General features: G+C 49.8%; 1 protein-coding gene across 1 annotated transcript; it reads left to right on the top strand.

Moving 5' to 3' along the window:
- The first annotated feature begins 2003 nt into the window (after positions 1-2003).
- ZMYND15 (zinc finger MYND-type containing 15) lies at positions 2004-44403 on the top strand. The gene is given in 16 exon segments (XM_066589729.1): positions 2004-2031; positions 2034-2125; positions 2127-2629; positions 2732-2887; positions 4437-4600; positions 7201-7335; positions 7413-7493; positions 7708-7848; positions 8360-8448; positions 10863-10931; positions 10933-11005; positions 11305-11363; positions 12541-12568; positions 22690-22860; positions 24643-24774; positions 44234-44403. Coding segments are annotated over 16 exon segments (2091 nt in total).
- Positions 44404-57641: the final 13238 nt, after the last annotated feature.

The raw sequence follows: 57641 nt of genomic DNA, 5'->3' as shown, positions 1-57641 counted from the left end.
TCAGTGTTCCAGTCCTTGGTGTCCATTGGTCAGTGTTCCAGTACTTGGTGCCCATTGGTTAGTGTTCCAGAACCTGGTGTCTGTAGGTTAGTGTCCTAATCTCCAATATCCATTGGTCAGTGTTCCAGTCCTTGGTGCCCATTGGTTAGTGTTCCAGTCCCTGGTGTCTGTAGGTTAGTGTCCTAATCTCCAATATCCATTGGTCAGTGTTCCAGTCCTTGGTGCCCATTGGTAAGTGTTTCAGTCCTTGGTGCCCATTGGTCAGTGTTCCAGTCCCTGGTGTCTGTAGGTTAGTGTCCTAATCTCCAATATCCATTGGTCAGTATTCCAGTCCTTGGTGCCCATTGGTCAGTGTTCCAGTCCTTGGTGCCCATTGGTTAGTGTTCCAGTCCCTGGTGTCTGTAGGTTAGTGTCCTAATCTCCAATATCCATTGGTCAGTGTTCCAGTCCTTGGTGTCCATTGGTCAGTGTTCCAGTCCCTGGTGTCTGTAGGTTAGTGTCCTAATCTCCAATATCCATTGGTCAGTGTTCCAGTCCTTGGTGTCTATTGGTCAGTGTTCCAGTCCCTGGTGTCTGTAGGTTAGTGTCTTAATCCTTGTTGTCCAGTGGGCAGTCCCCAAGTCCCCAGTGTCCATTGGTCAGTGTTCCAGTCCCTGGTGTCTTTAGGTTAGTGTCTCAGTTCTCGGTGTCCATTGGTTTTTGTCTCAGTCCACAGTGTCCATTGGTCAGTGTTCCAGTCCCTGGTGTCTGTAGGTTAGTGTCCTAATCTCCAATATCCATTGGTCAGTGTTCCAGTCCTTGGTATTCATTGGTCAATGTTCCAGTCCTTGGTATTCATTGCTTAGTGTTCCAGTCCCTGGTGTCTGTAGGTTAGTGTCCTAATCTCCAATATCCATTGGTCAGTGTTCCAGTCCTTGGTGTCCATTGGTCAGTGTTCCAGTACTTGGTGCCCATTGGTTAGTGTTCCAGAACCTGGTGTCTGTAGGTTAGTGTCCTAATCTCCAATATCCATTGGTCAGTGTTCCAGTCCTTGGTGCCCATTGGTTAGTGTTCCAGTCCCTGGTGTCTGTAGGTTAGTGTCCTAATCTCCAATATCCATTGGTCAGTGTTCCAGTCCTTGGTGCCCATTGGTAAGTGTTTCAGTCCTTGGTGCCCATTGGTCAGTGTTCCAGTCCCTGGTGTCTGTAGGTTAGTGTCCTAATCTCCAATATCCATTGGTCAGTATTCCAGTCCTTGGTGCCCATTGGTCAGTGTTCCAGTCCTTGGTGCCCATTGGTTAGTGTTCCAGTCCCTGGTGTCTGTAGGTTAGTGTCCTAATCTCCAATATCCATTGGTCAGTGTTCCAGTCCTTGGTGTCCATTGGTCAGTGTTCCAGTCCCTGGTGTCTGTAGGTTAGTGTCCTAATCTCCAATATCCATTGGTCAGTGTTCCAGTCCTTGGTGTCTATTGGTCAGTGTTCCAGTCCCTGGTGTCTGTAGGTTAGTGTCTTAATCCTTGTTGTCCAGTGGGCAGTCCCCAAGTCCCCAGTGTCCATTGGTCAGTGTTCCAGTCCCTGGTGTCTTTAGGTTAGTGTCTCAGTTCTCGGTGTCCATTGGTTTTTGTCTCAGTCCACAGTGTCCATTGGTCAGTGTTCCAGTCCCTGGTGTCTGTAGGTTAGTGTCCTAATCTCCAATATCCATTGGTTAGTGTATTAATCCTTGGTGTCTATAGATTAGTGTCTCAGTCAATGGTGGTCATTTGTTAGTGCCCCAGGTCTTGGTGTCCAATGATTAATGCCCAGGTCCCTGGTGTCCATTGGTCTATGTCCCAGTCCCTGGTGTCTATAGGTTGGTGCCCCAGTTCTCGATGCCCATTGGGTCATGTCCTGGTTTAATGCCACAGACTGTACATGCACTTTGAGATGGACAGCCATGGGTTAGACATGTTGGCGGTCAGGGTTGTCGGGCCACGAGTAATGTATCTGGGCCTTTACAGAACCCTCTGATCTCTTTTCTGGGCCAGCGATGGAGTTTGTCTCTGGCTACCGTGACCCCTGCTAGAATATTCTGAGCTTCTGTTCAGCTGGTATCGGCGATACATGATGGAATATGCCAGCATACTGGACCGCCTGGCGAGCCCCCCCCCCCCCCCCCCAGCAGGAGATGGAGATCAGAGCTCAGCTGCAGGACGCCACCTGCTGGTTCCTCCACGTCTTGTAGAACGATGCGCCGTGCTGCACGGACAGCTTCAATATGGACAATGCCCTGCACTTCCAAGACCTGATGAAGTACATCAACCTCATCAACCGGGAAGAAAAGACTGATGGCGACATTGGCACCAGAGATATAATACTGCAAAAATGGCGCCACGCGTTGCTACAGACTGACCTATCAGCTCTCCGTTTGTGATTGAATTTAGTGCCCTCAGATGACGTGCGCCATATCCAGCACCTGCTGATGGTGGCCGAAGAGGCGGGCGCCGTGATCGGCATTGACTTTCTGATGCACACCAAGTGCAACAATAACAAGGTGGAGTACATGTGCATACTGAGAGCATACCACCTGCTGTGCCACTGCATGGCACTACCCATGGACAACGGGCAAGCGTGGCGTCCCAAGACAGTGGCCATCGGAGAAGCGTCTGGGTACAGGTAGTCGGGGGCTGGCCTGTGTCATATGTAACCTCCGCTAACTTGTAGGTAGGGGTGCGGGGACCGCTCTGATGCTGCTCCTCATCGCTCCGCTTCTTGCAGGTTCCTTGGGAAGATCCTTTCCTCCTTGGGGGTCGGAGTGCACAAGACGCCGATGAGAGACTAGGCACTGAGCGCCAACTTCATCTTTTCCACCCAGACAGTGTGCTGCTGCCACGTGTGCAAGAAATGGACATTCGAGGCCACGCTAACTCCTTAGTAAGGCGAGGACCAGAGACCGGAGGGTCACGGGGGAAAGATGGCATGGTACAAAATGACAACGTTACAGTGGGGGAGGGGCGTTCAGTATAAAAATGCCCTGCTTTGTGATAACCGATGCATAGAAGCGGGTCAAAATGAATGGAAGCATATAGTGCCCCCTAGTGGCCGGATTAATTGCATTTCTATATGATGACCTGAAAATATCCTCCATATATGATAATGGCATGGCACCTCTTAGAGGCCAAATCCTATTATAGCCTATTCAGCTTTGCCTTGTAATAATCTAGATATCCGGAGTGCTCTGTGATAGAAATGTGCCCCCTGGGGCAAATATGTGTGTGCAGGTGTGTATACTATATATATGTGTGTGTGCGTGCGTGTATACTGTATTTGTGTATATGTGTGTGCATGCATGCATGCTGTGTTGGGCCTGGTTTTTTTTGGAATGGATGGCAGGCTTGGTAGTGGGGCTGTCCATTCCACCCCGTCCTCTCCAGGTCTTACTATGGGGAGGCAAGCTCCTCAGGTGTAGAGGCTGGGTAATTACCCAGTCCCTAAAAGTCTGTAAAGTTGCAGACAGGGGAAGGCCGACCCAGGGAAATACTCAACTTTGCTATTGTGCGTTTTTTTCGTGGGGCTGCAGCAAGCCGTACATATAGACAGGGAGGAACTCTGTATAGTAAGTGCTGGAGAAGCAGGATTTTTGGTTTATGCCTGAAGCTAAGGCCGCCTGCAGACGGCCGGGCCGGATCCGGCTGCAACTATTCTTGCAGCGGGACCCGACCCGAGCGTCTGCAGAGACCAGCGCGGCACTCACCTGCTCCCGCGGCCCCGACTCTTTGAGGTGCCGTTGCCGGGCAGCCGGCGCAGTCCGGAGCCGGCGTCCAAGGAGTGATATTTCTGTGCGGGGCTCGAGCATGCCGTGGTTTGTTTTCTGCGGCCGTCTGCCTAGGATTGCATTTTCTAATGCAATCCTATGGCAGCTTCCACAGGCGGAAATTCTGCGGGAAATCCCACCGCGGAATTTCCGCCTGTGTGCGGGGGGCCTAAGGCTGTGTTTTGTTTGCTTTGTGCTTTTTAATAAACACAGGCCAAGCCTGTATGGAGTATAAATGCCTGTCTTGGTCTCTGACTGCTGTTCACACCCCGCGCTCTACCTGAGCTGGCTCTCCCACAGTATATATATATGTGTGTATGCGTGTATACTTTGTGTATATGTATGTCTATGTGTACATATATACACACACGGTCGTAGGGTCATATATTTTGGGTGCATTACACACGTCCCGCAGGCCCCGGGAGGCCACATGATTACATACTAGAGACATCTGCAAGACATTCACTCATCTAGATGAGGAGGAAGAGGGGTCTGGCATGCGTCCCGGCCCCCCTAATTATACACCCTTGGAGCAGCCTGTCCTACATGGGACATTAACTCCTCGCAGGCCAAGGGTGCTGCAGCTATTATAACGGAGGTGCCTGTAGTCTGGACCCCTTCCTCAGGTAGATAGCCATCTTGTTGGTAACTGGCACCCTCTGTTGGCAGCGTTGTGTGTGACATGGTTCTCTACTATTCGGAGCGCTGTAAGGTGCGGGACTGGAAGAAATGCCCCTCAGATATCAGCCACAGGTTCTGGTGTCAGCGGTTGAAGCAGCTCATGCTGTACGAGGAGCCGCTGGCCGACCACCTTCCCTTCTGCTTTATGGAGGGTGAGTGCCTCCGAAAACTCTGTTACTCTCCAACATGGCGCCTCTTGTGGCTAACCAGCATGGGCCTGACAATCATCATAAAAATTGTAGTCTTGCTACAGGCTGGAGATGACCAGACTCTGCACCTCCTCAGTACCATCCTTATCCCCCACCATCATCCCCCTCACCATCCTCTTCTTGCCATTATAACCCTTCCGTCCTCCTACCATCATCCCCCCTTACTACCATCCTCTGACACTACCTCGGATTTCTCCCATTATCCTCCTCTACCATCGTCCATCCCTGCCATCATCCCCCTCACCATCCTCTTCCTGCCATTATAACCCTCCCATCCCCCTTTATCATCGTCCTTCCATCATCCGCCACCACTATCTCTTACTTCTCCCATCAACTGATCGTCCCTGTGCTATTGGGGGAATAAGAGAATGCAGGCTATCTGTAAGCAGAGAGATGGTGAGGGAACACTTAGCTAACGTACATGAATCCAAGTCTCAAGGTCCAGATGAATTACATCCTAGGATACTAAAGGAAGCAGTGGAGGTAATTGCTGAACCACTCACCATAATCTGTGAGAATTCCTGGAGAACAGGAGAAGTCCCAGAAGATTGGAGAACGGCAAATGTTGTCCCTATCTTCAAAAAAGGGGAAAAGGTGGATCCAGGAAACTACAGGCCTGTGAGCCTGACTTCTATACCGGGAAAGATCTTTGTACAAATTATTAAACAGCATGTATGCCAGTACTTGGATGAGAATGGAGTAATTAACCAGAGCCAGCATGGGTTTGTAACAAACAAGTCATGCCAGACTAATTTAATTTCCTTCTATGACAGAATCACCGACTGAATTGATCAGGGAAATGCGATGGATATAGTATATCTTGACCTTAGTAAAGCATTTGACAAAGTATCTCATACCATACTCCATACTTATCGAAAAAATGACCAAATCTGGGATTAACAAGGCAACTGTTAGGTGGATCCACAATTAGCTGAGTGATTGTACTCAAAGAGTGGTCATAAATGGCTGCACATCCAAGTGGAAGAATGTATCAAATGGGAACCACAAGGCTCTGTCCTAGGCCCAGTGTTGGCCAACATTTTTATAAATGATCTGGAGGAGGGAATTGTGGGAAACTGATCAAATGTGCTGATGACACAAAGCTAGGGTGAATAGCTAACACTAGGAAAGAGAGTAAGAGTATTCAAAAAGATCTAGAAAAGCTTGCACAGTGGTCGGCGACTAACAGAATGGTATTTAACAAGGAGAAATGCAGAGTCCTACATCTGGGCAAGAAAAATGAAGAAAGCACATACAGAATGGGAGGAATCGGGCTAAGCAGCAGCACATGTGAAAAAGACTTGGGTATACTAATAGATCATAGACTGAACATGAATCAACAATGTGATGCAGCAGCCAAAAAGGCAAACAGAATTCTGGTATGTATTAAGAGAAGCATAGAGTCTAGATCATGTGAGGTCATCATCCCCCTCTACTCTTCCTTAGTCAGACCTCATCTGGAATACTGGGTCCAGTTCTGGGCACCCCACTTTAAAAAAGACATAGACAAACTGAAGCAAGTTCAGAGAAGAGTTACCAAGATGGTGAGCGGTCTGCAAATCATGTCCTATGAGGAACAGGTGAAGGATCTGGGAATATTTAGCAGAAGAGAAGGCTGAGAGGAGACTTAATAGCTGTCTACAAATATCTGAAGGGCTGTCACAGTGCAGAGGGATCAGCCCTATTCTCATCTGTACAAGAAAAGACTAGAAGCAATGGGATGAAACTGAAAGGGAGGAGACACAGATTAGATATTAGACAGTGAGGGGGATCAATGACTGGAACAGGTTGCCACAGGAGGTGGAGAGTTCTCCTTCAATGGAAGTCTTCAGGGGCCAGACAGACATCTGTCTGGGATGATTTAGTGAATCCTGCGTTGAGCAGGGGGTTTGACTCGATGGCCCTGGAGGTCCCTTCCAACTCTACCATCACCCATCCCTGCCATCATAACCCTCCAGTCCTCCGACCATTTTCCCCTGCCATCGCTTTACTTCCACTGTCCTCTTACCCTTATCCCACTGCCATCATGCTCCAGCCATCGTCACCCTTCTATTACCCCCCCATCATCCCCCTTCTATCCCCCCTCCATTGTCCCCCTTGTACCCACCCCCATCGTCCCCCTTCTATCCACCGCCTATAAACCCCCTTTTATCCCCCCATATCGTCCCCCTTCTATCCCCCCATATCGTCCCACTTGTATCCCCCCTGTCATCCCCCTTCTATCCCACCATATAATCTCCCTTCTATCCCCCATATCGTCTCCCTTCTATCAACCCCCATATCGTCTTCCTTCTATCCCCCCTATATCGCCCCCCTTCTATCCCCCCCATATCGTCCCCCCTCTACCCCCCTCCCCTCGTCGTCCCCCCTCTATCCCTCCCATATCGTCCCCCTTCTATCCCTCCCATAGCGTCCCCCTTCTATCCCTCCCATAGCGTTCCCTCTACCCTCCGTCGTCCCCCCATATCGTCCCCCTTCTATCCCCCCCATCGTCCTCCTCCTGCCGTTGTCCTGCTAATTGTCTCATCTTATTTCCTCCTCAGAGGTGACGAGTCGTTTATTCAACAAGGAGATCTTTCTGAGGAGTCGGGATCTGTCAGGTGGGTTCTGGATGGTGGAGAGCATCCACTACCACACCAACAGCCTGCAGCGGAAGAGCTGGACTTGGACCCTGGAGGGTATGTACATCATGACCCGTCTTACCACACACTGACCAGCGGGGGTGCTGTAACTAACCAACACTTGTATATTCCAGAAGGCAGAGGAGAGCCGCTGCTGACAGACAGAGACCTTCTCCCGAGGCAGCAGCCTAAAGGAAGGTTGAAGAGCTCACTGTGTAGGTGACTTTGTAAGTGGCCCCCGATCCGTGTATAATGTACTGTGAGCCCCCTCAGCTCCCAAGAACCACCAAGGAAGTAAGAAGTAATCCTAGAAATGGTGAAGTACCAAATAGCGTTGTCGTAATATAGACCGTAGAGCAGATCTTCCACCAATGTCCTCCACCGACCAATCAAGAGAAAGCTGACTGACCACACCGTTTTGCCCTCTAGTGTCCTGGAAGGAGTATTATAACTGCCGGGACCTGAGCTTAAGCAACCCAATAGCCGCCCTCCTGACCTACTCGCTCACCGTCTACTATGTCCTCTCCGGACTCGTTCCGCAACACTATGAGTAGGAGGATACACCACCGTGTACACCGATATGGGATATCCCAGAGGTGCACTTATTATGGGGGGAGGTGAGAACTTCAGGGGATATCACATTGGGATGGGAGTCTCTGGCAGCAACACCCCCCCCCCCGCCTTTCCCCCCCCAGTATTTGGGTGTGCAGAATACAATATGGTGTCCATGTCAGATCTTTGCTCCTCTTGGTCTGCCTGTTCGTAGACTAACCAGGGGTGTACACAGACCCGTCTAGTCCCTCCCACTATACTATTTGCCCTTCTTTAGACTAAGCAGGGGTGTACACAGACCAGTCTAGTCCCTCCCGCTATACTATTTGCCCTTCTTTAGACTAAGCAGGGGTGTACACAGACTAGTCTAGTCCCTCCCGCTATACTATTTGCCCTTCTTTAGACTAAGCAGGGGTGTACACAGACCAGTCTAGTCCCTCCCACTATACTATTTGCCCTTCTTTAGACTAAGCAGGGGTGTACACAGACCAGTCTAGTCCCTCCCACTATACTATTTGCCCTTCTTTAGTTCCAGAATTGAATATCCTTAAGAAGCAATCGCTGAAAATCCACATCATTGAAGCTGGACGAGAATATCACAATGTCCGGCTCTTCTGGGTGAGCGCACGGCCCTGAAATCCTTTACTGCACAGCAGCCCAGCTGAGCCCGCATAGTGCACTGTTCTCTGCCCCTTGCATTCTCGGAAATGTGGGTCATTCTGTAAGTTTGAATGTTAAGACTGCTCCCACTTCTGTCTGGCCACCAGCAGAGGGCAGCAATGAGATGTGAGGTTCTGCCGCCTGAGAGCTAACAGCAATCCAGCTAAATTGTAATGGCGGTTCTGAAGATTGTCTGGATGTATCGCCATGCAGTCAGTGACCCCGAGTGATATTGAGAGCTGTGATGTGGCCATATTGTTGTCAAATAGTGATAGCCAGGGCACACCAATTCTAGCCACTCAGGTGGGGAAGGAATACAAGTGAGGTGCCTGCTCCCCTCGGTCTTAAATGGTACACCCAATAACTCCTTAGGCTGCGGCTCTCGGGATCTCCAGGTTAGGTAGAAATAGCAAAAAGGTTTTTATTCTGACTCCATAAACCTGTTAGACATGCGACGTTTCGACCCAAGCGGTCTTTGTCAAGCATACTGGCATGGTCTAAGCACACCCGCATATATACACACAAGTAATACCATCTTTAGCACCCGCCCTTCTTGATAAGCATATAACACAACCGTCTCCGTTTATGATCCAAGATAACCTTATTGTGTGGCTCGCAGTATTTAACAAGCCACCATTATTCTTCGTTGCGTTTTCTATTCCAGCCTTGATACCCGCTATACTACAGACTTGGTCACCATTCTTTTAAACCTTCTGTGCCATCATGGAAGGTCATCTACTTTGTGGTGAGCCAATAGAATAAGGTTTTCTTGGATCATAAGCTCAGACAGTTGTGTTATAAGTTTCATTGGGTTCCAATAATCTTCTATATGTGGCCGGCTGTTAAGCTTTTACCACCTACCCAGTGTTTCGGCATTACAATCCACATATATAAGGATTGGCCCGTTGTACTGATGTGTGCGGTATTTGTGTGAAGTCTCATCTGTATTGGCGTATCTACACACTCGGCATATGGATTCCGCAGTGATAAGGCAGATTGACCCGATCAGAGGAGGGCCCTAGCACCTGCGCCATTCCCGTGCATGCGCAGATGTAGACATCATCTCTATGACATGTTTGTTAGACTATCATGTCCCTATGGGAATCCCACAAGATTGTACAACTCCCGCGCATGCTCCGTTGGGCAAGATGCCGCGCGGCGCCGGGATATGGATGTTTGGCAGTTTCCTTATGTGGACATGCGGCTGGCACACCTGTTACATCGACTTCTATGATTGAAGTTACCTGGATGGATACACCTGACTGAGGATCCATAGGCCAATGCAGAGGCAATATGAGATGAGGGCGGGTGCTAAAGATGGTATTACTTGTGTGTATATATGCGGGTGTGCTTAGACCATGCCAGTATGCTTGACAAAGACCGCTTGGGTCGAAACGTCGCATGTCTAACAGGTTTATGGAGTCAGAATAAAAACCTTTTTGCTATTTCTACCTAACCTGGATTCTGCTATGAGATCCTGAGAGCTGCAGCCTAAGGAGTTATTGGGTGGCCATATTGTTGTCATGCCCCACAACCAGAGGTGCCCTAAGCCTTTATGCTGCCTGAGGTGAAGTGTGAAATGGTAACCCCCCCACATACCCCCACACCCCATAATACTTATTTTACAGGCTTTGAACGCGCCAATACACAACATATCTAACACATGTCTGAACTAATGTGACTTGTCTGAAGGGACAGAATAATAGTGGCCCCAATAGTAAGTGTCTCCCTTAGTGGCCCCAATAGTAATACTGCCCCCAATATTGGCCCTAGTGCTAATAGTGCCCCCAGTAGTAATAGTGACCCCCCCTTAATGACCCTAGTAATAATTATATCCCCCATACTGGCCCCAGTAGTACTAGTGACCCTTTTTACTAACCCCAATAGTAATACTGTCCCCCATAATGACCCCAGTAGTAATAGGGACCCCTATAGTGGCCCTAGTAGTAATAGTGACCCCCATGGTGGCCCCAGTAGTAATAGTGACCCTCATAGTGGCCCGATTAGTAATGATGACACTCCCCCAGACCCCATGGGGGAGAGGTCAGTAGTCACCTACTGACTACGAGAAAAGAACTAAAAAACTGGCAGCGGAGAAGGCGCAACACTCCAGGTTAAAGCCAATAGGAAGTGACCAAAGGTTTGGGAAACTTCTCCTTTTATTTAATACGTGATCAGCTTATGAAAATGTGTTTCGGGAAGGATAACCCCTTCGTCAGTTCAGCTGGTGTTTAAAACATACAAGCAATTGGTGGGTCCCAAAAGGGTTAATGATTAGGTCTGTTTGCCTGTGGGGTGCGGGTCAGCCAGGGCAGGAGCAGGAGAACTTCATGATCCACAAGAAGGTGTGAGGAGGGGATGGGTGTTTAGAGCCACCCGGACCCAACATGATAACCACCCGTATCTCCGACCTGACATATGTCGACAATGACAGAAGCGTGTGGGGGGATACACGTCCGGGTCCACATACGGCCTTAACACATCCTACAGATAGCGAAGCCGGACCTTGTGATTGGTTGGTATCATACATATTCATGTGGCACAAGAGCTCACAATTACTGCTGGGACTCGGTGACTAAGCAGGGGCATAAACAAACCAGTATAGTCCCTCCCACTTCTGGGGCTGGGCTGCCCCTCCGAGAGACCACCTGCTTTGGGGCAGGAGGTGAGGGAGGGTTACGCCCCCGAATAGAGGATAACTATGTCTGCTAGATACTAGTTATCATCAGCAGAGGGACTGATCAGAGATGCTATAGGGGGCAGATAATTAACCTCTCATATTCCATCATGTGACGTCTGCTTCTCCTCCTGCAGGATTCAGTTGTGGATTTGCATTGGATGATACCTGGCTGAGTACATTACCCCGACTGCAAGTAGAAAATGCCCTGAAACATACTACATGGATATACATGTGAAACTAAGACAAAGGAGCCATGATCTAACACGGCCCCCTGCAGGGTGACACAGAAGGGAGCTATGAGGCAGCCCCGCCCCCTGCAGGGCAATACAGACAGAAGGGAGCTATGAGCCAGCCCTGCCCCCTGCAGGGCGATACAGAAGGGAGCTATGAGCCAGCCCGCCCCCTGCAGGGTGACACAGAAGGGAGCTATGAGTCAACCCCGCCCCCTGCAAGGCAAGACAGACAGTTATAATTCACAGTCTCCTCTTATATTTCAGGGTGACCAAAACAAACTCACAAAGAATAAACGGGAAGTCTTTCCCTAAACCCGTAACGAATGAGGGAGAGGGTTCTGCCCGACACGGCAGACTGATCGCATCGATAGATGCGGGCCTGCACTCGTTCCTGGGACCTAAGTAACCCTACTTGGCCGAACTGATAAAGTACAAAACAAAATAAAACCCAGCACTTAGCGTTAGTAGAATAAGCTGCAGCACACAGAGCCGTCCAGAATAAGGAGCAGTGGACACCATGATGACCACTGGAGCCACTAACTGCCAGCTCAGACAGCGAGCAACTGACAAGACACAGCACCGCAGCTTCCTATCCATCCCAGCTAAATATTCAGCTAATCACCCACAGATGTGAGCACACTGCGTCACACCTACTGAGCTAGAGGGTACAGAACCATGTCTAAGACCCGCAGTGGACTCCGTCAACCCGGCAGTGGTCCCAGCACTGCTGCAACAGTACCTCCCCTTTCAGAAGGGGCCCCAGGACCCTTAGGACCAGGTCGCTTAGGATTCAGCCTGTGAAAATTTCTAACTAATCGGTCCGCATGGACGTCCGCTGCCAGTACCCAGCTCCTCTCCTGAGGACCATAGCAATACCAATGCACCAAATACTGAAGAGATCTTCCAACTAGGCGAGAGTCCACTATGCAACCTACCTCAAAATGAACATCTGCATCCACCACAACCGGGGCCGGCGGTGATGAATCATTGCCAGAGTCCACAAACTTTTTCAACAGAGATTTATGAAACACATAATGGATTCTCATTGAACTAGTAATCTCTAAACGACAAGACACCGGATTAAAGACCAATAAATCATGGACCCAACCTGAATGATTGTTTTTATGTTCCCAGTAGACAACCAATCCAAGTCCCCCACCAAGAAGTTAGTCCCTTTCGAACGTCTGTTATCCGCCAACCAATTTTTAGCTATCTTCTGAAGATTCTTCTGAATCTCTTCCCAGACCTTCTCGATGTTAGAGGAGAACTCATTGTCCTAAGGCACCTCCGATACTTCCTTGGAAAAGGGACCAAAGCACGGGTGGAAACCATAATTACAAAAGAAGATCAGTTGCACTAAAACCGGAGCCGTTGCAAATCATTCCTTAAACGCCTGAAAGGATTGTAACGCCTTGGGGACCATTTAGAAGAAACACTGCCCTTCCTAGTCATATCTGTCAAGGGTTTAACCAAAACCAAAAATCCTTTGATAAAATTTGAATAATTTGCGAACCCCAAAAACCTCTGGAGTGCCTTCACATTCTCGGGTAACACCCAGTCTCGTACTGCCTGGACCTTCTCCGGGTCCGTCCTGAACCTCTTGGGATAATAATTAGAGATGAGCGAGCACCAAAATGCTCGGGTGCTCGTTACTCGGGACGAAATTATCGCAATGCTTGAGGGTTCGTTTCGAGTAACGAACCCCATTGAAGTCAATGGGCGACCCGAGCATTTTTGTATTTCGCCGATGCTCGCTAAGGTTTCCATTTGTGAAAATCGAGGCAATTCAAGAAAGTGATGGGAACGACACAGCAACGGATAGGGCAAGCGAGGGGCTACATGTTGGGCTGCAACTCAAGTTCCCAGGTCCCACTATTAAGCCACAATAGCGGCAAGAGTGGGCCCCCCCCAACAACTTTTACTTCTGAAAAGCCCTCATTAGCAATGCATACCTTAGCTAAGCACCACACTACCTCCAACAAAGCACAATCACTGCCTGCATGACACTCCGCTGCCACTTCTCCTGGGTTACATGCTGCCCAACCCCCCCCCCCCCCTGCACTACCCAGTGTCCACAGCGCACACCAAATTGTCCCTGCGCAGCCTTCAGCTGCCCTCATGCCACACCACCCTCATGTCTATTTATAAGTGCGTCTGCCATGAGGAGGAACCGCAGGCACACACTGCAGAGGGTTGGCACGGCTAGGCAGCGACCCTCTTTAAAAGGGGCGGGGCGATAGCCCACAATGCTGTACAGAAGCAATGAGAAATATAATCCTGTGCCACCGCCATCAGGAGCTGCACACGTGGGCATAGCAATGGGGAACCTATGTGCCACACACTATTCATTCTGTCAAGGTGTCTGCATGCCCCAGTCAGACCGCGGTTTTTTATAAATAGTCACAGGCAGGTACAACTCCGCAATGGGAATTCCGTGTGCACCCACAGCATGGGTGGCTCCCTGGAACCCACCGGCTGTACATAAATGTATCCCATTGCAGTGCCCATCACAGCTGAGGTAGTAATGTCATGTTTAATGCAAGTGGGCTTCGGCCCACACTGCATGCCCCAGTCAGACTGGGGCTCTTTAGAAGTGGACACATATAGTTACAACTCCGTGTGGACCCACGGCATGGGTGGCTCCCTGGAACCCACTGGCGGTACATAAATATATCCCATTGCAGTGCCCAACACAGCTGATGTAACGTCAGCTTTTATGCAGGTGGGCAAAAAAATAATTGGATTACACTGTAGGCGAGGGCCCCAAAAAATTGGTGTACCAACAGTACTAATGTACATCAGAAAAATTGCCCATGCCCAACCAAGAGGGCAGGTGAAACCCATTAATGGCTTTGGTTAATGTGGCTTAATTGGTAACTAGGCCAGGAGGCAGCCCAGTTAAAATAAAAATTGGTTGAGGTGAAAGTTTCAACGCTTTAATGAGAATTGAAACGTATAAAAATTGTTTACAAAAATTATATGACTGAGCCTTGTGGGCCTAAGAAAAATTGCCCGTTCGGCGTGATTACGTGAGGTTTCAGGAGGAGGAGCAGGAGGAGGAGGATGAATATTATACACAGATTGATGAAGCAGAAATGTCCCCGTTTTTGATGGTGATAGAGAACGATGCTTCCATCCGCGGGTGCAGCCTACGTATTGCTTAGGTATCGCTGCTGTCCGCTGGTGGAGAAGAGAAGTCTGGGGAAATCCAGGCTTTGTTCATCTTGATGAGTGTTAGCCTGTCGGCACTGTCGGTTGACAAGCGGCTACGCTTATCTGTGATGATTCCCCCAGCCGCACTAAACACCCTCTCTGACAAGACGCTAGCCGCAGGACAAGCAAGCACCTCCAGGGCATACAGTGCGAGTTCAGGCCACGTGTCCAGCTTCGACACCCAGTAGTTGTAGGGGGCAGAGGCGTCACCGAGGACGGTCGTGCGATCGGCTATGTACTCCCTCACCATACTTTTACAGTGCTCCCGCCGACTCAGCCTTGACTGGGGAGTGGTGACACAGTCTTGCTGGGGAGCCAGAAAGCTGTCAAAGGCCTTAGAGAGTGTTCCCCTGCCTGTGCTGTACATGCTGCCTGATCTCTGCGCCCCTGCTACCTGGCCCTCGGAACTGCGCCTTCAGCCACTAGCGCTGTCGTATGGGAATTTTACCATCAGTTTGTCCGCCAGGGTCCTGTGGTATAGCATCACTCTCGAACCCCTTTCCTCTTCGGGTATGAGAGTGGAAAGGTTCTCCTTATACCGTGGGTCGAGCAGTGTGTACACCCAGTAATCCGTAGTGGACAGAATGCATGTAACGCGAGGGTCACGAGAAAGGCATCCTAACATGAAGTCAGCCATGTGTGCCAGGGTACCTGTACGCAACACATGGCTGTCCTCACTAGGAAGATCACTTTCAGGATCCTCCTCCTCCTCCTCAGGCCATACACGCTGAAAGGATGACAGGTAAGCAACATGGGTACCCTCAGCAGTGGGCCAAGCTGTCTCTTCCCCCTCCTCCTCATGCTCCTCCTCCTCCTCCTCAACGCGCTGAGATATAGACAGGAGGGTGCTCTGACTATCCAGCGACATACTGTCTTCCCCCGGCTCTGTTTCCGAGCGCAAAGCGTCTGCCTTTATGCTTTGCAGGGAACTTCTCAAGAGGCATAGCAGAGGAATGGTGACGCTAATGATTGCAGCATCGCCGCTCACCATCTGGGTAGATTCCTCAAAGTTTCCAAGGACCTGGCAGATGGCTGCCAACCAGGCCCACTCTTCTGTAAAGAATTGAGGAGGCTGACTCCCACTGCGCCGCCCATGTTGGAGTTGGTATTCCACTATAGCTCTACGCTGCTCATAGAGCCTGGCCAACATGTGGAGCGTAGAGTTCCACCGTGTGGGCATGTCGCACAGCAGTCGGTGCACTGGCAGATGAAACTGATGTTGCAGGGTGCGCAGGGTGGCAGCGTCCGTGTGGGACTTGCGGAATTGTGCGCAGAGCCGGCGCACCTTTCTGAGCAGGTCTGACAAGCGTGGGTAGCTTTTCAGAAAGCGCTGAACCACCAAATTAAAGATGTGGGCCAGGCATGGCACGTGCGTGAGGCTGCCGAGCTGCAGAGCCGCCACCAGGTTACGGCCATTGTCACACACGACCATGCCCGGTTGGAGGCTCAGCGGCGCAAGCCAGCGGTCGGTCTGCTCTGTCAGACCCTGCAGCAGTTCGTGGGCCGTGTGCCTCTTATCTCCTAAGCTGAGTAGTTTCAGCGCGGCCTGCTGACGCTTGCCCACCGCTGTGCTGCCACGCCGCGCGACACCGACTGCTGGCGACGTCCTGCTGCTGACACATCTTGATTGCGAGACAGAGGTTGCATAGGAGGAGGACGAGGAGGAGGGTGGTTTAGTGGAGGAAGCATACACCGCCGCAGATACCACCACCGAGCTGGGGCCCGCAATTCTGGGGGTGGGTAGGACGTGAGCGGTCCCAGGCTCTGACTCTGTCCCAGCCTCCACTAAATTCACCCAATGTGCCGTCAGGGAGATATAGTGGCCCTGCCAGCCTGTGCTTGTCCACGTGTCCGTTGTTAAGTGGACCTTGCCAGTAACCGTGTTGGTGAGGGCGCGTACAATGTTGCGGGAGACGTGGTCGTGCAGGGCTGGGACGGCACATCGGGAAAAGTAGTGGCGACTGGGAACTGAGTAGCGCGGGGCCGCCGCCGCCATCATGCTTTTGAAAGACTCCGTTTCCACAACCCTATACGGCAGCATCTCCAGGCTGATAAATAATTTGGCTATGTGCACGTTTAACGCTTGAGCGTGCGGGTGCGTGGCGGCGTACTTGCGCTTGCGCTCCAACACTTGCGCTAGCGACGGCTGGACGGTGCGCTGACAGACATTGGTGGATGGGGCCGAGGACAGCGGAGGTGAAGGTGTGGGTGCAGGCCAGGAGACGGTAGTGCCTGTGCCCTGAGAGGGGGGTTGGATCTCAGTGGCAGGTTGGGGCACAGGGGGAGAGGCAGCGGTGCAAACCGGAGGCGGTGAACGGCCTTCGTCCCACCTTGTCGGGTGCTTGGTCATCATATGTCTGCGCATGCTGGTGGTGGTGAGGCTGGTGGTGGTGGCTCCCCGGCTGATCTTGGCGCGACAAAGGTTGCACACTGTTCGTCGGTCGTCTGCACTCTCAGTGAAAAACTGCCAGACCTTTGAGCACCTCGGCCTCTGCAGGGTGGCATGGTGCGAGGGGGCGCTTTGGGAAACAGTTGGTGGATTATTCGGTCTGGCCCTGCCTCTACCCCTGGCCACCGCACTGCCTCTTGCAACCTGCCCTGCTGCTGCCCTTGCCTCCCCCTCTGAAGACCTGTCCTCAGTAGGCGTAGCAAACCAGGTGGGGTCAGTCATCTCATCGTCCTGCTGCTCTTCCTCCGAATCCTCTGTGCGCTCCTCCCTCGGACTTACTCCAATTACTACTACCTGAGTGATAGACAACTGTGTCTCATCGTCTTCGGCCTCCTCACCCACTGAAAGCTCTTGAGACAGTTGCCGGAAGTCCCCAGCCTCATCCCCCAGACCCCGGGAACTTTCAAAAGGTTGGGCAAACTCCTCTGGTGGGAGAGGAACCATTGCTGGCCATTCTGGGCAGGGGCCTGGGAACAGTTCCTGGGAGTCTGCCTGCTCCTCAGAATGTGTCATTGTAATGGAGTGAGGAGGCTGGGAGGAAGGAGGAGCAGCAGCCAGAGGATTCTGAGTTGCAGCAGTGGACGGCGCAAAACTCTGGGTGGACGATAGATTGCTGGATGCACTTTCTGCCATCCACGACAGGACCTGCTCACACTGCTCATTTTCTAATAAAGGTCTACCGCGTGGACCCATTAATTGTGAGATGAATGTGGGGACGCCAGAAACGTGCCTCTCTCCTAATCCCGCAGCAGTCGGCTGCGATACACCAGGATCAGGAGCTCGGCCTGTGCCCACACCCTGACTTGGGCCTCCGCGTCCATGTCCTCTAGGCCTACCCCTACCCCTCAGCATGGTGTATTACCAGTAATGCAGAAACAGAACGCTGTAATTAAATGTGCCGCTTATTGGCCTGTGGTTGGAGGCTGACTTCGCTTACGGAACGCCAGGAAATAATTTTGCGCAAGCCTGCTGTAACACTTAGCTGGCTGCGTATGAATTAGGAGGACAACTACACCCAGCACAGACCCAGAACACTGAGGACAGTCACAGGCAGCCCAAATAGATTTTTTTCCCCAAATGTTTTTGGAAAGGCCCACTGCCTATATACACTGTATATGTCTTCTGTCCCTGCGTCACCACTACTGGCCCTGGAGTATGTAAAATAACTGCAGACTGTTGCACTGTGGACTGGAATACAGCGGTGATGTAACAGCCAACACAAAGCCAGGAAATAATTTTGCGCAAGCCTGCTGTAACACTTAGCTGGCTGCGTATGAATTAGGAGGACAACTACCCCCAGCACAGACCCAGTACACTGAGGACAGTCACAGGCAGCCCACATAGATTTTTTTCCCCAAATGTTTTTGGAAAGGCCCACTGCCTATATTCAATAAATATGTCTTCTGTCCCTGCCTCACCACTACTGGCCCTGGACTATGTATAATTACTGCAGGACGCAATGCTCTGCACGGCCGATATACAAAAAAAAAAAAAAGTGCAACACTGCAAAAAGCAGCCTCCACAGTACTGCACACGGTTAGATGTGGCCCTAAGAAGGACCGTTGGGGTTCTTGTAGCCAAAAATACTCCTAACACTCTCCCTATAGCAGCTCCGGCACCAGCAGCACTGTCCCTGATCTCTGTCAGAAGGCATCTGAGGCGAGCCGCGGGAGGGGCCGATTTATATACTCGGGTGACACCTGATCTCGCCAGCCACTCACTGCAGGGGGGTGGTATAGGGCTGGAACGTCGCAGGGGGAAGTTGTAATGCCTTCCCTGTCTTTCTATTGGCCAGAAAAGCGCGCTAACGTCTCAGAGATGAAAGTGAAAGTAACTCGAACATCGCGTGGTGCTCGTCACGAGTAACGAGCATCTCGAACACGCTAATACTCGAACGAATATCAAGCTCGGACGAGTACGTTCGCTCATCTCTAGTAATAATGTGTCCCAGAAAGGCGATCTCCTGAGCAGAAAAAAAACACATTTGTGTCTCAAAATCCAAGGAAAAGACTGAAATATCGTCAAGATATACAAGGACAAAGCGGCCAATAAATTCATACAGGACCTCATTAATGAAAGACTGAAAAACTGCAGGCACATTAGTTAACCCAAACGGCATCACCAAACTCTCTCTGGGGTGTTAAATGCAGTTTTCCATTCATCCCCCTCCTTCATCCAAATCAAGTTATATGCCCCTCGTAGATCCAACTTGGAAAACCAGTTGGCCCCATTCAACTGAGCAAACAGATCAGAGATGAGAGGCATCGGGTACGGATTACACTTAGTGATCTTGTTGAGCTCTCTGAAGTCCAGACAGGGTCGCAGACAACCATTCTTCACCTTAACAAAGAAAATCCAGCAGCTAACGGAGAATCTGAGGGACGGATGTGTCCTCACTTTAGACTGTCCTGAATATAACCCTTTACGGACTGTCTCTCAGGTGCGGTTAGGCTGTATATGCGAGTTTTGGGCAATTTACAGTCTGGAATGAGTCCAGTAGAACAGTCCCCTGCTCTGTGAGACGGTAGTTTGTCTAGCATGCAGTGGAAGAGATAAGGAAACGGCATATGACTGGGGACTGGGATAGAAAGGGTTAAAAAGCGACCGCAGCAGGGTGGGAGGAGTCTAGGACAGGAAGTGAAGAGGGAGGGGAGCGGAAGGAGACTAGAGAAGAAGACACGAGGAGAAGGAGAGATCTGGAGCGGAGAAGACCTACAGTGCAAATAAGGCGAAAGAAAGCAAAGAAGACAGACTGTGGAATAAGAGGAGCCGAAGAGCAGGAGAGGCTTACAGAAAGGGTGCAGCGAGCGGGTCAGGAGCGGCAAGCAGGAAGAAGGAGAAAGAGCGGTCACGCCGTCGGAAAGGAGAAGCCCCAAGATGGAAGACCTACGGGAGAGGATCCAGCAAGCGGTACAGCAGGACGGCACCGGGTGGCTTGAGGAGCTGCTCGCTAGTTGTTGCTCGGGATCGGAGTCCGGGATGCCAACGGAGCCGGCGGCACGGGAGCCAGCAACCAGGGGAGGAGCAGTACAAGAGGGGGATGCCGGGCGAGGCCGCCCGAGGAGAAGAAAGAACCCCCCGGCGAGACTCAGTCCGAGTCCCGCCGCAAAGAGAGGCGGCCGGAAGAACAGTCGGGGAGGCGAAAGGCTGCGGGGAGCAGAGCGCGCCGGGAGGAAAATGGCGCCAACTTCAAACCACGCAGAGGGAGGAACGCCCGCAGGGGACGGGCGGTCACCGCCAACCGGTAGTCCGCGGCAAGGAGGAGGACATCCGGCAGCATCGCGGGCATCCTCCGGTCTGGCTGAGCAGCGCAGGGCAAGGCGCAGGACAGCCGAAGCGCGGTCACTACCAACCGTCAGTCCGCGGCAAGGAGGAGGACGCACGGCAGCATCACGGGCATGCTCCGGCCCGGCAGATCAGCGCGCACCCAGGCGCACGACAGCTGAGGAGCGGTCACCACCAGCCGGTGGTCCACGGGAGAGAGGAAGAGGCACAGCAGCTGCTAGGGCATGCTCTGGCTCGGCGAATCAGCGTGCGGCTGGGCGCACGACAGACATTTCCAGCATTGTGGATGTACAAAGAGGAAGGAGGGAAGCAAGAGGAAGCGGACAGCACGGCTCCAGACACACCGAAGATGGCGGCGGCACTAGCCAACAGCTACAGGTAGAGGCGAGGGGGGAGGGGAATAGAGCGCTGGCGAGGAAAGCGGCCAGGGGCCAGGGCTCTATAGGATATAGCCGCAGCTTAGAAGGAGGGGGGACAGTATAGCGCGGCCACTAGCACGTCAAGCAGCATCGGCTGTAGATCAGCAAGCATGCATGGCAGCGACGGGGGTAGAGGGTATATAACGGAGGATAGCGGGAGCATGTTTTCGGACAGCACCCCTGTAAGAGCCCAGGTCCTTTGCTCCAGCGACCCCCTTTTCACGCAGGGTACTAGCAGTCCGTCCCATCAGCGCCCCCCCCCCCCCCTTTCCGCCTTTTACCATATATCCCCCCATAGCGGGCACAGCAACCAAGGGGGGCGCAGGATCATCCACTCGCAGCAGCCAGACATTAGGGCCCAAAGCTCCCATAGGCGCTGCTATGTTAACCCGCGTTTCATGCGGGCCCTCTCCCCGGCGGGGGGAGAGTCGTCTTACAGTAACGTCAGCCGCGGCAGCAGCAATAGGCAGGGTCAGGGCGCTAAGCGCAGGCAGAGGGAGAGAGCGAGGAGAGAGCGATACCAGCGCAAGCGGGATAGTGAGCAAGGTAGGCTAGTCTCTGAGGCCAGTAGAGGTAGGGTTAGGGCAAGCAGTGAGAATGAGGGCGACAGGTACATCGGTCCGGTGCAACGGCACCAAACGGAAGCCTACCGCCAACCAGCGTTATCGCCAATGACTCATACAAGCAGGGATTCAATACGCCGCACGGGGTGGGATTTTTCGCAAGAATGGCCGGAGCTGGGCCACCTTGGAACAGAACAAGGAAGGAGGGCTCAAGAGGCTCCGCACGCGAGTGTTCGGCAGTCCTCGCCCGACAGGGGCAGGAGCCCAGGAGGAAGGCCGGCAAGGACCACGCCCTTGGCATCGCCGGAGGTCGGCCAAGCCGGTGAGTCTAACTATTTAAATGCGTGGAAAAATGTGATGGATCCCGCTAAGGCGGCGGATGGAAGGGATTTGGTTAATGTGTTAAAATCGCTGTTGAGCAAGGTGGATCAAAAAGATGTGTTTTTTCAGTGTCCTGTGGATCATCAGGGGGCGTGGGCCCGCCTGCGGGGCAGGAGGTGGGATGCTCAACAGCCGGTGGTGATGAGGTAAATCTGATGGATCCCGCTAAGGCGGCGGATAGAAGTGATTTGGTTAATGTGTTAAAATCGCAGCCGGTGGTGAGGCGGACCCCTTGAGAGGGGTTTAAGATACGCCGACCCGTTGTTTTGTGGTGTGGCCCCGTTAGGGGTCGGTTTGTCGGATGAGTTATTGGAAAAAATTCGAAAAGGTGTTTATGTGGATATTTGGTCCTTGCTATCGGCGGACCACGGGATGGAAAACTTTGGTAATTGGCTGCAAGCGTTCATGGTGTTGGCATACATTACATGCCAGCATCAGCCTAAAAAGGTCCCGAGCTTATGGTGTACCTTAACACCATATTTAGCGCATATAAATCACACTGCGTGCCGCCTGGTAGCGGTACGATGAAGATTTCAGACGCCGGGTATCGGGCGTAAGCCACATAAGTTGGGCGTCAAAAGCTACTGACGTATGGATACGGCTTATTTTGGCGCAGCGTCCGCAAATACCGTCCTTACAAGGGGGAGCCGCGGGGAGCAGTCAACAGCCCCCCCCCCCCCCCCCCGTGGCCTCTCCTGTTGGCTTTACAACGAGGGCCATTGCAGGTTTCACGCCTCCTGCAAGTTCAGACATGAGTGTTCTGTCTGCGGGGGCCAACATGCCGTGGTACGTTGCTTCAGGAAGCAAAGAGCATCAGGCGCGGGGGGGGGGGGGGGGGGGGTGCCAGTGGAGCACCGAACCCCGGTGAAAAGCATATACCTGTTCCAGTGGCTCGACAAATACCACAGGAGGCAGGAGGCAAGAATTCTTAGAGAGGGTTTTTCCGTCGGTTTTGTCATTCCTTTTTTTGTTTCAGCCAGCTTCCACGTTGTGGGCAAATTTAAAATCGGCAACCGACAATTTAGAATTAGTAAAGAGAAAGTGTTAAAAGAGGTAGAGCTGGGCCGTATGGCGGGCCCTTTCGAGGAGCCTCCATTCGTTAATTTGCGGGTCTCTCCACTGGGGCTAGTTCCCAAGAAGGAGGCCGGCAAGTTCCGCCTGATACATCAGCTATCCTTCCCAAGAGGGGAGCCGGTAAATGATGGCATTTCAAAAGAACAAGCCCCCCGTGGTTTACACTTCTTTTGATCACGCAGTGTTGCTAGTTATAATGGCGGGAAAACGGGCTCCGTTAGCAAAAGCTGATATTGAGGCTGCTTTCCTGTTGTTGCCTGTCCACCCTGAGTGTATTCACCTACTGGGGTGCAAAGTGGACAACCAATTCTTTTTTCTTTGATATGTGTTTACCGATGGGGTGCTCCATTTCATGTTACTATTTTGAGCTTCGGCACTGAAAAATGGCTTTCAGGTTACCGTTAGACATAGTAGCCCGGTTGCGCCAGACGGTAAGAGAGGTAGCGCGCTGCAAGAAGGCCACGCTGCGACAAGTTCAGGTCCTGATGGGTTTGTTAAACTTTGCATGCAAAGTGATCCCCATGGGTCGTGTTTTTTCGAGAAGGTTATCACTGGCGACAGTGGGAGTAAAGGAGCCCCACCATTTAGTAAGGATCACTCAAGGAATCAGAGCTGATTTGCATATATGGAGTGTATTTTGGAATCGTTCAACGGGCAAGTGGTGTGCCCTAAGGAAGAGTGGTCGGGTTCTGAGCTCTGTTTGTTCGCTGATGCAGCGGGCTCGGTTGGTTTTTCGGGGTCATTTTCTGGAACCACTGGTGCAGGGAACCCTGGCCAGTATCCTGGATTGAGAGACAATGGAACAAAAACATCATGTTGTTGGAGGTTTTTCCCACTGGTGGTGGTTTTGGAGTTATGGGGAGAGGAACTCCAGGATCATAAGATTGGTTTTTGGTCCGATAACTTGTCGGTTCTCCAAACCATCAATACGAAGTCTTCGGCTTCCCCGCCGGTATTGGCACTTTTAAGGCACGTGGTGCTAAGTTGTCTACAACGGACCATTTATTTACGGGCGAAGCATGTCCCGGGTTATAAAAATCAAGCAGCTGACGCACTCTCTTGTTTGAAAATGGAGCGGTTCAGGGAGCGGCACCCACAGGCGGAGGCCGAGGGGGTACGCTGCCCGCTTTCCTTATGGAGTCTGGCAGAAGAGAGCTGCTGAAGCTAGTGGAGACATTGGTGGCAGCGTCGGATAAACGGTTGTCGGTTGATGCAGCTAAAAAACACCTGTCAGGTGTGGCGTTTTTTATTGAAATTACATGGTTTTGAAGTTGTTACCAAAGAGTTCGTCTTTCGTCAAATCGGGCATGGTTGGAAGAAGGACAAGGGCCGGGTTGATGCCCGCCGTCCTATAACATCCGGTATTGTGTAAATTGTTGGACAGTTTAGAGATCATCTGCATTAACGGTTCGGAAACCTTATTGTTCAGGACGGCGCTTTTGCTCGCGTTTTTTGCGGCTTTAAGGATCGGGGAGATTGTCCCAGTTAATAAAAAAAAAAAAAAAAGCAGGGCCACCAGGGCCCACGGTGAGCAATTTTGGTTCACTCTTCGGGTCTTCCCCTTAATCGTTTTCAATTTTCGCGGTGCTACGGTTCGCTTTGCGGTCAGCGGGTTTTGATCCATCGGAGTTTGGGACGCACTCGTTTAGAATCGGTGCGGCCACCTCGGCAGACGCGGGTGGCATGAGCGAAGAAGGTTTAAAAAGACTGAGCAGGTGGAAATCTCTAGCATATAAATCTTATGTGAGACTGGATCTGATGGTTGGTGATGTCCGCTAGTTTTTCTACCGGCAGGGCAATTTTTCCGCTATTTTGAGAGCGTTTTTTTCCTGTGTATTCCTTTTGTTTTTCTCAGCCGTGGAGCCGGGAAAGGTGTACATCAAAGAGGGCAGCAGTGCGGCCATCAGGAGAGAACTTGGGCCTAACCGGAACATCTGTAACCTGGCACGGAGTACGGGGATTACAGTGGCCCGACATGCTGAAACTGGTAATGGACATAAGCAGGCGTACCCCCCGGAGAGTGGTGTTGGTCGTTCACGCGGGGGGGGGGGAGGGGGGGGAAAGACCTGGGTAAGATGAAGACTCGTGATCTTTTGGCTATTATGAAGCAGGACATTTTGCGTTTCCGTGATTGTTTTCTAGGAGTGATAATTGTATGGTCGGACATAGTAGCGAGGAGAAACTGGAGAGGAGCCAGAGATTTGGGGGCAATAGAGTGAGGAGGTTGGTCAACATGAAAATGTCGCAGTTCGTTCACTCTATCGGAGGTTTGGCGGTTTGACACTGGGAGTTAGAGGACAAAGAAAAAGGGGCATTGAGGGAGGACGGGGTCCACCTCAATGAGTTAGGGTTAGATACATTATATCAGGCTTGCAGGATGGCGTAGAGGCAGCCTTAGCTAGGGTTGGTGGGGTGGGACGGAATGAGCCGCAGCGGTACGGCACATCCCGTTTGGCCCGGAATTAGTCCATGCTGGATAGGGATAGGAGAGGAAGGTTTGCAAGCCGGAGGACCGGGGCTTACGAATGCCCTCGGGGACGGTTTGCAGACTCATAAAGTTAACCTTCGTACAGCATGGATAGGGTTTTGATATTAAAAGTTATTAATAATGTGTTTATCATATGTTAAGTTAATAAAGCTGTGGCCTACCCCACATTTATATAGCAAGAAGTTTCAGACATGTTTTTGTTTTAGATAAGTGAGCAGCTTCGGTAAGTTGGTGTCCCCAGTCTGCCCCTTCTTGTGAAAACACATCAGCAGAGACAGACCAATCATCAGGTAATTCGGCTTGTACAGAAGACACTTCTACTGAAATACAGCAGTCACTACAGTAGGGGCTCCACTTAACAACGTCCCTCTTCCCCCAGTCTACCACGTGATTATGCAACCGCAACCAGGGCAAACCCAAGATGATTTGTGCCAGAAGGGATTCCATCACATGCAAGGTGATGACTTCAGTGTGAAATAATCCAATCTTTAGACAAAGGTTTGGGACACAAAACCTCAGATACCTCTGGGGCAATGGAGAGACATCAATAGCAGAGACGGGGATGGGGGAATCCAGAGGTTTTACCTCCAACCCACAACGCTTAACCGTCATATGACGAATAAGATTGACACCCGCTCTACAATTTAAGAAGACATTGATTGGATCAATATCACCCTCAGCGAGGGTCTCAGTGGGAGGCACCAGCCTGGAGGACAACATCCAAGCAATCATTGGACCCGGAGGGGTCTCCCCTCTAACCTCCAGATTACCAAGTCTTCTTAGCTGAGAGTTACGGCGAGGACAATTTTGCAGGAAATGTCCAGTCTGGTTGCAGTGGAAACACTGCCCTCTGCCTTGACCCATCTTTCATTTACGGGCATTGCCCATTGATGAACCCCGGTGCATGGGTTCCTGCCCATCCGTAGGCCAGGAAGCAGGGTTATGGGAAAGCTCCTCATGCCTTTTTTCTAATCGGTCTTCCTACCCTAATGGCTAAAGACATTGCTGCATCAAGGCTTTGAGGCAGCGCTGAGCTGTCATTCAATGCTAAGCACTGCCTCTGATTGGTCACAGCGCTCAGCCAATCAGAGGCAGAACTTCAGGAGGTGGAATTTTCAATCGCCGGCCAGAAGAGCAGCATAAGAAGAGTGCCGAGACCTGCAAGAAGATGCGCTGGAGATGACAGTGCTTCCTAGGTGATTCATATATATATATATTTGTTTTTATTTCTACGGATATTTATTATTTTCAGGGGGGGTGCCTATATTTGTAGCACCCTCGGAAAATCCATGTCACAGAGAGTCCCCTGCCACTGCTGTGGCAGAGGATCGCTATCATGCCCCATTGATTTCAATGGGGCTGGCCTGCTGCCATGGTCTCTTTGGGCGCAATGGCGCTGCATCGCAAGCAATAAAACATTGCAAATGTGCATGGAGCCATTGGCTTCATAATTTTACGATTTCTCAGTGCTGGGAAATAGTGCGATTTCTTCGCAAGTGTGAAGCCACCCTAATACAAATAATCCCACTGTGCAAAAGCTAAAACACACTACCATGGGCGCTAAGGAGCGTAGCTGTGTCTAAACACGGAAGATTTTCTCTCTCTCGCCAACAGTTCAAACTCCGAGCCAAAGCGCAAGAGTTTGAAAAAAGGGGCAGGAAGATAGCGGCTGCCCAATTCCCCCTATGATGTGTTCACGACCTGCGGGGAAAACAGGGCAGGTCCTATCTGTTCTCAGCCGCAGTATTCACAACCTGCGGGGAACACATAGCAGGTCCTATCTGTTCTCTGACGTAGTATTAATTACCTGCGGGGAACACAGGGCAGGTCCAATCTGTTCTCAGCCGTAGTATTCACTACCTGCGGGGAACACAGGGCAGGTCCTATCTGTTCTCTGCCGTAGTATTCACTACCAGCGGGGAACACAGAGCAGGTCCTATCTGTTCTCGGCCGTAATTTTGGTTTCCTGCTGGGAACACAGGGCGGGTCCTATCTGTTCTCGGCCGTAGTATTCACTACCAGCAGGGAACACAGGGCAGGTCCTATCTGTTCTCGGCCGTAGTATTCACTACCAGCAGGGAACACAGGGCAGGCCCTGTCTGTTCACTGCCGTAGTATTTACTACCAGCGGGGAACATAGAGCAGGTCCTATCTGTTCTCGGCCATAGTATTCACTACCAGCGGGGAACATAGAGCAGATCCTATCTGTTCTCGGCCATAGTATTCACTACCAGCGGGGAACACAGGGCAGGCCCTGTCTGTTCTCTGCCGTAGTATTCACTACCAGCGGGGAACGCAGGGCAGGTCCTATCTGTTCTCTGCCGTAGTATTCACTAGTATTCACTACCTGCAGGGAACGCAGGGCAGGTCCAATCTGTTCTCAGCTGTAGTATTCACTAGTATTCACTACCTGCGGGAAACACAGGGCAGGTCCTCTCTGTTCTCGGCCGTAGTATTCACTAGTATTTACTACCTGTAGGGAACACAGGGCAGGTCCTATCTGTTCTCGGCCGTAGTATTCACTAGTATTCACTAGTATTCACTACCTGCAGGGAACACAGAGCAGGTCCTATCTGTTCTCCGCCGTAGTATTCACATCCAGCGGGGAACACAGAGGAGGTCCTATCTGTTCTCCGCCGTAGTATTCACATCCAGCGCAGAACACAGAGGAGGTCCTATCTGTTCTCGGCCGTAGTTTTCACTACTTGCGGGGAACACAGGGCAGGTCCTATCTGTTCCTGGCGGTAGTATTCACTCTCTGCAGGGAACACAAAGCAGGTCCTATCTGTTCTCTGCCGTAGTATTCACTAGTATTCACCAACTGTGGGGAACACAGGGCAGGTCCTATCTGTTCTTAGCCGTAGTTTTCACTACCTGCAGGGAACACAGGGCAGGTCCTATCTGTTCTCTGCTGTAGTATTCACTTCCAGCAGGAAACACAGAGCAGGTCCTATGTGATCTTGGCCATAGTATTCACTAACTGCGGGGAACACAGGGCAGGTCCTATCTGTTCTCGGCCGTAGTTTTCACTCTCTACAGCGAACACAGAGCAGATCCTATCTGTTCTCAGCCGTAGTTTTCACTCTCTGCAGGGAACACAGAGCAGGTCCTATCTGTTCTCGGCTGTAGTATTCACTAACTGCGGGGAACACAGAGCAGGTCCTATCTGTTCTCGGCCAAAGTATTCATTTCCAGCGAGGAACACAGGGCAGGTCCTATCTGTTCTTGGCCATAGTATTCACTTTCTGCAGGGAACACAGGGCAGGTCCTATCTGTTCTCTGCCGTAGTATTCACCAAGTGCGGGGAACACAAAGCAGGTCCTATCTACTCTCGGACAGAGTTTTTACTACCAACAGGAGACATAGAGCAGGTCCTATCTGTTCTCGTCTGTAGTATTCACTGCCTGTGGGGAACAAAGAGCAGGTCCCATCTGCTCTCGGACAGAGTATTCACTACCTACGGAGAACACAGAGCAGGTCCTATTTTTTCCGGGGGCCGTAGTATTCACTACCTGCGGGGAACACAGAGCAGGTCCTATCTGTTCTTGGCTATAGTATTCACTTAGTGCAGGGAACACGGGGCAGGTCCTATCTGTTCTTGGCTATAGTATTCACTAACTGCAGGGAACACAGAGCAAGTCCTATCTGTTCTTGGCTATAGTATTCACTAACTGCAGGGAACACAGAGCAGGTCCTATCTGTTCTTGGCTATAGTATTCATTAACTGCAGGGAACACAGGGCAGGTCCTATCTGTTCTCGGCCGTAGTATTCACTAACTGCGGGGAACCCAGGGCAGGTCCTATCTGTTCTCTGCCGTAGTATTCACTACCTGTAGGGAACACAGGGCAGGTCCTATCTGTTCTCAGCTGTAGTATTCACTAACTGCGGGGAACACTGGGCCAGTCCAATCTGTTCAGGGCCGTAGTATTCACTACCTGCGGGGAACACAGAGCAGGTCCTATCTGTTCTCTGCTGTAGCACTCACTAGTAATCACTACCTGCGAGAAACACAGGGCAGGTCCTATCTGTTCTCTGCTGTAGTATTCACTTCCAGCGGGGAACACAGAGCAGGTCCTATCTGTTCTCGGCAATAGTATTCACTAGTATTCACTACCTGAAGGGAACACAGAGCAGGTCCTATCTGATATCGGCTGTAGTATTCACTAACTGCGGGGAACACAGGGCAGGTCCTATCTGTTCTCAGCCATAGTTGTTACTCTCTGCAGGGAACACAGAGCAGATCCTATCTGTTCTTGGCCGTAGTTTTTACTCTCTGCAGGGAACACAGGGCAGGTCCTATCTGTTCTCGGCCGTAGTATTCACTACCAGCGGGGAACACAGAGCAGATCCTATCTGTTCTCGGCTGTAGTATTCACTTCCAGCGGGGAACACAGAGCAGGTCCTATCTGTTCTCTACCGTAGTATTCACTACCTGCGGGGAACACAGGGCAGATCCTATCTGTTCTCTGCTATAGTATTTACTACCTGCAGGGAACACAGAGCAGGTCACATCTATTCTCTGCCGTAGTATTCACTCGTATTCACTAACTGCGGAGAACACAGTGCAGGTCCTATCTACTCTCGTCCGTAGGTTTCACTCTCTGCAGGGAACACAGAGCAGGTCCTATCTGTTCTTGGACCATTCTTTTCACTCTCTGCAGGGAACACAGGGTAGGTCCTATCTGTTCTCGGCAATAGTATTCACTAGTATTCACTACCTGCAGGGAACACAGGGCAGGTCCTATCTGTTCTCAGCTGTAGTTTTTGTTCTGGATTATGGTTTCTCCAGCAGGCTTCAGGGTATTTTGTCGCTTCCGAATTATATCGTGTGCACACATCATCGAACCAGATCAGTCACAAGTGCTGGTCTAAAACTGGGAGAGTCTCTACAATGTATAGAGGCTCAAGCCTTTTATTATAACACATGACAACCGCCCTTCAATGGGCGTGCAACAGATTACATCAGTAACATATAAGATTCTCATTTGTCGGATCATATAGAATCTCCCACCTCTCTGCCCACCCTCCCTCACGTCCGCCATAGTATGGACTTTGTCCTAGCTGAAGTTAGCTCCGTGTAGTGATGAATCATTGTTTAACTAGCTTCAGGATGGGAGTGGAAGGGGGCTAGGTAAACACTCAGTATTAAACACAGAATGAGATAAAAAGAAAAAAACCTCAGCGCTCGCACCGTAGAATAGGTGGAAATAGAATATACTGAAGGGACTAAAGTTATATCACTTACTTCAGGGAGGCGCCTTTAGGGTAGGCGCCTCCTAATCCAAATAGGCGTATCAAATATGGTACCGATCAGCAATGATGAACAGGTTCCACGATTTTAATAAAACAAGATAAAATATAATACACAACGCGTTTCGGCCGCACGGCCTTTTTCAAGTGACTAATTATAATAAACATAATTAATCCAATCAACGTTTATTTACCATAATGATCAGGAAAATGGACTCGAATCTAGTTTTAACTTGGTCTCTATTTTTTTAAAACTTGTCAGGTACCCCCCTTGGCTATCCTATGACGTCAATGTATACGTGTAGATCAAAACTACCACCAGGGGTCTCTCTTCTCGCTCTAGCATAATGTTACAATACTAGTAGCGTGCACAGGTACGCACGGCGTGGGACTCCCTAATCTTCACCCACACCAATGTCCCTCCTGGAGATAGTCCTAATGGTGAACACGTCCAGGTCGCCTCACCCTTGCGTCAGGGTTTTCCCACTGCCCGTAAGTCCCTACTCCTAGGAGGGGGGGATCCCTACCTCACCTCAGAGGGAGGCCATGGATTCCCTGGGCTCATTTCCGGGCATCCATACCCTCTATCTGTACAAGTTAACACCCCACAGGGTGTGCCCTCGCCGGAACCTAAGGTCTTCTGCACTATCCCTTGGCAAATGGGAATTCCACTGACAATCCATCTTAGGAGATCGGGGCGGCTGCAGTACTAGTACATTTCTCCTTTTCTTTGGTAGCGTATGTGGTTGGCATTATCGGAACTGGCTCTTCATCTTTTTTAAACAAGGGAAATATTGGTGAGTTCCCCAAAAATCTCCCTCTACCCTGCCTAATTGCCTGGCAGGTGTAGTTTCCAGGGTAGTCAGTAATACTCTCTCTGGTGCAAAACACTTAAGTAGTTATAGAGTATTCCTTCCTCCATTTCTCACGAACAGTGTAATTAGCGGAAATGTTCGTGAAGAGACTAATAAACCACTCTTCAGCAACTACAGGGAGATCTAGGGGGACCATCCCCGAGTGTAGTCGGGCACTACCGCACACGCAACAGTTAGACTTGTTGCTCCTGTTAGCATTGTACCTCATCAACTCCAACCAGAGATTCTGGTCAGAGTAGCCAGTCGCTACTGTCAAGGTGTCCTCAAAGGTAGGGTCGGCTATGATCATCATGTTCGTCAAGGTCTTTATCTTACGGCGGAGGGGGTTAATTATGGGCACGGGACTAAGTGAAGGCTTCCATTCGGCTGCATCTACCATACCCCTTATTTTAAACTTCCCTAAGGGATCTGTCCTCCCGTACCGGTATGTCCCCAGACTATAAGTCCCTCCGTCCCCCGGGCTTGGATCTCCCATGGTTAATGTAAAAACCGCATTAAAACCAAGCAACATACTAAGTTCAGCCTTCCAATACCTGCTGTCCTTATTATTCTCAAGGAGGGTTATACGACTAATTAGGGATTTCCCGCTCCTATCTTTCTTATTTAAGGCACTTCGTGGTTTATAGGACTAGTCTGTTCCTGCGTTACATCCCACTAATCCCCAATAATGGCAGTCTTCTCCCCAGACGTTATCAGTGGCGCGTACATATTGTATTCCCCGGGTATATAAGTCATATAACCAGCTGGACTGAGCTAAATCTGGCCTGCGGTGGGATCTTGCGCCTAGACACGGGACCACAGTACAATAGTCGAAGGAATATGCGGCTACTTGAGCATTGGACGAGTTATACCAGAAGGTAACCATACCCCCATATTCTTCCGACTAAGGATTCCAGTTGCCACCCTCCTCTCTCACTAGCCCTAACCAGAGTAATGTCCTTGGCACAACTAAGACTGGTCTCTCGGATCTGAAGCTTTCTTACAGTATGAAGCATGGATCCATGTAAGTCTTTCGGCTAGTTTCACAGCTGTGGCAGTAGTCAGAAGCACCTGGTAGGGGCCATCAAATCGGGGCTCAGGAGGGTGCTTCCTGGGGAACTTCTTGATGCACACCCAATCCCCAGGCTGCAAGATATGTGTCCCAGTGTCTGCCTCTGAGTCTGGAAGAGAACACCTGTGCATAGGCTTTGGTTAGTTCTTTAACAACGAAAATCACATACTCAGTCAACACATCAGATTGTAATTGTGACTACTGAGGATAGTAACGACCTAGCCTTGGGGCTAGCCCAAACAATCTCGTAGGGAGATAATGTATAATCCCCCCCTGGGTTCATATCTAACACTGTATAAGGCTATTGGATGACAGTCTTTCCAAAGTGGCGTCATTTTTAAGTATCTTACTTTTTAGCGTGCCACTACGTCTCTCCACCTTTCCACTACTCTAAAGATGGTAGAGTATGTAAAAGGCCTGGGATACACCCAGAGCAGACATGACATGTTACATTCACCTGCGAAGTTTATACCTCTGTCTGACTCTGAATCACTTCTGGTACCCCATATTCACAGTTTACCTCGTTCATGAGCTTCTTTGCGGTTACCTACTTGTTTGCCTTGGTAACAGGGTCAGCCTCCAACCTGCAAAGACATCAACAACAACAAGCACGTATTCATACTTCCCAACAAGTGGGAGCTGAACGTAGTCAATTTGCAATCCCTGAAATGGGTAGAGTGGTCCCGGCAAGTGTGATGTGGCAAATTTACTTCTGCCCTGACTCACCTATGGCATAGATCATGCTAAACCGGACAAATGATGCAGCAGCTACAGAGAACCTAGAAGTCGCCCAACCTCTTTCAAGCGTCGTCGTCATTGCTGCTTTACTAGGTGGGTCTTTCCGTCCATCAGCTGGGCCATCATGGGATACAGGAACTGTGGTAGGCAAGTGCTGTTGACCGTTCACCACACGCTGTCCTGTTTCTGCTGCTCCCATATTAGTCCATTTATTCTTTTCTTCCTTGCTGGCTTGTAACTGTAAAAGTCTTTTAGCATATCAAAGTCCAAATTTTTGTCAATGTCCAAAGTTTTTTACCACTGACTCATGCTGTCAGTATCTTTCTTCTTTCTTCCACAGCTTGAGGGCCGCTGCCTTTGCTATGCTGTCAGCGAGGGTGTCGTCTCTCGCCTCTCCAGTGTAGGAATCGGTGCGAACTCTCAACTTTGTCAGGTAGAAGCAGGGCCTCCATGCGACTCTGTACCGCTGCACCATTCTCAATTGGTTGTCCTGCTAAGGTAAAAAAACTGTCTGGCCTTCCATATTGGGCCGTAATCATGAGCTATGCCAAATGCATACCAGGAGTCAGTGTAAAGGGTTGCCGTCTTACCTCTCGCCACTCTACTCGCCTCAGTGAGGGCCTTCAATTCCGCTTCTTGTACTGAGACATGCGAAGGCAGAACTTCTGCTTCTAGGACATCTTGTTGTGTGACCACTGCATATCCGATGTGGAGTCATCAATCCTCACCCTGGTACCATCTGCAAAAAGCTCAACATATGCATTATCAACAGAGGTTCTGATAACTGTTTGCATACCTGCAGTTTCTTACTGAATTAGTACTAAATAACCGTGCTGATGTTCTATTTCACATGGCTCGGAATCTTGTTATCTTATTCCATTTATTTTTTTTTTTTCAAACCCAATAGCTGATCTACAACACCTAGATCATCTATGGCCCAGATCACCTCTGCCTCCACCCTTTTGAACCGGAATACTCAATGGAAAAAAGAGTAATTGCGTTCAAACTAGTAAACCAAGAGGCACAAAAACAAGCACTTTGTAGGTCAAGGTGACATTGTATGCAGCGAAGTCTGAGCGAAAATATCCTTTAGATTTTTTTTTTTTTTTTCAGGTTGCAGTTAGCATTTTTTAACACAAGGGGGCGCAACACAAGTCAAATTTTACGTCACCCAGTGTAATAGTATTTCAGGGTATGGCCAGCGTTTAGCTTTTACTCTCCTGTCGGAATATAATTATAGCTTCAGTGTAGACTGACACTAGAATATACCAAAGACTTAAAGAAAAACTAAAGAATACGGATGAATTGACATCCTACTCTGGGCAATTCAGTCCCTCTTTCTTCACATAAAAAGTAAAATTACTTCACCAAATTGCATGAAAAAGTTTGCTGGGTGACTATAGGGAAATTATTTCATCTGTAGGAGCCTTCCATAACATCATCTGTCTGAGCATCCATTGGAGAAGCGGGCAGTGGAAAACAGAGCCCCTGGGAACATGAGAGAGCGTCCCCTGTCATGTATTCCTGGTCTCTGCCCCCCATGCATCAACTCCAATCTTCCATACACTATAAACCAGCTTAGTCATCTACTATGTCCCAAGCTGCATCTCCACAAAGGTTTGTTTCCCTGAACTTATCACACATCCAAAGTGGCCACATCTTGGAGTGTAACAAAGGCCGGTCAAACAAAACCTTACTTCAGACAATCATGATGTTAGCACGGGATACAGTGGCATTGGGGAATATAGGCCTCCCAAATGCAGCAAAATGGCCGCCAGAGGCAGAAGGGGGCGGGGCTACAGATCTCCCAGGTGAGGCAAAATGGCTGCCGGAGGAACGGGCGGGGCCAGGGGCAGCAGCACTTCCAGGTGAGGCAAAATGGCCGCTGGAGGAGGAAGGGGCGGGGCCAGGTCCTGTCCCGGATGGGGAGGGACCGGAAGTAACATCACACACCCTGAAAGTGAGCACATGGGGGGAAGTAACTTCAGGGTGGGGGCAGGCCTCACTACATTTACTGCAGAGTCACACTATGTTGGATTGTAAACATTGCAAGCACGGCTGCCATTACAGGGAGGGGCTGTAGTCAACACAAAGACATTACATTGTTCATAAGCAATACACATACCCCACTACATGCTTTCCCCTCTTCAATCTCTTAACTACATTATACCTCCTCCCAGCAATCTAAAAACACCTTTCTTTCTGCTAGGCTTCCTGCTCATCTTCTGTAAACTTTCTACAGTCTATCTTATCTGTCCATGACCTGACATTTCTTCTGCAACTTTTCCTGGTCCTTCTCTTTGTATAACATTTCTACATGTTCAGTAAACTCTGCTCCCTTCCCTTCAGCAACCAGATCACAAGCTCTATGACCTTTGTCCTTGCTCACTTTGCTCCCCATTCTCTAAACAACCTGCGTCTATGCCTAACCTTCTCATTCTATCTTCAAATCCTTCCAATATAACCTCTCTTTCCCACTCAGATTACAATGCACATTAATTCTACAAAACAAAGACAAAGGCAACAGAAAGGGTTAATTGTAAAAAGCTTTCAGTTCACTCTTATCAGCAGCCCTCCCCCCAATAATAAACACTGCACATTCTTTCTATAATACCAAACAGAGGGGATTACTGGAGAATAACCACAACGGCTCAAGGCTCAACTCCATATCTCATCTACCTTTATATCAACCCTACTAGTAATCTGTCTGGACAGGACATTTTAGCTATACACAGAGACTGACGATTATTTTCAATGACCAAGAGTTTCTGGAGCCAGCCGTCACAAAGCACGGCTATACTTCACACGTATATACCTTTCCACATATGAGAACATAACACGCTCAATCATAAAGGTAAGTATACGTATCATAAATCTTCCTAACCTCACACTAGTTTTACCTAGGAGTAAGTGTCTTTCCGGCGTGCTCCCTCAGACTTAAACAGCCGAGTCCGCCCTTCTGACACATTAACCCTCACAGAATTTATCTCTTGGTCTTGTATACACAGTGTTTAACCGTCTCAGACACAACAGCATACAAAATACCCCTAGACAGGTAACATGGTGATTTTTCGAGTGGACAGACCTGTCTTTCAGTGAAGGTCCAGTCTGGATCAGATACAGGCAGATTTAGCAGTCAGAACCCAGATCACATCGGTAGATTTACATAAAGCAATCTTACCGTGTTCTGTAGATTTTCGGGCCCCTGAGTTCTGCGTGCCATCTGCCGATCTCTGTACGTTCCAGGCTGTGACCTCACAGATCCACTCGCCCAACCAAGGACGACACTGTTCTGGATTATGGTTTCTCCAGCAGGCTTCAGGGTATTTTGTCGCTTCCGAATTATATCGTGTGCACACATCATCAAACCAGATCAGACACAAGTGCTGGTCTAAAACTGGGAGAGTCTCTACAATGTATAGAGGCTCAAGCCTTTTATTATAACACATGACAACCGCCCTTCAATGGGCGTGCAACAGATTACATCAGTAACATATAAGATTCTCATTTGTCGGATCATATAGAATCTCCCACCTCTCTGCCCACCCTCCCTCACGTCCGCCATAGTATGGACTTTGTCCTAGCTGAAGTCAGCTCCGTGTAGTGATGAATCATTGTTTAACTAGCTTCAGGATGGGAGTGGAATGGGGCTAGGTAAACACTCAGTATTAAACACGGGATATACACATAACACTATAGCCCTTAACTCTTAGAGGTCTCTTGTGCAATCCCTATGTACTTAGCTAACATTAACATCAGACATCCTTCACCATCCCATTGTCTAGTAAATACTATGATTAGATTGTGTGTCGATCAAACTCCAGAGCTAAAAGTCATTACAATAGCAAAATACATTTGGGTTATATAAATCGATAGACATTTTATACCAAAATAATCATCATGTCTATCACAGTTTTCACTCTCTGCGGGGAACACATAGCAGGTCCTATCTGTTCTCGGCCGTAGTATTCACTAGTATTCACTAACTGCGGAGAACACAGAGCAGGTCCTATCTGTTCTTTGCCGTAGTATTCACTAACTGCGGAGAACACAGAACAGGTCTTATCTGTTCTCTGCCGTAGAATTCACTAGTATTCATTAACTGCGGGGAACACAGGGCAATTCCTATCAGTTCTCTGCCGTAGTATTCACTCGTATTCACTAACTGCGGAGAACACAGTGCAGGTCCTATCTGCTCTGGGCCGTAGGTTTCACTCTCTGCAGGGAACACAGAGCAGGTCCTATCTGTTCTTGGACCATACTTTTCACTCTCTGCAGGGAACACAGGGTAGGTCCTATCTGTTCTCGGCAATAGTATTTACTACCTGCAGGGAACACAGGGCAGGTCCTATCTGTTCTCGGCCGTAGGATTCACTACCTGCAGGGAACACAGGGCAGGTCCTATCTGTTCTCAGCTGTAGTTTTCACTCTCTGCGGGGAACACATAGCAGGTCCTATCTGTTTTCGGCCGTAGTATTCACTTCCAGCGGGAAACACAGAGCAGGTCCTATCTGTTCTCGGCCGTAGTATTCGCTTCCAGCGGGGAACACAGAGCAGTTCCTAACTGTTCTCGGCCGTAGTATTCACTTCCAGCGGGGAACACAGAGCAGGTCCTATCTGTTCTCGGCCGTAGTATTCACTAGTATTCACTAACTGCGGAGAACACAGAGCAGGTCCTATCTGTTCTCTGCCGTAGTATTCACTAGTATTAACTAACTGCGGGGAACACAGGGCAGGTCCTATCTGTTCTCGGCCGTAGTTTTCACTAGCTGCGAGGAACACAGCGCAGGTCCTATCTGTTCTCGGCCGTAGTATTCACTTCCAGCGGGAAACACAGAGAAGGTCCTATTTGTTCTTGGCCGTAGTATTCACTTCCAGCGAGGAACACAGAGCAGGTCCTATCTGTTCTCGGCCGTAGTATTCACTTCCAGCGGGGAACATAGAGCAGATCCTATCTGTTCTCGGCCGTAGTATTCATTTCCAGCGGGAAACACAGAGAAGGTCCTATTTGTTCTTGGCCGTAGTATTCACTTCCAGCGGGGAACACAGAGCAGGTCCTATCTGTTCTCGGCCGTAGTATTCACTTCCAGCGGGAAACACAGAGAAGGTCCTATTTGTTCTTGGCCGTAGTATTCACTTCCAGCGGGGAACACAGAGCAGGTCCTATCTGTTCTCGGCCGTAGTATTTACTTCCAGCGGGGAACATAGAGCAGATCCTATCTGTTCTCGGCCGTAGTATTCACTTCCAGCGGGAAACAAAGAGAAGGTCCTATCTGTTCTCGGCCGTAGTATTCACTTCCAGCGGGGAACACAGAGCAGGTCCTATCTGTTCTCGGCCGTAGTATTCACTTCCAGCGGGGAACATAGAGCAGATCCTATCGGTTCTCTACCGTAGTATTCACTTCCAGCGGGGAACACAGAGCAGGTCCTATCTGTTCTCGGCCGTAGTATTCACTTCCAGCGGGGAACATAGAGCAGATCCCATCTGTTCTCTGCCGTAGTATTCACTAGTATTCATTAACTGCGGGGAACACAGGGTAATTCCTATCTGTTCTCTGCTGTAGTATTCACTAACTGCAGAGAACACAGAGCAGGTCCTATCTGTTCTCTGCCGTAGTATTCACTAGTATTCACTAACTGCGGAGAACACAGAGCAGGTCCTATCTGTTCTCTGCCGTAGTATTCACTAGTATTCACTTAGTGCAGAGAACACAGACCAGGTCCTATCTGTTCTCGGCCATAGTATTCACTTCCAGCGGGGAACACAAGGCAGGTCCTATCTGTTCTCTGCCGTAGTATTCACTAACTGCGGAGAACACAGAGCAGGTCCTATCTGTTCTCTGCCATAGTATTCACTAACTGTGGAGAACACAGAGCAGGTCCTATCTGTTCTCTGCCGTAGTATTCACTAGTATTCACTAACTGCGGAGAACACAGAGCAGGTCCTATCTGTTCTCGGCCATAGTATTCACTAACTGCAGGGAACACAGGGCAGGTCCTATCTGTTCTCTGCCGTAGTATTCACGAGTATTCACTACCTGCGAGGAACACAGGGCAGGTCCTATCTGTTCTCAGCTGTAGTATTCACTAGTATTCACTAACTGCGGGAAACACAGGGCAGGTCCTATATGTTCTCTGCCGTAGTATTCACTAACTGCAGGGAACACAGGGCAGGTCCTATCTGTTCTCTGCCGTAGTATTCACGAGTATTCACTACCTGCGAGGAACACAGGGCAGGTCCTATCTGTTCTCAGCCGTAGTATTCACTAGTATTCACTAACTGCGGGAAACACAGAGCAGGTCCTATCTGTTCTCTGCCGTAGTATTCACTAGCATTCACTAACTGCGGGGAACACAGAGCAGGTCCTATCTGTTCTCGGCCGTAGTATTCACTACCTGCGAGGAACACAGGGCAGGTCCTATCTGTTCTCGGCCGTAGTATTCACTTCCAGTGGGGAATGCAAGGCAGGTCCTATCTGTTCTCTGCCGTAGTATTCACTAACTGCGGAGAACACAGAGCAGGTCTTATCTGTTCTCTGCCGTAGTATTCACTAGTATTCGCTAACTGCGGAGAACACAGAGCAGGTCCTATCTGTTCTCTGCCGTAGTATTCACTAACTGCAGGGAACACAGGGCAGGTCCTATCTGTTCTCTGCCGTAGTATTCACTACCTGCGAGGAACCCAGGGCAGGTCCTATCTGTTCTCGGCCGCAGTATTCACTAGTATTCACTAACTGTGGGGAACATAGAGCAGGTCCTATCTGTTCTCTGCCGTAGTATTCACGAGTATTCACTACCTGCGAGGAACACAGGGCGGGTCCTATCTGTTCTCAGCTGTTGTATTCACTAACTGCTGGGAACACAGGGCAGGTCCTATCTGTTCTCAGCTGCAGTATTTACTACCTGCGGAGAACACAGGGCAGATCCTATCTGTTCTCCACTGTAGTATTCACTTCCAGTGGAAAACACAGAGCAGGTCCTATCTGTTCTCGGCCGTAGTATTCACTACCTACGGGGAACACAGAGCAGAACCTATCTGTTCTCGGCCGTAGTATTCACTTCCAGCAGGAAACACAGAGCAGGTCCTATCTGTTCCCTGCCTTAGTATTCGCTAGTATTCACTAACTGCGGAGTACACAGGGCAGGTCCTATCTGTTCTCGGCTTTAGTATTCACTAACTGCGGGGACCACAGGGCAGGTCCTATCTGTTCTCGACCGTAGTATTCCCTACCTGCGGGGAACACAGAGCAGGTCCTATCTGTTCTCTACCGTAGTATTCACTACCTGCGGGGAACACAGGGCAGGTCCTATCTGTTCTTGGCCGCAGTATTCACTACCTGCGGGGAACACAGGGCAGGTCCTATCTGTTCTCAGCTGTGGTATTCACTACCTGCGGGGAACACAGGGCAGGTCCTATCTGTTCTCGACCATAGTATTTACTACCTGCGGGGAACACAGGGCAGGTCCTATCTGTTCTCGGCCTCAGTATTCACTAGTATTCACTACCAGCGGGGAACACAGGGCAGGCCCTATCTGTTCTCGGCTGTAGTATTCACTACCTATGGGGAACACAGAGCAGGTCCTATCTGTTCTCGGCCTCAGTATTCACTAGTATTCACTACCAGCGGGGAACACAGGGCAGGTCCTATCTGTTCTCGGCTGTAGTATTCACTACCTACGGGGAACACAGAGCCAGTCCTATCTGTTCTTGGCCGTAGTATTCACTGCCTGTGGGTAACACAGAGCAGGTCCCATCTGTTCTCGGCCGTAGTATTGTCTACCTGCGGGAACACAGAGCAGATCCTATCATTTCTCAGCTGTAGTACTTACTACCTGCGGGGAACACAGGGCAGGTCCTATCTGTTCTCGGCCTCAGTATTCACTAGTATTCACTACCAGCGGGGAACACAGGGCAGGCCCTATCTGTTCTCGGCTGTAGTATTCACTACCTATGGGGAACACAGAGCAGGTCCTATCTGTTCTCGGCCTCAGTATTCACTAGTATTCACTACCAGCGGGGAACACAGGGCGGTTCCTATCTGTTCTCGGCTGTAGTATTCACTACCTATGGGGAACACAGAGCAAGTCCTATCTGTTCTCGGCCGTAGTATTCACTACCTATGGGGAACACAGAGCAGGTCGTATCTGTTCTCGGCCGTAGTATTCACTGCCTGTGGGTAACACAGAGCAGGTCCTATCTGTTCTCGGCTGTAGTATTCACTACCTATGGGGAACGCAGAGCAGGTCCTATCTGTTCTTGGCCGTAGTATTCACTACCTGCGGCAACACAGAGCAGATCCTATCTGTTCTCAGCTGTAGTATTTACTACCTGTGGGGAACACAGAGCAGGTCCTATCTGTTCTCAGCTGTAGTATTTACTTCCGGTGGGGAACAAAGGGCAGGTCCGTTCTTTAACTGGGCTGTAGTATTCCCTACCTGTGGGGAACACAGAGTATGTCCTATCTGTTGTCCACCGTAGTATTCACTACCTGCAGGGAACACAGAGCAGGTCCTATCTGTTCTCGGCCGTAGTATTCACTACCTGCAGGGAACACAGAGCAGGTCCTATCTGTTCTCGGCCGTAGTATTCACTCTCTGCAGGGAACACAGGGCAGGTCCTATCTGTTCTCGGCCATAGTATTCACTACCTGCAGGGAACACAGGGTAGGTCCTATCTGTTCTCAGCTGTAGTATTCACTAACTGTGGGGAACACAGAGCAGGGCCTATCTGTACTCGGCCGTAGTATTCACTAACTGCAGGGCACACATAGCAGGTCCTATCTGTTCTCGGCCGTAGTATTCACAATCTGCGGGGAACACAGAGCAGGTCCTATCTGTTCTCGGCCGTAGTATTCACAATCTGCGGGGAACACAGGGCAAGTTCTATCTGTTCTTGGCCGTAGTATTCACTACCTGCAGGGAACACAGAGCAGGGCCTATCTGTTCTCGGTCGTAGTATTCACTACCTGCAGGGAACACAGGGCAGGTTCTATCTGTTCTCGGCCATAGTATTCACTACCTGTGGGAAACACAGGTCAGGTCCTATCTGTTCTCGGCCGTAGTATTCACTAGTGTTCACTAACTGCAGGGAACGCAGGGCAGGTTCTATCTGTTCTCGGCCGCAGTATTCACTAACTGCGGGGAACACAGGGCAGGTCCTATTTGTTCTCGGCCGTAGTATTCACTAACTGCAGGGAAGACATAGCAAGTCCTATCTGTTCTCTGCCGTAGTATTCACTACCTGCGGGGAACACAGAGCAGGTTCTATCTGTTCTTGGCCATAGTATTCACTACCTGCAGGGAACACATAGCAAGTCCTATCTGTTCTCGGCCGTAGTATTCACTACCTGCAGGGAACACAGAGCAGGTCCTATCTGTTCTCTGCCGTAGTATTCACTACCTGCAGGGAACACAGAGCAGGTCCTATCTGTTCTCGGCCGTAGTATTCACTACCTGCAAGGAACACAGAGCAGGGCCTATCTGTACTCGGCCATAGTATTCACTACCTGCGGGAAACACAGGGCAGGTCCTATCTGTTCTCGGCCGTAGTATTCACTACCAGCGGGGAACACAGAGCAGGTCCTATCTGTTCTCGGCCGTAGTATTCACTAGTGTTCACTAACTGCAGGGAACACAGGGCAGGTCCTATCTGTTCTCGGCCATAGTATTCACTAACTGCGGGGAACACAAGGCAGGTCCTATCTGTTCTTGGCCGTAGTATTCACTACCTGTGGGGAACACAGAGCAGGTCCTATCTGTTCTCGGCCGTAGTATTCACTACCTGCGGGGAACACAGGGCAGGTCCTATCTGTTCTCTGCCGTAGTATTCACTACCTGCGGGGAACACAGGGCAGGTTCTATCTGTTCTTGGCCGTAGTATTCACTACCTGTGGGGAACACAGAGCAGGTCCTATCTGTTCTCAGCCATAGTATTCACTACCTGCTGGAAACACAGGGCAGGTTCTATCTGTTCTTGGCCGTAGTATTCACTACCTGTGGGGAACACAGAGCAGGTCCTATCTGTTCTCGGCCGTAGTATTCACTAGTGTTCACTAACTGCGGAGAACACAGAGCAGGTCCTATCTGTTCTCGGCCGTAGTATTCACTAACTGTGGGGAACACAGGGCAGGTCCCATCTGTTGTCGGCCGTAGTATTCACTACCTGCGGGGAACACAGGGCAGGTTCTATCTGTTCTTGGCCGTAGTATTCACTACCTGTGGGGAACACAGAGCAGGTCCTATCTGTTCTCAGCCATAGTATTCACTACCTGCTGGAAACACAGGGCAGGTTCTATCTGTTCTTGGCCGTAGTATTCACTACCTGTGGGGAACACAGAGCAAGTCCTATCTGTTCTCGGCCGTAGTATTCACAAGCTGCTCAGAACACAGGGCAGGTCCTATCTGTTCTGTGCTGTAGTATTCACTACTATTCACTACCTGCGGGGAACACAGAGCAGGTCCTATCTGTTCTCGGCCGTAGTATTCACTACCTGCGGGGAACACAGGGCAGGTCCTATCAGTTCTCGGCCGTAGTATTCACTACCTGCGGGGAACACAGGGCAGGTCCTATCTGTTCTCGGCCGTAGTATTCACTACCTGCGGGGAACACAGGGCAGGTCCTATCAGTTCTCGGCCATAGTGTTCACGCCTGCGAAACTCCCACAGTGGAAACAAAACTCCCATAAAGATCAGTGGTTTAGTTTTGTTCTCTTATACGGCTGGCTGAATAAGGAAATAAAAACAGATCCGTGTGTTTTTGCTCTAATATTACCCTTCCCCCGTGTGATATTAAACAATACAGACAATCCACTCCCCCCTCCGCTGCTGCGTACTCTAAGACGCGTAATATAGACGATTCCTAAAACAAATGATGCTGCGCCCTTCCTGGTCATTAACACACATGTAATAAAGATGATGTCACACATGTAATACAGATAATGCACTCGACTGCTGTAATATCACACATGTTCTAGCATCTCCTCACATAATGGTTGGTGACATGAAGAGCTGACAATCTAATGCTCGTTCTGCTGCAGATATAAGAACGCTTCTGTTTGATCTACAAAACTAACCACAATAACATCGAGAAGCGTAATAATAATCATGCGCCATGTAGCATTGTCCAAGCTCCGCCCCCTGAGACCACGGTGGAGGCTTCACCACAGAAGAAGAAGAATAAGCCTGGACGTAACCAGTGCAAGAAGCGCAACTGACCAGGAGGCGCCACCAATAAAGAGGGTTTATGCTTTTCATCATAGCTGTTGTGTAGGAATGATTACCTATAGCCATATGGGGGTGAAGGGCAAGGGAGAAGGCAGGTTGGATTAGGGGTGGGGGGCAGGATCACCCATCCTCCGATCACACCTAGATACAGGAGTGTGCTGTTTGCAGACACTGAACCAGCAGGAGGGGTCCTGAGCGCTAATGGGAGAGTAGCAGAAAGGACAATCACGGTGAGGAGCGGTGGTGATGATGTCACAGGAGTGTGTATACAGAGAGTAGGGACACCGTCAGGACAGTACAGGGGATAACAAGGAGGCAAGACCTTCTAGGTGGCTGACAGCCATCACAAGGAGGACCACAATGCATAAGGATTTATACAACCTCCTCTGATCCGTATACAGTGAGCTCCCCCTAGTGGTGGTTGTATGTTCTGTATACAGTGAACTCCTCCTAGTGGTGGCTGTATATGGCTGTATATGTAGTGAGCTTCTCCTAGTAGTGGCTTAAAATATATGTATACAGGCAGCTCCCCCTAGTAGTGGTTGTATGTATCTGTATGTAGTGAGCTTCCCCTAGTAGTGGTTGTATGTATCCGTATATAGTGAGATCCCCCAGGTAGTAGCTGTATATATTTGTATACAGTGACCTCCTGTGTATAGTGAGCTCCCCCTAGTGGTGGCTGCATAAATGTGTATGTAGTGAGCTTCTGCTAGTGGTGGCTATATATGTATGTATACAGAGAGCTCCCCCTAGTGGTGGCTGTATATATCTGTATGTAGTGAGTTCCCCTTAGTGATGGCTGTATATATCTATATGTAGTGAGCTCCTCCTAGTGGTGGTTTAAAATATGTGTATACAGGCAGCTCCCCCTAGTGGTGGTTGTATGTATCGGTATATAGTGAGATCCCCCAGGTAGTGGCTGTATATATTTGTATATAGTGACCTTCTGTGTATAGTTAGCTCCCTCTAGTGGTGGCTGTATAAATGTGTATGTAGTGAGCTTCTGCTAGTGGTGGCTATGTATATCTATATATAGTGAGCTTTCCCTAGTGGTGGCTGTATATATCTGTCTACAGTGAGCTCCCCCTAGTGGTGGCTGTATATATATATATGCATACAGAGAGCTCCCCCTGGTGGTGGCTGTATATATCTGTATGTAGTGAGTTCCCCTTAGTGATGGCTGTATATATCTATATGTAGTGAGCTCCTCCTAGTGGTGGCTTAAAATATGTGTATACAGGCAGCTCCCCCTAGTGATGGTTGAATGTATCTGTATGTAGTGAGTTTCCCCTAGTGGTGGTTGTATGTATCCGTATAAAGTGAGATCCCCCAGGTAGTGGCTGTACATATATGCATACAGAAAGCTTCCAGTAGTGATGGCTGTATATATCTGTATACAGAGAGCTTCCACTAGTGGTGGCTGTGTATATCTGTATGTAGTGAGCTTCACCTAGTGGTGGCTATATATATATCTGTCCACAGTGCGCTCCCCCTAGTGGTGGCTGTATATGTATGTATACAGAGAGCTCCCCCTGGTGGTGGCTGTATATATATGTATGTAGTGAGTTCCCCTTAGTGATGGCTGTATATATCTATATGTAGTGAGCTCCTCCTAGTGGTGGCTTAAAATATGTGTATACAGGCAGCTCCCCCTAGTGGTAGTTGAATGTATCTGTATGTAGTGAGTTTCCCCTAGTGGTGGTTGTATGTATCCGTATAAAGTGAGATCCCCCAGGTAGTGGCTGTACATATATGTATACAGAAAGCTTCCAGTAGTGATGGCTGTATATATCTGAATACAGAGAGCTTCCACTCGTGGTGGCTGTGTATATCTGTATGTAGTAAGCTCCTCCTAGTGGTGGCTTAACATATGTGATTACAGTGAGCTCCATCTAGTGGTGGCTGTATATATCTAAATGCAGTGAGCTTCTTCTAGTGGCGACTGTATATATCTGTGTATACTGTGAGCTACCACTAGTGGTGGCTGTATGTATATGTATGTAATGAGCTTCCCCTAGTGGTAGCTGTATATATCTGTATTCAGAAAGCTCTCCGTAGTAGTGGCTGTATACATCTGTATGTAGTGAGCTCCTCCTAGTGGTGGCTGAATATACAGTGGGGAAAAAAAGTATTTATTCAGATCCCAATTGTACAGGTTGTCCTGTAATTGACATCATAGGTAGACCTCAACTATGAGAGACAACATGAGAAAACATCCAGAAAATCACAGTCTGATGTTTAACGAATTTATTTGCAAATTAGGGTGAAAAATAAGCATTTGGTCAATAACAAAAGTTCATCTCAATCCTTTGTTATTAGAGATGAGCGAGCATACTCATCCAAGCTTGATGCTCGTTCGAGTATTAGGGTGCTCGAGATGCTCCTTACTCGGTACTCGGTCCACGCGGTACTCGTCTCGATTAAACGAGCACTGACCATTGAATTCAATGGAGCCGGCAATACAGCCGGCTCCATTGAAAGCAATGGGCTGCCGGCGAGCGCGGGATGAATTTTCGGGAAGGGCTTAAAAATATAAGCCCTTACCTGAAAATCATCCTAAAATGTGTAAAAACCAAAAACAAATTTATACTCACCTTTCCGCTGCAGACGGAGTTCAGCCGCGTTTGGCCGGCGGTTCTCCTGAACTGCTCTGTGTAGTATTCAGCAGCCGGGGATTTAAAATCCCCGCCTGCTGAATGAGTTGCCTCTGATTGGTCACAGCCTCACCAATCAGAGGCAGCTCTCACTCACACCCATTCATGAATTCATGAATGACAGCTGAGAGCTGCCCCTGATTGGTCCCTGCGCTGAGCCAATCAGAGGCAGCACTCACTCACCCATTCATGAATGGGTGTGAGTGAGAGCTGCCTCTGATTGGTGAGGCTGTGGCCAATCAGAGGCAGCTCATTCAGCAGGTGGGGATTTTAAATCCCCGGCTGCTGAATACTACATAGAGCAGTTCAGGAGAACTGCCGCCCAGACGCGGCTGAACTCCGGCTGCAGCGGAAAGGTGAGTATACATTTTTTTTTGGGGCTGTCGCTGGGCAACACAGACTTTCAACTCCATGCAAAGGTTTTTTTATAGGGTTGAGATGTGGAGACTGGCTAGGCCACTCCAGGACCTTGAAATGCTTCTTACGAAGCCACTCCTTCGTTGCCCCGGCGGTGTGCTTGGGATCATTGTCATGCTGAAAGACCCAGCCACGTTTCATCTTCAGTGCCCTTGTTGATGGAAGGAGGTTTGCACTCAGACTCTCACGATACATGGCCCCATTCATTCTTTCATGTATATGGATCAGTCGTCCTGAACGCTTTGCAGAGAAACAGCCCCAAAGCATGATGTTACCACCCCCATGCTTCACAGTAGGTATGGTGTTCTTTGGATGCAACTCAGCATGCTTTCTCCTCAAAACACGACGAGTTGTGTTTCTGCCAAACAGTTCTACTTTGGTTTCATCTGACCATATGACCTTCTCCCAGTACTCCTCTGGATCATCCAAACTTCAGTCGGCCCCGGCCATGTACTGGCTTAAACAGGGGGACACGTCTGGCACTGCAGGATCTGAGTCCCTGGCGGCGTAGTGTGTTACTGATGGTAGCCTTTGTTACGTTGGTCCCAGCTCTCTGCAGGATCTGAGTCCCTGGCGGCGTAGTGGGTTACTGATGGTAGCCTTTGTTACGTTGGTCCCAGCTCTCTGCAGGATCTGAGTCCCTGGCGGCGTAGTGTGTTACTGATGGTAGCCTTTGGTACGTTGGTCCCAGCTCTCTGCAGGTCATTCACCAGGTTCCCCCGTGTGGTTCTTGGATTTTTGCTCTTCGTTCGTGTGATCATTTTGACCCCATGGGGTGAGATCTTGCGTGGAGCCCCAGATCGAGGGAGATTATCAGTGGTCTTGTATCTCTTCCATCTCTAATTATTGCTCCCACAGTTGATTTCTTCACACCAAGCTGCTTGCCTATTGCAGATTCAGTCTTCCCAGTCTGCTGCAGGGCTACAATTTTGTTTCTGGTGTCCTTAGACAGCTCTTTGGTCTTCACCATAGTGGAGTTTGGAGTGTGACTGCTTGAGGTTGTGGACAGGTGTCGTTCAAACAGGTGCCATTACTACAGGTAATGAGTGGAGGACAGAGGAGCCTCTTAAAGAAGTTACAGGTCTGTGAGACCCCGAAATCCTGCTTGTTTGTAGGTGACCAAATACTTATTTCCAGGGCATCATCCCGACGGCCCCATTTACATATGGAGGTTGCCCTCTGACCCAGGTAGAGACAGGAAGAGTTTAAAAGCACCTCCCTTTCCACCATGCTTTAGTGTCTTCTTGTCCCTACAGTGGGACAGATGAGCAGAGAACTCCAAGCAAGTCTGTGGAGGAAAAGAGAAAACTCACCGCACACTGTGCGATCCCCCTGGAGGGGTAGAGGTCGGGGCTGCATACCGCTGAGTCCCTGCATCCCCGACCTGCGCCGCCGACGGAGCCGTAAGTTGCCTCAGCAGCGCTGGGCTCCCTCGCGCGGTCTGCATGTTCGGGCCGCCACTGCCGTTCCCCTGCCAGGAGGAACTATCCCATCACGGCAGCGGCGGCCCGAACATGCAGACCGCGCGAGGGAGACCAGCGCTGCTGAGGCGACTTATGGCTCCGTCGGCGGCGCAGGTCGGGGATGCAGGGACTCAGCGGCCTCCCTGGTCCTCGGCGAGCATAGCGGTGATGTCATCCGGCGTGGTGACGTCACGCACTCAACGTAGGGGGCCTGGCTACCGGCGAGAACCCAGAAATGGGCGCCAAATTCAAAAATCCTCCCCATATAAGCAGGCTAAGCTCCATGGAGGATCCTGCTGACTGCCAGACAGTGCAAGTGAGTATGTCTACCCGCGACAGCTCAGCACGAGAGGGAGAGACTGATACCCTACAAACTATAAGTAGGCTATATGCCAAAAGGAATGCGCAAAATTGCTACTTGTACCAAGTCGGATGCATATATGTTCCCCTTTTTTCTTCTCTCCCCTCTCCCCCATTTTGCATGGGTAGATGGATAAGGAAGGTCCAAAGAAAACGGACCCAAGAAAAAAGTAAAAAAAATGTGTCCTCTGCAGCAAAAGGCTCGAGGAAAGTTATAAAAAGCCCCAATGCGAGGAATGCACGGGGAAGATACTTGCAGAAGAAAAAGCGGCATTTAAATCTGACATCCGCTGTATGATCAGGGAAGAATTACAGGCCTCCATGGCGTCCCTTCCCCAGGCCCAGCCAGGTCCGTCACGGGTCCTTAAAAGGCCAAGGCTGACCGAATCGGCGAGCTCAATCTCCGGTGAATCACTGGAGCTCCTGTCCGAAGGAGAACTAGAGGACCCGCCAGTTCCCATAGAAGATGATAGAAAATATTATTTCTCATCAAGCGACATTGCGCACCTCATCAAGGCAGTGAGGGAGACAATGCAAATAGAAGAGGATAACCCGCCTAGGACAATCCAAGATGAAATGTTCAGCGGCCTCCGGTCAAGGAGAAAGACCATGTTCCCGGTCAATCAGACCCTACAACAGGTAATTGCCGATGAATGGCAGGAGCCGGAGAAAAGAATAGCGGTTTCAAGAGAAATCCGAAACCGGCTCGCGTTCGCTACTGAGGACGTCCGCCTGTACAGGGAGACGCCTAAGGTGGATATACAAATTGCAAAAGTGGCCAAGAAAACCCTCTTGCCCTTTGAGGACACTTCTCAGCTGTCTGATCCGATGGATAAAAAGATCGACGGATTAATGAAGAAAGCCTGGGAGGCAACATCCTTTACCATTGAGGCCAACATAGCCTCAACTTCTGTGGCCAGATCCATGGCCCTTTGGCTAAACAGGCTGGAAGCCTCCATCAAAGATCGGGCCCACAGAGATGAGTTAGCCAGTTGTCTTCCCCTCCTAAAAATGGCTACCGCTTTCCTGGCCGACGCATCAGCGGAGACAGTGAGATACGGTGCAAAAACCAGAGTCCTTAGCAATTCAGCAAGAAGGGCATTATGGCTGAAGACATGGGCCGCAGATATAACATCTAAAAACAAGCTCTGCGCCATCCCCTTCCAAGGGGAATACATGTTTGGGCCCGCCCTGGACAAAATCCTGGAGAAAGTCGGCGACAAGAGCAAGACCCTTCCCGACAGACAGCCTTACAGGAAACCATCTTTTCCGAGGAGGACACGTCAGCCACCTCCCGAAGTTAAAGGGAAGACTGGAAGATGGTCGTACCCCAAGGGAGGTCGGGGTAAGGAAGCTCAACCCTCTCCTGAACAGACAGGGGGTAGATTAGTGGGCTATCTAAGTCAGTGGCAGGGGATAACATCTAACCCCTGGGTACTCCGAATAATTGAAGCGGGGTACCGAATTGAGTTCCACTCTCTACCGCCTAGGAGATTCCTCATAACCTCCCCTGGGTCCCTACAGGAACAAGGGAACCTCATAAAAGGTGTACAGGAACTCAAGGACTTAGGGGTCATTGCACAAGTCCCTGATCACGAAAGGGGTGAGGGATTCTATTCCCCCCTATTTAGGACTACCTTTAACCTTAAAGCCCTAAATAAATTTATTTCATATAAAAAATTTAAGATGGAAACAGTGAGGTCTATCGTCTCACTAATAGACCCTGATAGTGTAATGTGCACTATAGACCTCAAAGATGCATACTACCACGTCCCAATAGCTGCAGTCCATCACAAGTACTTGAGATTCGCTCTGCGGGAGGGTGACAGGATCCAACATTATCAGTTTACGGCCCTTCCATTCGGAATCTCCACCGCTCCTCGGGTGTTCACAAAGATAATAATAGAGATGGTAGACTATACGTATAGACCTATCTATGGTCTTGTCTACCCTAAACAGTTTAGGATGGATAGTCAACAAACAAAAGTCCGACCTGAATCCAGATACACAGAAGGTATACCTGGGTGTACTACTAGACTCCCACATCCAGGAATCTCGGCTTCCATCATCTAGGAAGGAAGACCTCATCCAAAGAGTAACCTCCCTCTGTCAGGCTACGACGGTTTCTATTAGAGAAACAATGAAGGTGCTCGGCATCCTAACAGCCTGCATTCAGATAGTACCATGGGCACAAGCCCATACTCGACAACTACATGGATTTATCCTTGCCAACTGGGACAAACGGCAGACATCCCTGGATAAGAAGGTGAGCCTGTCCATCCGAGTCAAAGAGTCCCTACGCTGGTGGACCTCGCAGAGGAACCTAAGCAAAGGTACCTCCTGGTCGCAAGAACCTACTGTACCCATCACAACAGATGCCAGCAAAACAGAATGGGGAGCGCAAGTAGCCGACCTAAATCTACAGGGAATCTGGGACCCCCAAGTAGCTAAGCGCTCAACAAATTACAGAGAATTAAGGGCAATCTGGGAGGCCCTTCAGGCAGCAAAACCCCTTGTAAGAGGAAGCCATATTAAAATCCTGACTGATAATATGACAGCTCTGTCGTTTGTTCGTCACCAAGGGGGAACGCAAAACCCACACCTGCAACAACCGGCAATAAAGATACTCCGCTGGGCGGAATCCAACGTGCTGTCTCTCTCAGCAATCCATCTAAAAGGGTCCACAAACGTTGTTGCCGACTTCCTGAGCAGACAGAGCATCCTTCCAGGAGAATGGGGGGCTGAACCAGCGAGTCTTCGACCAACTAATCTGCCAGTGGGGAGAACCGCAGATAGACCTGTTCGCCACGAAGAAAAATTCAAAGTGCCGGGACTTTTACTTGCTGAATCCAAGAGACAATCCATGCGGGGTAGATGCCCTCTCCCAAAGCTGGGACATGGACCTAGCATACGCCTTTCCCCCTTTCCCACTGATCCCCCACACCCTCAGGAAAATCCAGACCAGCAGATGTCAGTCATCCTAGTTGCTCCCATGTGGGACAAAAGGCCCTGGTATCCCCTGCTAAAAGCCTTGACTATGAGGGGTCCATTCCTACTACCAGCCGTGGAAGATCTCCTGCTCCAGGGCCCGCTAACATACCCGGGGGTCGAAAGTTGAATCTAGCAGCATGGATGCTGAAAGCATGATACTGCGTGGGAAGGGACTCTCCCATAATGTAATTACCACCCTGACAAAAAGCCGTAAGTCTATCACGACAGCCATCTACGATAGGATATGGAGGAAGTTCGCAGACTTCACCAAAACCGATCCAGGGAAAATCCCAGGGATTGACATACCCGCAATCCTGGAATTTTTACAGGCAGGCCTAGAGAAAGGCCTTAGCCCTAGAACCCTTAAGGTTCATACAGCAGCACTAGGATCCTACCTAGACTTCCCTTTGGCAGAACACCGCGGGGTGCGTAGGTTTCTCAAAGGGGCAGAAAGACTTCGACCCTTTATTAGAGAAACCTTCCCTACCTGGGACCTAAACCTAAATAGTTTTTGCCAACTCCCCTTTGAACCCCTCTCCCAAATTCACCTGAGATTACTCACGCTAAAAGTTACCCTTTTAGTCGCTATAACTTTACAAGCCTTATACTGTATTGAACCATACATGGTAATACAAGATGACAGAATTACTTTTAAACTGGACCCAGCCTTCCTACTGAAGGTAGTGTCGAAGTTCCATAGGGAGCAGACAATCACTCTGCCTTCCTTCTGTCAAAATCCCCGCAATGATAGAGAACGAGAATTTCATAGCCTAGACGTTAGGAGAGCTGTTCTAGCGTATCTAGAGGCTACCTGCTCCTTCCGTAAAAACAATAACCTCTTTATCCAATTTCAGGGGCCGGCAAAAGGAAAGACGGCATCTAAGAGCACCATTGCGAGGTGGATCAAGACTGCCATCCAAGAGGCATATAAAGCCAGGGGCCTCGATCCTCCGGGAAAAATTAGAGCCCACTCCACACGCTCCCTCTCCTCCTCTTGGGCAGAAAAAGGCCAGGCGCCTGCCGAGCAGATCTGCAAAGCAGCCACCTGGTCTAGCATACATACATTTACCCGACACTACAGGGTTAACGTCCAGTCGGACAAAGACCTAGGCTATGGACGAAAAGTCCTCCAGGCAGTAGTCCCGCCCTAGAGCCACGTATAATTTGGTATACTCCATACGTAATGGGGCCGTCGGGATGGCGACCTGGAAAGATACGGATTACTTACCGGTAGTCCCATTTCCAGGAGTCATCACGACGGCCCATAGTTCCCTCCTTTTTAGAATAATTTATGTTCTTCAATGTAAATATGACCGAATAAAGGTAAAATTTGGTTTAGTAAACATTGTCCACCGTAATAATTTGTAAGTCACTGAAGCATGGTGGAAGGGGAGGTGCTTTTAAACTCTTCCTGTCCCTACCTGGGTCAGAGGGCAACCTCCATATGTAAATGGGGCCGTCGTGATGACTCCTGGAAAAGGGACTACCGGTAAGTAATCCGTATCTTTTCCACCATAATTTGCAAATAAATTCGTTATAAATCAGACTGTGATTTTCTGGATGTGTTTTCTCATGTTGTCTCTCATAGTTGAGGTCTACCTATGATGTCAATTACAGGAGAACTTGTACAATTGGGATCTGACTAAATACTTTTCCCCCCCCACTGTATCTGTGTACAGTGAGCTCCTCCTAGTGGTGGCTGTAGATATGTGTATACAGTTAGCTTCCCCTAGTGGTGGCCATATAAATATATCTAGTGAGCTTCCCCTAGTGGTAGCTGTATATATCTATACACAGGGAGCTGTCCCTAGTCGTGGTTGTATACATCTGTATGTAGTAAGCTGCCCCTAGTTGTGGCTGTATATATCTGTATGTAGTGAGCTCCCCCTAGTGGTGGCTGTATATATATTTGTACACAGTGAGCTCCCCCTTGTGCTGGCTGTATATATCTCTATGCAGTGAGCTCCTTCTAGTGGTGGCTGTATATATCTGTATGTAGTGAGCTCCCCCTAGTGGTGGCTGTATATATATTTGTATACAGTGAGCTCCCCCTTGTGCTGGCTGTATATATCTCTATGCAGTGAGCTCCTTCTAGTGGTGGCTGTATATATCTGTATGTAGTGAGCCCCTCCTAGTGGTGGTTTTATATATATATATATATATATATATATATATATATATATATATATATATATATATAGTGAGCTCCACGTAGTGGTGGCAGTATATATATCTGTCTACAGTGAACATCCCCTAGTGGGGGCTGTATATATCTGTCTACAGTGAGCTCCCCCTAGTGGTGGCTGTAAATATCTGTATGTAGTGAGCGGCTCCTAGTGGTGGCAGTATATATCTGTATACAGTGAGCTCACCCTACTGGTGGCTGTATATATATCTGTCTACAGTGAACATCCCCTAGTGGGGGCTGTATATATCTGTCTACAGTGAGCTCCCCCTAGTGGTGGCAGTATATATCTGTATACAGGGAGCTCTCGCTAATAGTGGCTGTATACATCTGTATGCAGTGAGCTCCTCCTAGTTGTGGTTGTATATATCTGTACGTGGTGAGGCCCCCCTGGTGTTGGCTATATATTTCTGTAGGTAGTGAGCTTTCCTTACTGGTGGCTGTATATATCGATATACAGTGTGCTCTACCTAGTGGTGGCTGTATTTATCTGTATACAGTGAGTTTCCCCTAGTGGTGGCTGTATATATCTGTCTACAGTGAGCTCCCCCTAGTGGTGGCTGTATATATCTGTCTAGAGGGAGCTCCCCCTAGTGGTGGCTATATATAGATCTGTCTATAGTGAGCTCCCCTAGTGGTGGCTGTATATATCTGTATCTAGTGTGCTCCTCCTAGTGGTGGCTGTATATATCTGTATACAGTGAGCTCCTCCTAGTGGTTGTATAAATCTGTATGTAGTGAGGTCCCCCTAGTGGTGGCTATATATTTCTGTATGTAGTGAGGTCCCCCTAGTGGTAGCTGTATATAACTGTATGTAGTGAGCTTCCGCTTGTGGTGGCTGTATATATCTGTATGCAGTGAGCTCCTCCTAGTGGTGGTTGTGTATATCTGTATGTAGTGAGGTCCCCCTAGTGGTAGCTGTATAGATCTGTACCTATAAAGCAGTGCACAGAGTTGAGTATTACAATGAAGTCTTTTCAGTCAGCTGCCCTGAGCAGGCCTGACCAGTCCGTGGTTGGGAGAGGATTCAGAGGTCAAATCCAATGCCCATTAATGGAAGAAGATCTGCAGCATCAGCTGGACATCCTTCCTTATTCGTACACCAGAGCGTAGCCCGTCTCGTTATCAGATAGAGAGCTACAAAGTTTTAATGCTCCATATTTTGTATAGGGGTACATGCGCTCCCTCATTAGCCATGGCAATTTAGGAGTAGGAATTATTTCAGGTCACAATCTCCGTGTGCTCATCGGGTGACAAATCGATGGCTTCACAATGAGATATGAAAAAGGGGATATTGGTTATCTCAACGTCACCCGGAAATGTGCAGTCCGTGTGATTTGGGCTGCGACATCTTGTTCATTTGCCAGCAGTGATAAAAAATATCTCCGTGAGACAATCGATTCGAATGGAACGCAATTCTTCTGTAATAACGCAATTAGAAAATTAATGAAAAGAGGCGTGTGATGAACTAAAAAGAAGGTGGAGTCTGGAAAGCAGTGCGGACATCCCAGAAATAGTCTTATGGATGGAGATGTAGTGAAAGCAGATAAAGAGAGCAAAAGCTCCAGGAAGAAACAGGAGCCAAGTTTTCAGAGGTTGTGACTGGTGTCGTCTAACAATCTGTGGCTCCAGCAGTAGACGGGGGGCAATCTCCATGTCTTCGAAGGTTGTGACTGGTGCTGTCTGACAATCTGTGGCTCCGGCAAGAGACGGGCGGCATTCTCCAAGTCTTCGAAGGTTGTGACTGGTGCTGTCTGACAATCTGTGGCTCCGGCAAGAGACGGGTGGCATTCTCCAAGTCTTCGAAGGTTGTGACTGGTGCTGTCTGACAATCTGTGGCTCCGGCAAGAGACGGGCGGCATTCTCCATGTCTTCGAAGGTTGTGACTGGTGCTGTCTGACAATCTGTGGCTCCGGCAGTAGACGGGGGGCATTCTCCAAGTCTTCGGAGGATGTGACTGGTGCCGTCTGACATTCTGTGGCGCCTGCAGGGGGCGGGGTACGTTCTCCGAGTCTTCGAAAGATGTGACTGGTGCCGTCTGACAATCTGTGCTTCCGGAAGGAGTCAGGGTGCATTCTGCAAGTCTTCGGAGGATGTGACTGGTGCCGTCTGACAATCTGTGACTCTGGCAGGAGGCGGGGGGGCGTTCTCCAAGTCTTCGGAGGTTGGGACTGGTGTCGTTTAACAATCTATGTCTCCAACAGAAGGCGCGGGGCGTTCTCCAAATCTTCGGAGGTTGTGACTGGTGCCGTCGAACAATCTGTGGCTCTGGCAGAAGGCAGGGTGCATTCTCCGAGTCTTCGGAGGTTTTGACTGGTGCCATCTGACAATCTGTGGCTCTGGCAGGAGGCAGGGGGCTTTCTACGAGTCTTAGGAGCATGTGGCTGCTGCCATCTGACAATCCATGCTTCCGGCCAGAGGTGGGGGGCGTTCTCTGAGTATTCGGAGGTTGTGACTCGTGCCATCTCACAATCAGTGGCTCTGGCAGGAGGCGGGGGGCATTCTCCGAGTCTTTGGAGGTGGTGACTGGTGCCGCCTCACAAACTGTGGCTCCGGCAGGAGGCTGGGGGCGTTCTCCGCGTCTTCAGAGGTTGTGACTGGTGTAGTTTTGCAATCTATGTCTCCAGCAGGAGGCCGGGGGCATTCTCTGAGTCTTCGGAGGTTGTAACTGGTGCCATTTGACAATCTGTGGCTCCGGAAGGAGGCGGGGTGCATTCTCTGAGTTATCGGAGGTTCGGACTGGTGTCGTTTAACAATCTATGTCTCCAACAGGAGGCGGGGGGGGCGTTCTCCGAGTCTTTGGAGGTTGTGACTGGTGCCGTCGAACGATCTCTGGCTCCAGCAGAAGGTGGGGTGCGTTCTCCGAGTCTTCAGAGGTTTTGACTGGTGCTGTCTGACAATCTTTGGCTCCTGCAGAAGGCTGGGGGCATTCTCCGCATCTTCAGAGGTTGTGACTGGTGCCGTCTAACAATCCGTGCTTCCGGCAGGAGGCTGGGGTGCATTCTCCGAGTCTTCGGAGGTTGTGACTGGTGCCATCTGACAATCCGTGGCTTTGGCAGGAGGTGGGGTGCGTTCTCCGAGTCTTCGGAGGTTGGGACTGATGTCGTTTAACAATCTCTGGCTCCAGCAGAAGGTGGGGTGCGTTCTCCGAGTCTTCA

The sequence above is a fragment of the Eleutherodactylus coqui genome, chromosome 2 (genome assembly GCF_035609145.1).
Source record: "Eleutherodactylus coqui strain aEleCoq1 chromosome 2, aEleCoq1.hap1, whole genome shotgun sequence".
Lineage (NCBI taxonomy): Eukaryota > Metazoa > Chordata > Amphibia > Anura > Eleutherodactylidae > Eleutherodactylus > Eleutherodactylus coqui.
This window is presented reverse-complemented; position numbering and strand designations above follow the sequence as displayed.